General features: G+C 59.6%; 3 protein-coding genes across 3 annotated transcripts; 2 read left to right on the forward strand and 1 right to left on the reverse strand.

Moving 5' to 3' along the window:
* The first annotated feature begins 2,704 nt into the window (after positions 1–2,704).
* PPP1R32 (protein phosphatase 1 regulatory subunit 32) lies at positions 2,705–10,086 on the forward strand. Its single transcript, XM_008707490.1, has 13 exons — positions 2,705–2,921; positions 3,380–3,497; positions 3,762–3,915; positions 4,890–5,018; positions 5,574–5,637; positions 6,085–6,197; positions 6,567–6,626; positions 6,755–6,841; positions 7,149–7,262; positions 7,344–7,438; positions 9,078–9,242; positions 9,725–9,805; positions 9,981–10,086. Exons 1-12 carry the CDS (start codon positions 2,813–2,815, stop codon positions 9,792–9,794), a joined length of 1,278 nt encoding a protein of 425 aa, XP_008705712.1. The 5' UTR covers positions 2,705–2,812; the 3' UTR covers positions 9,795–9,805; positions 9,981–10,086.
* Positions 10,087–23,083: 12,997 nt separating this feature from the next.
* Positions 23,084–25,095, forward strand: LRRC10B (leucine rich repeat containing 10B). The gene has a single exon (XM_040638734.1). It carries the CDS (start codon positions 23,084–23,086, stop codon positions 23,960–23,962), a length of 879 nt encoding a protein of 292 aa, XP_040494668.1. The 3' UTR covers positions 23,963–25,095.
* Positions 25,096–29,042: 3,947 nt separating this feature from the next.
* On the reverse strand, positions 29,043–53,021 carry SYT7 (synaptotagmin 7). Its single transcript, XM_040639200.1, has 7 exons — positions 52,519–53,021; positions 43,425–43,560; positions 38,900–39,170; positions 35,772–35,941; positions 35,163–35,277; positions 34,425–34,624; positions 29,043–32,363 (listed from the first exon to the last, which is right to left on the reverse strand). The coding sequence occupies exons 1-7, from the start codon at positions 53,019–53,021 to the stop codon at positions 32,259–32,261; spliced, it is 1,500 nt and encodes a 499-aa protein (XP_040495134.1). The 3' UTR covers positions 29,043–32,258.
* Positions 53,022–68,280: the final 15,259 nt, after the last annotated feature.

Below are 68,280 nucleotides of genomic sequence, written 5' to 3' on the forward strand. Positions count from 1 at the left end.
TTTGTGCAGGGCCACTCTGTCCCTCCGTCCCGGCCACCCAGGCAGGGCTTACTCTCTCTTGCGTGTCATGGGAGGGGCTCACTGAGCCTCTGTCAGTAGACGGGGAGAGCAGGACTGTGCGCATTCACTGCTGGCCTTGCAGCTTCCGATCCCCGAACAGACTCCTTGCTCTGGTGGGTCTCCCCATGGCCCCGGTCACCTCTGAGTCCAGGGCCTCATTGGGGGGGCCAGGCGTGGTCGCAAGCTCCGACCCTGGCAGGCCAGGCACGCCAGGCCGAGTGCAGCAAGGGCATCTCCTGGGTGGGGCAGCCCCCTTTCCCTTGGCATCCTTTTCGTTCCCCTATGAGTCGGGAGGCTCTGGAGCCGGTCATACCAGCTCCTGAGAGTTGAAGGCAAAACCTCCAGGAAATTCGTGAGCAGGTTGTTGAACTCTGCCGTGGTTACAAATCAAATTATAAAAACTTACGATTTCATCAATTATATTAAGAATGAAGATAATAGGGGCGCCTGGGTGGCTCAGTCGGTAAAGCGTCTGCCTTCGGCTCAGGTCATGATCCCAGGGCCCTGGGGTCAAGCGCCACTTCGTTGTCGGGCTCCCTGCTCAGCGGGGAGTCTGCTTCTCCCTCTGCCTGCTGCTCCCCCTACTTGTGCTCTCTCTCCCTCTCCCTCTCAATCTGTCAAATAAATAAATTAAATCTTTAAAAAAAACCCAAAGGTAATAAATACTTCAAAGTCATCACCCCCTTATTATATTACTACATTTGTCTGTCATTCACGGTCTCGAGGTCACTTCTGTCTGTTGGAGCCATACAGGACAAATTCTACATAGTGGCAGCTGCATAGGGGCCTGGGCCTGACTTCCCAACTCGCTGCTCTGTGACCTTGCCTTGGTCGTTTGAGAGCAGCCATGATAGGAGTATTTACACCCCAGAAATGTGGCAAATGCTACATGTCGGGGCACCCCACTCCCACCCCATCCCCAGAGATCCAGTTAAACAGTTACAAGCCTTAAAGCACCCATGGGGCAAATGGGCCAGCCCAAAGGGAGCAGGGCCACAGAGTTGACTCACTCCCATTGTAATCCTTCACCGACTCTGAGGCCTGGCCAGTGCCCTTGGGCCTCACCTTTCCCATCTGCAAAATAGGTTGAGAACAGCAGCTTTGCAAAACTGAAGAGCTGAAGCCATGCCCTCAGGAAATCTGCCCACAGCCCCATGAGGCGGTCCGGTTGCGGCCCTCGGTGAAGAGGAGGAATCGGGGGCGGTAAGAGGACAGGGCCCTCGTCAGAGATGACACATTGGGTTTCGGCCACACTCCTGGCTGCTGGGCTTGTCGGCCCTGTAATCATAGTACCCCGGCCACAGGGTGGTTCGGGGGATTGTCCGAGGTAATACTGTGTGTGGAAGGGATGCCTGGATGGCTCAGATAATCCTCTGCCTTTGGCTCAGGTCATGATCCCAGGGTCCTGTCAGGGAGCTCAGGTCATGATCCCAGGGTCCTGGCAGGGAGCTCAGGTCATGATCCCAGGGTCCTGGCAGGGAGCCTGCTTCTCCCACAGCCTGCTGCTCCCCCTGCTTTGCTCTCTCGCGCGCGCTCTCTCTCTGACAAATAAATAAATAAAATCCTTTTTAAAAAAAATATGTGTGTGGAAGAGCTTGGCACCAATCTGGCTCTAGCAGGACACAGGAAACAGGATAATTCCCCGAGAGGCTTACAAGTGGGATCTGGGCCCACCCACGTTTGAGTCCGAACTCTTCTCTCTCCTTATGTTTTCAAGATCTCTGGCCAGTCAAGACACAGCTTGTCGAAGTCTCATTTTCCCCACGTGAAAAGAGGGATAATAATAGCCACCTGGAGGAGCCACTCAGAAGACTGGCCATAAAGGATCTAAAGTGTCTGCTGAGAAGTGCATACTTAATAAGCGGGAGTGGTTGTTCACGATTATCTTTATTTCTTGTCACTCAGAAGAGAGCACCTCTACCCAGGCCTGTCCTGGGAAGCCGGTGATTGGGGCAGGGGCGGGGGGGCCGAGGCGGCAGGACCTTGGCTGGGCAGCTGCCCTCATCCGGGCCAGGTCAGCCTCTCATGGGCCCTGGCCCTAGAAGGGCTTCAGAAGCGTGGGGACGCTGTTGCTAGGCACCGGTTGCTAGGCGACACACTGTTTCTCCTGGCCTGGCCGCCTCCCAGAGGGCCTGGGCTTCTCTGGAGCAGCTCCTGCCTCCTGCAGCCTCTCACCAGACCTCAGAGCCAGAACAGAGGGCAGGTGAGGGTGGGGCCAGCTGTGGTTGGGCCCCAGGAGGGCCGAGCCCACTTCCCTCGGCAAGACCCAGAAGCGAGCCGAGGGAGGGACAAGAACCCGGGGCTGCGAGTGAGCTGCGGAGCTGGGGTGGGAGAGTGTCTGTCCATTCAGTCCCCAGGGGGGACTTAATCCACGGGTGGATTAAGATCGGGGGCACGGAGTCAGGTACCCCGGGGCCTGAACCCTGGCTCCCCCACCCATTATGAGCTCACCCTTCATCACTTGGAGTCTTTGTTTCCGGCTGTGAACTGGGGAGATAATAAGGTGCGGGGAAGGAGGAATGAGTGTACACGATCACGTGTTGACCATGACCAGTCCTGACTTCAGTTTGGGGCGTGGGTGTCGGTGCAGAGGGACTGGCCGAGGGGAAGGCACTGGCTGGGGGGCTCGAGCTCACCTCCGGGGTCTCTGCAGCCTGGGCCTGAGGCAGGCTCGGGGCCTTTGGGCTGCTGAAATGCCGGGGCTCCTTGCACTTCCTCCCCAGGTGCCCCCGGGGCCCTGCCCCACAGCACCATGATGGGGAAACTCCCCTTGGGGGTTGTCTCCCCGTACGTGAAGATGAGTTCGGGAGGCTGCGCGGACCCCCTGAAATTCTATGCCACCAGCTACTGTACAGCCTATGGTGAGGCCCGGTTTGTGCAGGAGCCACGCCAGGACGCGGGCACGATGTGGGGGGGCCCTCCCGCTGTGAGAGGAGCAGCCCCTGTGGCCCTCACACGCTCAGAGGGGCCCCAGCACGCTGAACCGATCCACCCCCTGAGCCCCCCAAGGATGTGTCCGCGCCTGTTGGATCAGGCTGGCTTTGCCCCGCTGCCCCTCCCCCGAGGGCATTCTGTGATTCGGCCACATTGACCTTGCCTCTACCCTATCCTTTCCCTTCCCTGCTGCCACGATCTCGAAGGGCCAGGCCTTCACGGCTCTATGCCTTCTCCATCCCGAGGACCCCTGGGCCCTGGGTGGGGTCGGGGGGCGGGCGTTTGCTGGCCCTGCCTGGGAAGCCCTGCTCACTCCCCTTTCACTCTCCTGCCCCTTGGGCCTGTCTCATGGGCCTGTCCCGTCTCCTGGCTTCCCTGCTGGCAGGTCGGGAGGACTTCAGGCCCCGCATGGGCAGCCACGAAGGCACAGGCTACAGATCAAATTACCGGCCCGTGGTCTCCTACCACGCCAACCTCGATGCCCTGGACAACCCAGCCATGGGGTACGGTCTGTGTAGCCCCTTCTCCCTCCCTGCCCCGCTGAGCCTTAGCGCTCAGGGCCATTGGAGCACACTGGACCCACTGCGGGCGGCATGCGTGGAGACCCTGAACCTTGCCTGGCCTAGGTCTGGGGTCCTGGGGCCCCAACAGAGGCGGCCTCCTGAGGCCACTGTGGGAGGTTTGGAGGAAGTGGGCAGTTTCCAGAGATAAGTGCTGCGGCCTCCAGGTGGCCCTGATAATAGCTCCCGCTCCCGCTTCGCTCTCAGGGAACAAGTCCGCCACAATTTCCAGTCAGTGACCACCCAGAGCTACCGCCCCCCGGAGGTGCCTGATGGCAAATACCCACTGCCCTGGAATGTGCATCAGACCAGCTCTGGCTACTCTCGGGAGAAGCCCAGTGCAGCAACCCCCACTAAGGAGGTCAGTGCTGGGCTAGGGCCAGGAAGCAGGGGGACCCCGAGGCTGGGGTAGAGGAAGGGCTGAGGGGTGGAGAGAGTGAGGATCCCTCCAGCAGGGTGGGACTGCTCTGCCAAGAGTTGGTCAAGGCTGAGAGGCCTGGGTACCGAGGAGCCATAGGCGGGCTGGGAGTCTGCTCACCTGTGTCACCTTTGTCCCCATTCCCGACTGCACCATCACCTCCCCTCCACCTCCATCCCCGTCCCTGTCACTGCCATCACCTCTGCCACCCCCATCCCCATCCCCACCCCATGGTCTCCACCATCCCCTCCACATCTCCAAGGCCACATGACCGTCCTCACCACCAGTCACATTGGCTTTTGTCATCATCGTCCCCATCTTCTTTAATCGTCATTATGATCATCAACCTGTCCCCAGCAGTAGAATGGATACTAAGTCATTCATTCATTCAACCGATACGTTCGAACATCTCTTCTATATACGAAGGTGCTAAGTGCTGGGGGGGAAACGCAACAGGGAAGAGGCAGGGGGTGAAGCAGTAGTGAAGGGTATGCAACTGCAAACCAGGAGGGCGGGGAAAGAGCTTGCTGTGGAGACATGAGTCAAAGACTCAAGAGACGTTAAGTGTCCTCTAAATAATGCAGCGATGTGAGAGAGAGTTCCAGGCAGTGCAGACAGCAAGGGCAAAGGCCCTGAGGTGCGAGGATCTGATGCGACAAAGAACAGCAAGGAGGCAGGTGGCTGGAGCCAAGCGAGGAACTGGGGTCCTTGTGGGTCTCTGTCAGGCCATGGGGATCTACTCCTAGTGCAATGGGATGATTGCAGGGCTCCGAGCAGAGGAGGTACATGACTGGACTTCGTTGTAAAGGGACCCCTAAGGCTACAGATACTCTGTAGGGGTCAAGGGCAGAAGCAGAGTTAAGACGTGACTGCCATCCCCTCGCCTGGAGTATGACTGGCCACTTCCTCCCTCCCAGGTCAGGAAGGTCCATTTCGACACCCAGGACTATGGGGCGCAGGCCATCACAGGGCTGGAGCCCAAGGACGTGCCCCTGCTCCACCAGCCTCAGGGCAAGGGCTCGCTGGAGTGGGAGAATGCCCGGCATGTGAGTGGGCAGAGGGGCCAGACCCACCTCCTTCCCCTTCTGGAGACCGGCACTGCTCTGACTCTCCCAAAAGCCAACAAAATGTGGGCTCAGGGTACCTAGAAAAACTGGGAGAGCCAAGGATATTTGGTATTTCCAAGAGAGCATCAACGCAGTCATCACGGGCTTCCTCACTCGGGTCTTAGGACTTAACCCCAGAGGCCCCTTCTTTCCCCGCGCCTATCCAGACTCCCCGAGCTCCGGGCAGTGAAGTGTGATGGGAGCACCCCCTTTATTCTCTTAGCCTCTCTCTTCGTCTGGGTCTCTGGGTCCCCTGTTCATTCCCGGGAGTCCAGCATGGGATGGGCTTCGTTGTCACAGGGGAACTCACGGTGGAGGGTATGGCGCTCTGCTGCCCCGTCAGAGACGGGTTTGTGCAGGGGCTGCCGTCCTGGCCTTCCCTTCGCGGACTACACCGCACAGGCTACTGGGAGCACTGAAGAGCCACCACCGCCACCAACCTCCCCTGGGCCCTGGTCCACCTCGCGGGCCCCAGTGCTCTCCCCTGTCTTCCAGGGCCCGCGCTTCATGACCTCGGAGTACAATTCCAAGTACCTCAAGGAGCCTTCAAACCAGCCAGGTAGCACATGTCTGAGCTCATGCCTCCCTCCCACGACACTTCCCTCCCCCTGGCCGCAGGGAGAGACACGGGGGTGGGGGGCAGATGGAGCTGGCGTAGCACAAAGAAGGCACCCGCGGAAGAAAGAAGGATACAGAGGCAGCCTGGGGGACCTGTGCCTTAGCGCCGACCCCTGAAAGGACAACTCACTGGCTTAGGAGGGCTGTGAATCCTGACCCCAGCCGCCTCCCAGCCTGTCGGCACCTGCCCTTCCTGCATCTCTCCTCTTCTCCTCTCCTGTCTCGTTCTCTGTCCTGGACTCTGGAGTCTTCCTGGTGCCCAGGACCCTATAGCTCCAGCATCCAGATCCTTGGAGCCAGCTCCCTCCCCACTGGCTGGGACACTGAGCCATGCAGCTGGGGCCGGTGGCCAGGGTGGGGGGCAGCACAGGGGGGATGTCTTTTGCAGATCTCTTGCAGAAGAAATCAATTGGCGCCAAGGAAGAGACTGGCTTCACTGAAGAGTCCACCAAGAACCCCATTGTTTTCCAGCCGCCCTCCCAGTCCCTCCCTGGGGACCCGGTAAGTCAGGCCGGTGCCCGCTAGAATCTCAGGTGACTTCTAGCTTTTTTCAAGATGTGAGCTGCAAAACCCTGTGTTCAAACATGAGATGAATGAGTGTGGGCAGAAACCACTGCTTTGGTCCAGCTCCCCCAGTTTGTGGATGAGAAGACTGAGGTCTAGAGAGGAGAAGAGGCAGAGCCAATGTTACGCAGAGTTCACACGAGAGCCCGGGCCTGCTGGTTCTCACTCAGCCTAGTTTCTCCCCAACCTCTTCCCTTTCCTCCATTACCCCAAACACACGCGCGTGTTGTGAGCCCTCCTCTGCGCTCAGGACAGGGGAGCACCTGCCTCTGCCCGGCTGACGCGCCTCTGCGGGCCTCTTTCCAGGTCCTCCTCCCTGGCCGGAGTGTCACCAGGTCCGACTTCCTCCCCATGACCCACCCTCATGTAAGCAGAGCCAGTGGGGGTGGAAGGCTGGCTGACCCCACAGCCTGGGGTCCTTCCGCCGGGGCCCTTAAGACAGTACCTGGAGGAGCAGCCATACTGTGGCATCAGGGGCTCCTCTGCTGCCTTAGGGGGATGAGTTCCTGCCTGTGCTGGCCAGAGGCTCCGAGCGGGAAACGGGCTACAACCGAGTGACCGAGAGGATGCTGAACCCCAGAGTGAGTGGCCTTCGGGGCAGGGGGGCTCCTCAGAGCAGGAGCATTCTGGGGTGGGGGGACAGGGAGGTTCCTTGGCCGCAGAGGCATTTGAGCACCGAAGGATGGGAAGAATCAGGATATTTGGACCCTGCAGGGGAGGGGCAAAGGCCTAGGAACTGGAAAAGTGAGGGTGTCTTTGAACCAGGGAATTCCCTGTGCCTGGAGGGGGAAGGACAAGGTCCTGGGGCTGGGGGCAAGTTAGGACCCTCTGTCCTTGCCGCCTCACCCTGGCCACCCACTACCTTTCTTGTGGTTCCGTCCCCTGCAGGTGCCCCCTCCTGGCCCAGAACCTAGCAGCATGAGCCACCGGCAGTTCCAGCCCCCGCAGCGGGTGCAGCAGACCAACGTTGCCTTGCTGGGCCGGGAGACAGTGGGGAACAAGGTGAGGCCGGGGTGCCCAGCTCCACTCCCAAATCTCCACCCTCTCCTGACCTGACAAGTCCCCTCCATACCTCTGGTGCAGGAGCCCACGGGGTTCAGCCTTAACAATGCCAGCTACTTCCGGAACCCCTATGACCCGGACATGGATAATCGGTACCTGACCACCTACAACCAAGGGTGAGCACCCCCTTCCCTGTCCAAATCCAGGGCTGTGAAACCTGGCACGCATTTCACAGACAGACACTGGGACAAATGATGAGCTCACAGCCTGTCAAGTAGACCAACACTGAATTCACATGGGTTCCCCCAGCAGCAGCTCCTGAGCCAAGGATTTGAGCGCAAGTCTCTTACTGGGGAGTGTGGGGGAGCTGGGAAGCTGTGGGGAGAAAGGAAGGCAGCCCAAAGCCAGTGTGTTATTAACCAGATATGCCGTGGGAGGGCTCTAGAAAACAGCGCAAACATACAACTCAGAATGATCCCAGCCAAGCGGGGAGAGAGCTGGGGTACTGATATCCCCATATCCATCGATCAGTAGTTAAGGGCTGTCCCCAGGGACCATGCTAAAAATCCCAGGCACCTCTTTGCTACAGGCAAAGTAAGCCCCAGCAGCCCAAGGGCAGCCTTCCTCTGCGCTTCTCTCTGATGCCGTGCCCGCCACTGATGCCCAGGCTGGTGGGCAGGGGAAGAAAAAAGGGGCTGAAAGGGGTCCGGGTGGAGCAACATGGCATCTGCTAAGATACTATGTCCAGTCCATGGTGGGTGGGCTCTGGGCTCCCCAGAAATTAAGCTCTTTGCTGAACATCTCAGAGGGCTTCTGGGAGGAAGTGGCCCGAGAGCCATGGGGAGGACTCCCAGGGCCAGGACTGGATGGGGAGGGCATTACAGGAGTGGGATAAAGGAGGTGTAATTCCGTGGACAAAAGCCTCCTTGCACAGCATCTGCCATCTGTGTCAGCAGGTGTCACCTGTGTCCACACTGGCTCCCATCTCTTTGGTCTCCCCAGTTGCTTCCCATCTTTCGGGCTGGCCCCCCTCTTTGGGATGGGGACCTTGAGGCTCAGATGGGAGAAGTGGCGCCCGAGCCGCGTTGCAGATCTGTGACACAGGTGGCTGTTCCGCTTCCCACAGAGGGCGAAGGGGAGGGGCAGAGACTCACAGTGGGTGTCGGGGGACAGCAGTGTCCCTGCACCTTCCTAGGCAAACGCCCTCCTCCTGGGGCAGACCCTCAGCCCCAGTCATGTCTACAGGGTCCTTCTCCGCCTGCCCGTCCGGCTTTCCCGAGCTCCTGCTGGGTGTCAGGCACGTGCCTCCTTCCCCAGGGGTTGTAATCACTGATTTTCTCATTTATCTCTCTGCACCCCCCCTTCCTAAGCTCAAGGGCGGGGCCCACATCTTACTCAGAACCTGGCCCAGGGCTCAGTGAACATCAGCAAAGTGGAAGCGAAGTGGAATGCCTAGAGAGAAACGAACGAGTTGGGGTCTCCACTCCCCACCCCCGAGAAGGTCACAGGCCAGGGCAGGAGGCGGCATGCAGACAGTCCTTTATGCTCCAAGTGCTGGCGCGGCATCGGGGCTGCGCAATGTAGGGCCATCGGCCAAGCAGGCTTCCCGAGTGAGCGCTCCCCAAGTGGACACGGGCGCAGGGAGTGCCTGGCAGAGGGAACAGCATGAGCAAAAGCAAGGAGACTGGAGGGATCTGAGGCCGTTTGTGCTCTGCTGGAGCCAAGATTCCTCTCCAAGAGGGGCAGAGAGGCCGCAGAAGTGGCGGAGGCCAGCTTACCGCCCGCAAACCTCCCCCCCAACCCTCCACGCTTCAGGTACTTCGAGAATATCCCCAAGGGTCTGGACCGAGAAGGCTGGACTCGAGGTGGCATCCAGCCGCAGAAGCCCGGAGGCTATGCCCTCAACCAGCCAGTCACCCACATGGAGGCCACCCCCAACCCCACGGAGAGCTTGCGGCGCCTGCACCCCCACGTGGGAAGGTAGCCAGCACTCCCTCCTGCTCTGTCCTTTGCAGCATCCAGGCCTTTTCCCAGCTTCTTCCCTCTTTCCATCTGTCTGTCTGTCTGTCTGAGAGGCCCATTCCCTCTCTCTGGCTTGTTCACTGCTTTTCCTGCTTCTCCTCCCCCCCTCCACAACCAGCGACCCCTCCTCCTGCATGGCTGCCCCCTCACCCCCTGGTTCCCATCCCAGAGGTCAGCTCCACACCTGCCCCCTGCCAGGCTTCAGGGGGCGTGGGGACAGAGCTGAATGGACTGTGGTTCTGCCTCACAATGACTCCTTTCGGGCTCAATTCAATTCCTCAAAAATTACGTTTCTAAGACAATGGCCCAGAGTTGGCAGGCGAAGAATGTCTGTGGCTTGGCTGACCTAGCTGCGGGCAGCTCCAGGGGAGGGGCAGGCAGAAGAGAAGGTCCCACCTTGTCCCACATCCCTCTCACCTGCACCCCTCTCCTCCCTGCAGAACCCTGATCTCCGCGGACCCCTTCTACCGAGCATCGCCTCACAGCGGCCGCTTCATGACACCCAACTGAGCCCGAGGCTGGTAAGCGGCTCCCTGCGGGGGCCAGCCCCAGATCGCAGCCCTGGGTCAAGCAAGCCCTGCTGGGGACCCAGCCTCAGTGAGGGGTGGGAGACGGGGGGGGGGCGCTCTCAGGGGTGGGGGAGTGCACGAACCACCCCCCCACCAGCCCCTCGGGCCTCATCTCTGTTCCCCACAGGTTTGCCAACCCAACAGACAGGACTGGAGCCGGCTACTCTCCCTGCCCCCACCCCCTCCCTGCCGGGACTCCCCTGGCTACTTTCCTAATGAAATAAAGAGCAGCGAAGCAAGCCCGTGTGTCCAGTCACTGGCAGGGGAGCTGGGAAAAGGATGGGGTGGGGTGCAGCGGGGCAAGAAGGCAGGAGTGGAGGGGTGGGGTCAGCTTTGGTGACACTAGGGACAAGGACACAGATTCCTCTCCTGTCAGGGGGTCTCCTGCAGTCTGTGCTGAAGGCTGGGAGCCCTCGCAGGGAGCAGGTGGGATGGAGTAGGGAGAGGCAGAGGGGGCAGAGGGGGACAGGGGAGGGCAGAAGGGCCTCGGTTTGCTAGTCTGTCAAATGGGGCAGTTAGACCAGAGCAGGACTTCCAGGGCCCTTCTGGGTCCCACACTGGATGGTTCGAAGGAGAAGGGAGGGCAGAGGGGCAGGCAGTCATAGAGATCCCACTCCAGAGACAGACAGACAAGGGCCTGCGAAGGAAGGACACCTGGACACTGACACAGGGAGGGGCAGGGGCTGGTTGAAAAGGCTGGTGCCTCAGGGCAGCCCTTCTGTGAGAATTAGAGCGAGGCTCCCCCCACCCCAGCCCCAAGCACAATCCCTAAAGAGCAAACTTCCTGTGAGAAGAACGCATCCCTTCCTCCAGATGCTGCCGCCTGACACGGAAGCCTCAGCGTGTGGGGCAGAACCCGGCCTACCTCTCAGTGCCTTCCCTCACCTCCACCAGGCGCATTTGCACAGTGCACAACTACACAACGGTACGCTGGGTTCCTGCCAGCACCAGCTCCTCATTTTATAAAGGGGACCCTGGACCCAGAAAGAGTACATGAGTTGCTTAAGGTCATACGGGTAAAGAGGCACCGGCAGCCCAAGGCCAGGATGTCTCCAGCACCTTCCAGGCCAGCCTGCACGCAGAGGGGTACACTCAGTGGTCTAGCAGCTGCCCCCACCCTCCCCGCTCTCTGTGGGCGTCTGTGGAGAAGCACGGCTGGCCCCGGGGGGCCTGGGTGTACCAGCCGTCTTGAACGGCAGGCCCGGGGGCTGTCCTCGCTGGGCCTGGCTGGGACTCCATGTGGGGTGTGGGTGGCTCCAGCTGGCTCCAGCACTGGAGGAGGGGAGGAGGGGACACAGAGTCTCTTGGCTACAAACCCAGCCAGACTCCGGACCCAGTGACAGCCCCACAGGCTGTGGGTGGGGCCTGCTGGTCCATGGCCTCCAGCATGGGGGGTGCGTTACCAAATCAGAGATTTGCCAGCTGGGCTGGGTCCCAACTGTGGCCTGGCCATGATGAGGTGGGGGAGAGGGAAGGGGCTCAGCCGGGCCCTCCAGCCCACAGTCACACACACACAGACCCCTGGAGACGCGCACACACTAACACGTACAGACACGTAAATGCCAACAGACAAGTACGTACAGACTAACACAAGCGCACCCAGAGACCGATGGAAACATACACAAATGCACAGATCTTCACATAGACGCCCAAACGCTTGTACATGCAGACACACACACACACACACACACACACACACACGCACATACACCACTTCACGTCTCCATGTCCTTCCCCACCGGTGGTGTCCTTTTACAGCTCATGTTCCCTGCTCACCCCTCCTCCATCTGGCTCAGTAGGGGATATGGTGTCGGGGACACTGGAGCCTCATTATGCCCTTTCTGGGTCCCCTCCCATTGTCCTGCATCCCGTTTCCAGGCCATGTGAGCTGGGGCCACCCCATGATGTTTCCCGAGCTAGAGCTCTGGACCCCACCCGAGGGAAGGGGGTTTGAGCATCACCCCTCTCTTTCCTTTAGCCCCTGCCCTCACCCCCTTCCGCCTGTCTCCAGCAGTCCATCCCAGCCTCCCCATTTGGATCCTGGGCCCCAGCCCAAAGAACTGTGTAAGGACAGGTCGACCCAGGGCATGTGGTAACAGGAAGGTGGGCCAACAACGGCCGACACCTAGCTTAGGTGGTTCTGGAACTCCTGCGTGGTACGGAGCGTGGATTTCCCCAACGTCTAGATGAGGAGACAGACGCAGAGAGGCGGAGCCATTCACCCCAGGACACACAGCAGCAAGGACTGTGGGTGGGCGTCCGTTGGTAAGGGCTGGAGTGGGAGCCCAGAGTGGCGGCTGCCTGGGAGGGGTGTGAGTTGACTCCAAGTCCTTCCTGACGTCTGCCCACCCCATTGGGTTACTCAGGGCAGGCCCCTTGGGGGAGGGCACGTGTGAGCTGGACCTTGAAATGGGCAGCATGGCCAGTGGTAGGGGCTGAAGGAGGTAAGGCTGTGGGCGAGGACACAGCACAGGGGCCAGGTCAAGGCCTGGCAGGGGGTCAGGCGGGGGAGGGGAGTGTGAGGCTGTGAGGTGGGCAACCCCATGGGGAGGGCAGGTTGATTAGGTTTCAGGGGTTTTAACTACCATACTAAGGAGCCCTTCTCCGTCCTCCTCCTCAGTTATGGGACCCTGTGTCCCCAAGGCAGGAAGGGTGGCTACTCCCCCCCCCCCATGGCTACTTAGGTTACTGAACCCCCCATTGAAGTGGAGGCCTTTACCCTCTCACTCCCCCCTTTGCTGTCAGGTGAGTGTGGGAGCCAATCCTGTGGCTTCATTTTGGGGGGAGTCCCCGTCCCCTCGCCCCTCTGAGACTTGAGTCCTCTGTCTGGCCCCAGCCAGCATCAGCCCAGCACCCTTTTTTCTCCCGGGCGGGGCCTGAGCTCTGGAGTCCAACTGCCTGGGTTCCTTCCCGGCTCTCCCCACCCAAGGCTGCCTCCTGCCACCGTCTGTGGAGGCCGCCTGACCGCTCTGAGCAGCCGCGAGTAGCAGTCCCCAGGCTGTGGGCTACACAAGATGGCGGGTACAAAGGGCTTAGCCAGCGACGGGTAGCTGCCTTGGAGCAGAGGGAACACAGGCCCAGCTGGGAGTGGGGACTTGAGATAGTCACAGGCTCTGGCCTCTGTCTCCTCCTGCTTGGCCCTGGACAGGCCCTTCTGCAGGAGCAGCCCCTTCTTGGGTCAGGTGATCCACTGGACAGCTTGGTCTGGAGGCCTAGGCTGTCCCTGTCGTGTCCCCAAGGCCAACGTCTGCCAGGCTGTCCTGGAGGCAGCCTGCTCTCCCCTCCCCCAGAAACCAGGCTTTGGGCGTGGAGGCCTCACTCGCAGTGGGGCCTCCTGCAGCTGCTACAGAAAGCTTCCTTCCCCTCCCCACAGACGCTTCAGAAACTGTTGTGAGGTGTGCCCTGACAACGATTAGCTTTGTGAAGCCCCCACAGCCTGCTGGGTGCGGGGAATATTCCGTGGGCCCTCATCCTTTCAGCGAGAACACTGAGGGGCCTCCCTCCGGGGGAAGTTTGGGGACACAGGTGGGTGCTGCGCTGTCAGCCGTGGTGTGGGGGTGTGCAGCCCCGAGGGCTGATGGGACAGCAGGATGGGGAGCAGTGCCGGATGCCACGCTCTCGGGCCCCACCTCGGACGCATGGGGACATGGGGACGCGTGTGAGGCTGCTGCCCGTCACAGCGCTGTGGCCGCTGATGGTGACAGGTACCATCTGGCCCGGGGTCACATGGTGACATGCAGAGCCACCGGCTCACGGGCTTGACAGCTGGCCAGCTGGGAAGAAGCATCTGTCTGCGGACCTGGAGGCCCCCCGGGAGGGGAGCAGGAAGCCTGTGTGGGGAGGACGGTGGGTTTGCTGCACCCAGACAGATGGAGGGCCTGAAAATGAGAATCCGACCCCCGCCTTCCTCTCTGACCATCTGGAGGGCCACCCATTCTCCAGGAAATTTTCTGAACAGCCAGCTATGCAAGGGTGGAGGAGGAGTCAGAGCCAGGAACCGCCCCTCCCCCACGAGGGGCTCGGTTCAAGGTCAGAAGACAGCCTGCCAGGTCTCTCCGTGCTTCTCATGAGATGCTGCTCCAGACAGGGCTCTGCCAAGGAAGTTTCTGGCATCATAAGCTTCACTCCTGGAAACACTGTCGTGATAACCAGTTAATCTGGGCCAGCGAGGAAGCGGCCTCCAGAGGCACACAGCTTAGTGAGCCCACCCTCCGCTGTCTGTGCTCTGAACACAAGGCCTTTCCCGTCACATCTCTGAAATGGGCCTCTCAGGTAGGCAGAAGTGGGGGCCTAGAAGCTTCCTAAGAGAGCCGGGTCATCGCATTTGCAGCCAGCCAAACATGGGGCTGAAGCCAAACATGGGGCTGAAGAAGGGATATGTGAGTGTGTGTGAGTGTGAGCGTATGTCTTCTGAGGTCCCCAGGTAAAGGGACAGGTCAGAAGGGCATCGGTCTAGCCCACAGATCCTGAGAGAGACTGGGTGAGATGCCGACAGAGCTGGTGTTCAGGAAAGACTTGATGGGACTCTGGAGCCCAGCATCCTTACTGTGGCCCCAGTGACAAGGTGTGGTCCCTATGATAAGAGCCTTGCAGCAGAGACGCGTTCTCCTGGAGGGCTCTGGCCCCGGGGGCAGGAGGCTGGCTTTGAAGAACTCAGGCAAACTGGTTCCCGAGCATATACAAGGGCCCTGGCAGTGTGGGTACCACAGTGAAGACCTGGGACAGTGGACCCTCCACAGTAATCATGGGGTTCCCTTAGCGCTCACAGGCTGACGTCTGATCACGTGCCATAGGGGTCAGAGCTCTTTGCAAGCAACAGAAACTGATGTTAGCCAATGTAAGCAGAAGAGGAATTTATTAAAAGGAATTCAGAGTTCACAGAATCTTCAGGTGGACTTGAGAACAAAGCTTAGAGGCTACCCAGTCAAAAATGGGGGGCCAAAATTGTCCCATGAGCCTGGGCCCATGGCAACGGCCTGTCTCCCCCATCGCTGGGCACTGGACGCTGCTGTCCCTGCCCCCGCCCCCCAGCCTTGGAAGGGATTCTGCGCAGTCCGTTCTGCTCTGCGTCCCTCATTTCCGATTCCAAATGGGGGTGGGGGCTTCTGATGGGTGGCTCCCAGGTCCCATACCTGTACCCAGCTTGCAAAGGAAGCTGGGAACGTGAGCTCCCAACATTTTCACCCTGCACGGTAGGATGCACGGGTTCTGTTCTGTAGGGCAGTTGGGATTGTCCCACGTAGGACGATGCTGAGAGGCTCAAGGACTTCAGATGTCCTTCACGACCAGGTTACCATCCAGACGAAGGGAATGAGCATTCGTGCAGGGCCTTCTACACCTGGTGGGGACGCTCCCAGCCTTTAAGGACCCTCTGTGAGACATGGGGAAGAGATGCCCTTCCTCAACTTCCCTAACAGTACACCAATCTGCCAGGTCCCTGATGCAGATGGGGCCCCTAAGGTGGGGTTCCACTGGGCACGGCACCCCCTGCTCCCCTGTGAGCACAGCAGCTGTGCGTTTCCCAGCCACATAGTCAGGAGCTGGTGTATCTGTAACTGAACTTAGCAAAGACATTCACCCATCGCTTTCCGGTCCAACTTCCTCAACCTCTTTGACTTTAAATTGTTCATTCCAGACTCAAATCCAATCAAGTCAGGAGTTCTGCCCCTCCTCCCTCTTACGTCCTTCTCCCCAGGCGGGTGCGGAGCTTGCTCTTGCGGGAGAGACATCTATCTATGTGGACTCCCCCTGAGATGTGTGATCTTCATGGATTTTGGTCAATCCACACGTGTCTTCCCAGAAGCAACTACGACCTTCTGACCTCTGGTTGCCAGGGTGACTCAAACAGCCCTCCAGCTGGACCACACATGGAGCCCCTCCAGGTTGATCAGCTGCTGTCAGCTCACCAAGTCCATCTCAGAGGGACAGAAACTTCTAGATGTTCTCCCTTGTGATACAGGGGTGTGTAGAGAATTCAGAGGAGGAACTAGCTCCCCTCGATTTCTACTCTATTGAAGCTTCTCCATACCGGCAGGGGGGCTTGTGGGAGGCTTCTTGCATTCTTAGGCCACATGTGGAAGGGACAAGTTCCCTCCATCCTGCTGTCCCCTATATGTACCTGGGATGTTTTTCATGCTGCCCTCGGCCTCGGCCCCGGGCAGGTGGCGCCTGACTCCTTTGCAGGTCATCCATCTGTAAGGTGCTCTGCTCTGCCCCTTCTCTCCCACCTACTGCTTGAGGCTTTATCTCTTTTTGGGTGGGATCTCGGCTTCTGTGATGACACACGCTTTCCCGCTCCAGGGCTTACATCATCAGCTCCCTTCTCTCCAAGTTCAAAGCCAAGCTTTTGGACCTTCAAAAAATATTTCTCTCTCTAAACCCAGGTCTTGCACGGCTGTAGGCCGAACTCTGGGTTTCAAAGCCTCTTTTGCAACTCAAAGCCAAGGATTTGACTCTTTGTTCTGAGTTTCCCTTGTAGAGCAGGGGGAATATAGGAAGCCAGCTTATGGGAATGGGTATGTTGAAAATTGTCTCCAGTGGAGCATCGGTCAATATCTCAGAATGACAATCCCCAGGTCCCGTATTGCGCACGGAGACTGCCTGATCATTCTTCAAGAGAGGCTGCCTGCACCCATTCCAGGGCTGGGACGAAGGCGAAGGAAGGGAAGCCTTTTCCTAGGCACAAAATTCAGAGAAGTGCCGAAAAACTCAGCAATCAAGACACAATAGTTGAACCCCATTACTTAAAAGAAAATAAAAGTGAATGCAAAAAATTCACAATGAACAAAATACGAACATTTTAAGTACAGACAGGTTGAGTACTGCTGATTTTTCCTTTTGCCAAAGGCTTCACTGTGGTTCATCATAGCACTGATCGCTGATCCTATCTTCGTTTACAATTTTAATATTTTGTTCATCATAGACTTTTTGCATTAATTTGGGTTTAAAAATATTGCATTAAACTGTTACTTATCTTGATTACTGAGGTGTTTTTTTGTTTTGTTTTGGGTTTTTTTGGCACTCCCTTAAATTTCAGCGGACAAGGTCCCTATCCCCATGGAGCTCGTGTCTTATAACAGGGGAAACAGTTTTCAATCAAGGAATTCACAGGTAATTATTTCTTTAATTGGAACTGGAATAAGCACTTCGAAGGAGAAATGTGGCAGCTTGAGAAGCTATAGCATGGCGGCTTGATGTGCCCTGGAGGATTCTGGAAGGATGCTCTGAGAGAGGAAAGTTTGAGCTGAAACCTTAAAGATGAGGAATGCGAGCCAAGTAGGGAAGGAAGAGGAGAACCCAGCATGGGTCTAGAGGTCCTGGAATAGAGAGAAGCTGGCACATTGGAGAAGCGGAGAGCAAGTGTGCTAGTCGGTCCAGGCTGATTCTGTAACAAACAGCCCTTAAGTCTAAATGGCTAAACATACTAAAAATGTAATTCTCGGGGCGCCTGGCTGGCTCTGTTGGTTAAGCATCTGCCTTCGGCTCAGGTCATGATCTCAGGGTCCTGGGATGGAGCCACATGTCAGGGTCCCTGCTTGGGGGCAGGGGGGAGACTGCTTGTCCCTCTCCCTTTGCTGCTCCCCCCACTGGTGTTCTCTCTGTCTCTCTCTCACATAAATAAATAAAATCTTTCAAAAAATTGTATTTCTCATTCACCTCACCGTTTCATGTGGGTCAGGTCACTCATCTCGAAGTGGTGACGTGGGGATCGGGGTTTTTCCACCTTTAATACTTCAGAAAATCAAAGAGTAGAAGATTGTGTGTGGGTGTGGACCACTTCTGTCCGCCTCCACGGGCCAGTGCTCAATCCGGGTTCCACTCCATCGGCCTAGGAGAAGGAGTTGAGCTGACTGCTCAGGAAGAAGAAGTTGTGACCCTCAGCAGCCCCTGTCTCAGGGAAGGGGACCAGGCCAGGCCAGTGTTTGGCGGTCATGGTCGAGACCTGGGTCTGTAGTGTCTGAGCAGAGGATCCGGCCTGTCCTTGCCCACAGATGGAGGAATGTATTCATGTAAGAGCAGCTGCTAGCCATGAGCACTGTGGTTCCTTCCTGGGAGAAGGAGCTGTCATGCCCAGAACCCATTCGAATGGTCAGGTTCTTGTCTATGGCATGGAGGTGGGGCCTTCACTCTTTTGGCTTCTTTTGCTCCAGCTCTGATGTCCCTGGAAGGGACAAGGGAGAAGACTCACCTTTCAACAGACCTGGCAGGTCACTCTCGGGGCTCAGGTTCCAGGGCAATGTGATCCTCAGGGCATGTCTAGGCTCTCGTTTCGAGAGGGTCTGGGGGGCAGGTGGGCAGTGGCTGAGCTAGCCTCATGAATTTGGCTACCTAGTGAAGGGCCCTGGCGAATCATGGGTCAGAGACTGCCAGGAATTCACTAATAGGCAAACCCTGAGCCCAGATTACAGCCCTGGGGTGCCCCTGGATTTGGGGACCTTTTTGCTCTGCCTTCTTGAATCTGTTTGAGGGTCCTAGATTTGTCCTGTAGGTTCTAGGATGCTGCCAGTTGGCCAAACACGCCGAGCCCTGGGGCCTGGGATCAAAATCTCCAAGTAGGGCAGTCCTAGAAACCTTTTTGCTGTTTGCAGGATGGGGGCAAGCATTTAGACAACCTGAGTGGTTTCTCTAATTTCCCCCAGCCGAGAGAGACAATGAGACGTAGTAGGAGAAGCCCAGACGTTGCAATTGGATGGCCTGGCTTTGCCAATTCCCAGCTGGGCAACCTTGATTGAGCTGTTTCGCTGGATCTGTTTTCTCATCAGTCAAAGAAGGCGGATTTAGTATCTCCCTGGCAAGACTGTGCCAGGTGGAGGAGATAATCTACAGGTGCTAGTGAGTGATAACCAACATTTTCCTGTGGAAGAGAACCAAGGTGAGAGGGGTACGAGTTGCACAAATTCCTTCCCCAACACCCCGACACACACACACACACACACACACACACACACACACACACACACTTTCTTGCAGCAGCAGCCAAAGGGATCCTGTCCAAATATGTGTCAGATTGTTTGCCACTCCTCTGCCCAAAGTCTCCCAATGACCTCTCACCCAGAGCCAAAGCCAAAGCCAAAGCCAAAGCCAAAGCCAAAGCCAAACCCTCCACAAAGACCACGGCCCTACTGAGGTCTGCCCCTCCTCACTAGCTGTCTCTGGCCTCGTCTGTAACCACGCTCCCCCCTTGCTCCCCAGGCTCCTTGCTGCTCCCCCCCTTCCCCACCCCACTCCTGCCCCAGGGTCATGGCACCGCCTCGCCCTCTGCCGGGAATGCATTTCCCCTTGACCTCTGTCTGCATGGTTTGCCCTCCTTCCCATCTTTTCTCCAAGGCCATCCTGTCAAGGTCTCCACTGCCACTCTGTTTTAAATGGGGTCCTCCATCCTCCTCTCTCTCCCTTGCTTCATGTCCTGCATAGGCTGACTAGCCCCTGACAGACCATGCATATGCATTTTGTGGATTATCTCCACTCTCAGGGTTAGAAGTTCTAGAAAGTCAGGAGGTTCAGTCTATAATGTTCACAATCACAGCAAACCCCAGTGCCCACGCATACAAGTAGGGGCTTCTTCTTCGTTGAATGAATACCTGAATGGAGGCAAGGACTCAAGCGGGGGGAGGAGAGGTCAGGGGAGTGAGCCGTGAAGGACACATGCTCAATGTCCTTTTTCTCCAAATGAGGGAGTTGGACTAGACCCCAGGAGATCATGAACCCCTGGGAATTGCACACATTAATGGTGAGTTCCTGCCACCATGCATTGTTGTGGGATGAGGGTCCCTAACTTCTCGCAGACATTTAACAGAGCTCAGCGTCGTCCCTGCTCCGTGTTTCATGGTTGGATCTAATAGTCTCAAATCCTTGCTAAGAACCTACGACGCTGACATTCCATGACCTTCCTCCAGTCACAGCAGCCCCAGTGGTCCTGGCCCCAGAGAGGGGAATGGGAGCCAGAGGGGACCTTGGCAGGGTCAGCGCGGTGGGGAAGGACACCGGAGGGCACAAAGGAGATTTTTGTATTACTACACGTGCTGCCTTCGTCTTTTTATTTAGAAGAACATAGATGTATGGCAAGTATGACAAAATGTGAACAATTGTCAACGCTGGGTACTGGGCACAGGGCTGTTTATCACGGAGAGCTTTGTACTTTTTCTGTATTTCAAAAATTTATTTTAAAAAAACCCCACAGAGTTGGAGGTGGGCGGGGCAGTTAGAGCTCGTGATGAGGCATAGAGAAGCCAATTCTGGAGGCCTGAGGGACCCGCACTTTTAGGCATTTTCCCGGTGTGTGTGTGGGTGTGTGGGCAGAGGGGACGCCCCGGGTCTGAGCCCATCCCCGGAGCTGTCGGAGCCCTTTCTTCCCGCCCCCCTGCTCCCCCTTCCCAGGTCTCAGTTTCCTGCCTTCCTGGGGAGTAGGGAAAGGCTGAGAGGCCCCGTGCTGGGGGTGAAGCTAATTCATTAGTGACGCTCGGCAAGGACCGGGCGCCTGCAGTGCCCGCGTGATTCATCGGCATGATTGCCCCGCTCCCAGCCTGCGTGGGCCCCGAACGCCAGCACATTCTACCTTTACCCACTGAGAAGGGCCTGGTGGGAGTTGAAGGTACATGATCTACCCAGAGCAAGAAAAAGACTCCGAGGGAAAAGAGGGCTGGTCCCCTGTGCCCTTGAACCCAGGGAGCTCTGCCAGGCGGGTGCTGGATCTGCAGGGGCTCCTGAGGCTCCTGCCATGCCCGCAGAGCCCAAGGGGGCTGCCTGGTGCTGGAGCATGAGGCGGGGGGTGGGGGCAGTGGCGGGGCTTCCTCCTCTACAGCGAATGTTCCCTTGGGGAAACTGTTTGGGGGGCAGCAGGGGGGTGAGGGGGAGGTGCTCATCTTCTTCCCCGGCAGCCTGGCTGGGTTTTCTCCAGCTTTTTGGTCTCTTCCAAAAAGTTCTCCCAAATGAGTATTAGAGAGAGTTGGATTGGAGCTTAGATGAAGTCCAGAAGGAGATCAGAACCCTCTTACACCCCAGGTCTTCTGTGCGGACCCCACTTACTTGCTGCCTGAGTGCCCTGCCTCGGCTCAGAGGACAGCCTTCGTTTCGTGAGGGCCCCTCCCAGGACAGGGGTCCGTGGCTGGGTTCCCGGCTCACAGAGATACCTGCCTCTGACTCCCATCACCTGTTCAGCCCACGCCTTTTCATCCCTCTGACAAACATATATTGCGCATCTGAGCAAAAGAAACCAGGAGCAAAAAAAGAAAAAAAAAAAAGTAGGCACTGAGTAATCTCATTTATATGAAATTCAAGTACAGGCAAAACTGATCCGTGATGATACAGGTCACACTCATGGTTGCTTCTGGGAGGCGGGGGATTGACTGAAAGAGGCTCAGGGGAACTCTGAGTGATGGAAATATTACATGGCTGTTTACATTTGTCAAAACTTATCAAACTGTGTACTTACCATCTCAGCATTTCATGGTATGTAAGGTTTGTCTCCATTGTAAAAGTGTTGAATTTTTTCATCGAATACCTACTATGTGCCAGACATGGTGCCTGCAGGGAAGGAGATAAACCTGTCTGCCCCGGGAGCTGCCATTCCAGCATACGAGTGGTTCTCATGCTCTCCTGGCATTGGCCACTGCTCTCTGCCCCTGGGCTGGCCTCCCTCCCTGCCTGCAGTGGGGTTGGGGATGGTGGGTCAAAGATCAGGGTGTGTGGGCAGGGGGGCACAGGGTGAGTGACAGGTCCACACCAGCCAGGTTCAAGAGGAGGCATCCAGCCTGTAGACGCTGCTGCCTGGATGTAACTTCTACTCGCTGCGTGACCCTAATCTGGTTCCCTAACCCCTCTCAGGCCACTTTCCTCATCTTTCACATGGGGACTAATGATGCTTGCAGTTTTCACAGCAGAATTAGAGGCTCCGTGGTGAGAAAATTCATTGTTTCTATATATTGGTGTGGCACACGATTCAGAGCACAAATCCCAGCCACTCACCAACGCGGGGACCCTGGGCAAGTTACCCTGCTCAAGTCAAACCCCTCAGAGCCTCAGTTTCTCCACCTGTAACTCTGGGGTAATGAGGGTAGCAACCTCAGACGTGTTGCAAGGATTCAGGGCAATGCTCTTAGTCTAGCGCTGGGCACATGGCAGGCTCGGAGTAAATGGGAGCGAGTGTTTCTGCCAAGAGCTCTGGCAGGAGGGCTCTGAATGGGAGGGAAGAAGGCAGGGGCACACAGCTGTTGGTGGGAGCATGCGCAAGAGAGTTACAGAAGGACAGTGGTCATCCCTGGTGGTGCTCAAAGGGTCTCACGTGTCCCGGTCCTCTGCCCACCGCAGCCACACACAGACCTCGAACGTAGCTGGAGGGACAAGGCAGGAGACTGGAGCGTGAGCGCACCAACAAGGAACCTGTAGGGCAATGGGGGCGGGGGATGGGGGCGGAGCCAAGTCCCGGTGCCCACAAAGCCTCCGATGGGACCCGCCCTGAAAAGTCCCAGAAAGTAACACAGCTCCAAGTTACCATCCTAAAGTGAGAACGGGCGCAAGCCGTTGGCGATGAATAGCCGGCGGCGATGAATAGCCGGCATTGACCGCGCCCCTCAGTCCCTCCCCGAGAGCCACTCGGCCAGAGTCCCAGGTCGGGAGCCAGGTTTTCTAGGTCCTCGGTTCCTTCTGATTTGCTGCTTCGGGTCCACACAACCGCTCACCAAACGGCTCGTAGTGCTGGAGGTGTAGACAGCGTCGGACGTCGAGTCGGTGTTGGCACCATATCCGGCTTTCGGGGCGCGGATCTTGGGTTCCCTCGGCGTGCGCCGGCTCCCGGGGCGGGTCGCCTGGGCCGGCGGGGGGCGGGCCCGGGCGCCGGGACCCCGCTCGGGTGGCACCTCGGCCCCGCCCCGCCCCGCCCCCCCTCCGCCTCATTGGCAGCAGCACACGCGTCGGGGGTTGCCAGGGCGACGGGTCGCGGAGCCGCAAGTCAGCGCGAACCCGAGCCAGTCGGCCTCCGGCGGAGGGAGCGGGGGAGGCCGGAGGGCGGGCGGCGGCGCGCGGCGGCGGGGCCCCGAGCGGGCGCCTCCTCCCGGCCCGGCCCGGCCCGGCCCCCCTCCCCGCGCAGGGACAGGCCGGGGCGGGGGGCCCCGGAGCCGGCGCGGCCTCGGCCCCGTCGGGGAGGCCCGGGGGCGGCCAGGGCGGGGCGATGCCGGGAGGCGGAGGCGGCGGTGGCGGCGGCGGCGGCGGCGGCCCCGGCCGGGGCCCGTGACCATGGGCATCGCCGAGTCCACGCCGGACGAGCTGCCGTCGGACGCGGAGGAGCAGTTGCGCAGCGGCGAGCAGCAGCTGGAGCTGAGCGGGAGGCGGCTACGGCGGCTGCCCAGCGCCGTGTGCGCGCTGAGCCGCCTGCAGAAGCTCTACGTGAGCGGCACCGGGCTGCGCGAGCTGCCCGAGGAGATCGAGGAGCTGCGCGAGCTGCGCATCCTGGCGCTCGACTTCAACAAGCTCGAGCGCCTGCCCGACGGCCTGTGTCGCCTGCCGCGCCTCACGCGCCTCTACCTGGGCGGCAACCGGCTGCTGGCGCTGCCCGCGGACTTCGCGCAGCTGCAGAGCCTGCGCTGCCTCTGGATCGAGGGCAACTTCCTGCGGCGCTTCCCGCGGCCGCTGCTGCGCCTGGTGGCGCTGCAGTCGCTGCAGATGGGCGACAACCGGCTGCGCGCGCTGCCCGCCGAGCTGCCGCGCATGACGGGCCTGCGCGGCCTGTGGCTCTACGGCAACCGCTTCGAGGAGTTCCCGCCCGCGCTGCTGCGCATGGGCCGCCTGCACATCCTCGACCTGGACCGCAACCGCCTGGGCGGCTTCCCCGACCTGCACCCGCTGCGCGCGCTGCGCGTCTTCTCCTACGACCACAACCCGGTCACTGGGCCCCCGCGCGTCGCCGACACCGTCTTCCTCGTGGGCGAGGGCGCCGTCGAGCGCATGGCCGAGCGCGACGAGCCCACGCCCCGGCCGCCGCCCCGGCGCCCAGCTCGGGCCTTTGAGGATGAGGAGGAAGAAGACCTACTCATAGGGGGCGGTGGCCCCCGGGCTCTGGGGCCCCCCGGGGGCAGCCTCCCCGCCCTGGAAGCCGCTCCAGGACTGGGTACCTGAGCCTAAGCTCTGGGTGATGGACTTCGGCCATTCCGGGAGGAGAGGCTCTGGGAAGGTCTGTGGGAACGGCAGACCCCTACCTTGGGGCAGGGGGGGGCACTTTGGGCGAGCTGTAGGGACAGGCAGGCCTGGGGGCCATCTGCACATACTCCTGGTTGGTAAGCAACCTGCCACCTGCCTGGTCTCTGGGCAGTCCTCAGACGGGGAAGTCCTGGCTCAGTCTAGTCCCCTCTGGCTCTGTCCAGCCCGACAGAGTCACTGACAGCACAGGGGAGATGCTCTGTGCACGGAATCACCACCTCTGGCTGAGTCTGGATGCCCCGGGTGCCACACCAGCCCTCCTCCTCCTGGAGTTTGGATCTCCTAGACCCACCCTTCCTGGTGCAGGAGCTGCTACCTCTGGGGTGGACCACACGCCTATGGGAGCCGGAACTGTCCTTGGAGGAGGGCCTGGGCCATGCGCCAGTGCCCAGGACAGAAGTGGGAAAGTGGGATTGGGGCCCTAACACCGAAGCTGCCCTTGCCCCTCCACTGGGGCCCATCGCACATACCTCCCTCCCCAGGCCCCCCTAAAACTTGCATGGGGGAGGGGGCGCTTAGAAGGCAGGGTCTCCACCCCCGCCTTTGATTCTGTTCTGTTCTCTCGGCTTGTGCCTGGAATCTCGCTGGGAGAAGAGAGCTCTCTCTCCCTTCCCCACAGCCTGAGCCTTCCAGCTGTCCAGTTTGAAAAGAAGCCACTGTGCCTCTAGGGCCTCCTGCACGGAGGAGAGAGGCTCTCTGCCCTGGGAGGCCGCTCCAGAGCCTCTCCCACTGCCTGCACTCTCCATTCCCTTAAATGGGCACAGCCAGGGTAGCTGGCACGGCGTGGGGCATGGGACAAGCACTGTGTGCCTCCACTCCGCCACCAGGGACGGCCTCAGGGGGTGAGGAGTGGGGTGTCGCTCTGCGATTCCCAGGGCCAGATCTTTCCCATCCAAGCAATAACGGAAGGAGGGGGCCAGGGCCGGGGACACTCAGGGACACCGTCAGGGGCAGGGGCCCCATATGGTAGTGTTTTCTTTAGGAAGAAAAAAAAAAAACCTGGCTGTAAACATAAATTATATTTCTTGGAGAAAGAATGTGCATTTCCCACATGCCTGTTTATTTATAAGCCCTGGGAGCGCTGGGTCCCATGGCCGCGGGGAACCCGGGCTCCCTCTGGCCCTGTGGTCTTGTGCATGTGCGCCAGCCCTGCGTTAGGCGGGCTGTGGCCCACAGTTGTGTCCTGTCTGGGGACCAGGTGCCGTCCTCTGTTACAAATGGCTTTGGCTGCTCGAGGCTGGGCTCCTGTCTTGCTCTCGCTCACTCTGCCCGCCAGGAACCCCTCTCACCCCATCTTCTGTCCTTTCCAGCTTGCTCTGTAGGTCCCGGCTCTTAATATAATTTGAATCCCCCTCAAGCTTGGCTGACCTTTCTCTCTTCTTTCACTGGTACTAACCCCCCTCCCCATGTGTCTATTCTTCCCTCCTTCCATATCCCTCACTCCGTTTTCCTTTTTCTTGGTCTCTCCCTCTTTATCTCTTTTTTACTCAGTCATGGTATTACTTTCTCCCCTCATTGTTCAGGAAAAAAAGGAAAGATTTAAAGAGAACCTCATAAAGCCTCAAGCCTAGAGACCCATCTCCCATGAGAAGATGCTGCCAGGCCACTATCACCGTGGCAACAGGGCTGATGGCATGCAAGGCCCAAAGGTCAGGTCCGGCCCAGCAGCTCTGTTGGTCACTGGGCTGGGCCTGGGTTAGAGGGAGGCTTGGGATGGATCTGGGAGCCGTCGTCTTGCAAGTGAGAGAGAAGGCCTTGAATGGACAGAAGGAGCGGGTGGGTGGGGAAGATTGGAGGCTGCCTGCTGCTCCAGAAGGATGAGGGGTCTGGGGCTTGGCTGCCCCTGCTCCCCTGGTTGAAGCTCTGAAGTGGGCCTTTCTGGTGTCTGGGAACTTGGAGGAAGGAATTTGAAATCTCAAGACCACTCGAGGTAGGAACCACAGCCGACCAGAGACTGTCCTCTTGCTCCATGATTCAGACCAGGTCATACAGGAAACAGCCCTGGGGCCAGAATCAGAAGGCATGGGTTCCAGTCCTAGTTCTGCTATTGGCCAAGTGAGTTGGAGCACGTCGTGGTCCCCTGGGCCTTGGTTTCCCCATCTGCACACACGGTGTGGGGTTTATTTGGATGCGATGTTACAGCTCAGAATTCCATGCAACCCCCTGTTTCTCTACCTTCCTTCGTGCAAATCTTAGACGTAGGGGAAGTTGGGGTGTGGGAGGAGCCACGGTCACCCTGGAATAACCGATGGCCCCCATAGCCCAGATTTCCTTCCTCTCATTAGTGTGTTTCCCTGCACCTCTTCCCCTGCTGCACCTGCCTGAGAACTCGAGGTGAGGCGAATGCCCCATGTGTACCCCCGGGGCCGTGTCCAGGCATAGAGGGCCCCCTGCCTTTCTACACCGTCAAACATGGCACCCTTCTCCACGGCCACTCACCAGCCAAGCAGGGGCTGCCAAGGCTGAGTTTCTCTCCAGGGAGAGGAAGAACCTGTCGGAGCCCAGTTCTTGGCTTTGCTACTAGCTTCCTCCACCACCAGGAACCAGTTCCTCTTGGGAAATGAGACAGTTTGGTTAAAGTGGGTGCGGATTCTTGCCTTGAGAGCACTAGCAAGGGTCTGGGTCTCCATCTGGAAATGGAGAGACCAGGGTAGGAAGGGGGCCATTGCCAAGGGCAGCTGGGCATCACAGATCCCCTCAGTGCTGAAGAGAGCACGGTATTGGGAGTCCTAGCTCACCCCCCACCTAATTGCCTGTGACTTCTCCCTTGGCCTTGGGGGAGCAGGGGGGAGGGGAGAAGACTTTGGAGGGGCCTTTGTAACAGCGGCCATGTCTGCAGCGCCCTGGCTGGTGCGGGGCTGTCAGCGGTGGGTGAGCCTTGAGGGGAGCACACCAAGGAAGCTCTCCAAGAGCTGTATATGTGCCAAGGGGTCAGGGATCCGAGCCGGAGGCCAGGCAGTGGTGACCGTGATGACAAGTGAGCAAAGGGCATGGAGGGCTAAGGGTCAAGCCTCATCCCTGGGGCTCGGGCCCCTAACCCAGTGCTGAATCCACACCACAGGAGATCCCCTCTGTTCTAAGCAGATGGTCATGTCTCTGTGTGGAATGGGTGGGACCCTGCCCTCTCCCAGAGCCTCCCCGTAGCCAGACCTGGCCAGCAGAGCGGCAGAGATGCACGCGCGTGTGTGTGCGTGCACGCATGCACACGAGTGTGCCCTTTTTAAACGTTGTTACCGTCATCCCCTGCTTCCCACCCACCCTCTAGAGCTTGGGAGAGCAGAACACAGTGCTTGGGAACTGGGGGCCCTGCCCAGAAGCACCTCCCTGCCTCCAATGCCACCACACTGGCTTGCTCAGCCACCTGTCCCAAAGCTTCCTGAAGACACCCGGGCACTCTGGTTCTGAGGATGGACATTTATTAGCACACCTGGGCGTGCCACACAAAACATGTATTCCAGACAGGGGTCCCTGCCCAGGGGGGGCTTACAATCTAAACAAGACACAACGCACACACACATACACACATACACAGGACACAGACACAGGGAGCGGGGCATCTTCATGGGACACGGATGGTCAGGGGAGCCACGGGCTGGGGCGCACAGCATGTTCAAGCGTTGTCCTTCCGTTGTCTTTGTGGGGGAGGGAGAAGAGAGCAGGACGTGGCCCAGGATGGCCTTCAGGAAAGCAGTAGCGTCCGGGAGGGACTTGCGTGGGGAAGAGCACACCAGAGGACAGGGGTCCCGGGCGCGGGGAGAGACGGGCAAATCTCTTGGTGAAGGCAAGGATGTGGGGAGAGCCAACAAGGTGAAGGCGGGCTAACCAGGCAAAAAGTCCAGGAGGAGCCCCTGAGCTCCGCGCAAGGGTCTGCCGCGTCTGCCAGGCTGAGGGGTCCTGCTTTCGGGCCCAGCTTTCCAGAGAGATCTTGAACAGAAGTTCTGGCAAGGCATGCTCTGCAGGCTACTTACCTGACCTTAGGGGTCCCTCTAATCTCTGGGACAGAGATCAGAAGCCAAAAGAAGAAAATCAGCTTTTCTAATGGGACACTGAAGTCAGGTAGGCAGAAATTCAGGGGGCGGAAGGGGGCAGGGCAGGCAGCTTTAGGTGGCTTCTTGGTGTCGCGCAGGGAAGCAGTTGCCCACCCCTGGTGCTGGGGTACAGGGACGCGGTGGCCCCCTTCACTCAGGAGGGGGGCAAGGCCAGCGGGTGGACACACGCTAACAGAGGCGCTCTTGTTCCAGAGGCGGCACCTTCCTTCTGAAGTACCCTGAGAGCGGCCAGGCCTCGGCTTCCCCCGGGCTGTGTGTGTGGAGGGAAGGGAATGGGCTGGGATGGTTATTGCTCTTTTGTGAACTAAGGACACTGGTCCTGGGGAAGGAAGTCACTTGCCCGGGGACCACGGTGGCTGGAGAAGAAAGACACTAGGGCCCAGTTTCCTCAGACTGGGACTGGCCATGGCCTCTTTTGAGTTGGAAAGACTCTTGTAATCCTAAAGGACTAAATCGGAAAAGGGTGGAGAGAGGCCAAAGATCCAGCCAACAGACCTGGAGCTCTTTCCCGGTCCCCGAAAGGACCAGGAAGAAGACGCTGGTCCGAAACCATGACGGGCCAGCCAGCATTCAGGGGGTGGTAGGCAAGGTGGAAGATCCCGCTTTGGATTGTCTGACCCGCCTTGGAGGGTGGTGACGGTCCCCTGGGAACCGAAGGAGGTAATGCTGGGCTGGCTGAGCTAGAGGGTCTCAAGGAGACTCCACTCCCGACGAGCCTCGCTTCAGCGGGAAGTATGGCTGCTCTCCTGCTTTCTGGGCAGCTGGTGGGTTCATAGTTTAGATCTGAGGAGGGGCTGGAAGCTCAGGGAGAGCCTCATCACCAGTGAAGCCAAATCCCAAAGGTGACAAGGGGAGACTCAAACCCAGGCTCCCCAACCCCCTCGCCCTGCTGCCTCTTCCCCTGGGAGGTGAGGTAGGGCTGGGACCCACGGAGGAAACAGCCGAGGCCCTACTTTGTCACGATCCTTTATTTATCAGAACGGGCCCTGCCACAGAAAGCAGAGCCCATTCCCACAAAAATATGATTTTGCAAAGAGGAAATCTTGCTGGCTTAGAGGGTGCGTGTAGTGGAAAAATTTTGGATGGTTCTTTTTTCCTTTTTTTTTTCCTTCAGTTTTTCTTCACTTCTCTTTGCTGCAATTTTTTTTCTTGTGATAGTGGGTTTCTGTCTGTCTGTCTCCCTCTCTCTCTTTTTTTTTTTTATTAAATAAAACACTTGCACTCAAGGACTCCAATACAATACAAACAGTGGCCACCAACCCCACCCCTGGGGCCCCAGCTGGGCTGGGGGCTCTGGGGGCCCCCTCGGCTTTTTTTTGTGTGGCTGTTTTCCTTGTCCCTTCCCTGGCGTCTGGCGCCAGGGGGCAGGTGCGGGGTCCTGTGGCAGGTGGGATTTGTACAGCGGTTACGTAGGGAGAGGGTCACAAGAGACGATACCTGAACAAGATAACAACTAAGTCTAGGGTGCCCACAAAGACGGCAGATGACGCTCATGAAGGGACCTGGGACACAGTAGAGAAGAGATAGATGGGCCCAGGCCGGCCTCGGCTATCCTGGAGACTCTACAGGGGGAGGGGCAGGCGGGCCTTGCTTTCAGGCTACAGTAATAATACTTTGCTCCCGGGTAGCACCCTCACAGTCCTTCTGCCTCAGCCCCAGGTCAGGCGACGGTGGCCTCACAACCTCCCCGATGAGGTAGGTGAAGTATTATTACCATCATTTTACAGATGGGGAAACTGAGGCCCCGGGAGTGTGGGTGATCTGCCCAAGGTCCTGGGATGGTGGTGGGGCTTCTGTGCCCTCCCCCCCATCCTCACGTTCCCCCATTCCCTGTTTGTTCTCCTCTAGCCCTAGCTCACCCCTGCCCTCACCGCATGCCACGTGCCTCCTCCTGTGCCAGCCCACTGGACCCTTGGCTCACCACTTGCCAACCCTCCCCGGCCTCCCTGCTGCGTATTTGGGGATTGGGAAAACCCAGGCAGGGTTCACTAGTATGCCTGGGTGGGTCAGATTGGGAACAGACTCCGCCCCAAGATGCTCTCTGCATACGATTGGCTAAGAGCCCCGTGGGTGGGGCCCGGGGAAAAAACGACACAGTTGCCCCGCCCACTCATTGCAGGTTGGTTTGATCCCGGAAGGCTCCGCAACAGGAAGGGGACACGGGGGCGGGGCTGGCACCACGTGGAGGAGGGGTACAGGATCTGAGGGAGGGTTGGAGGAGGACAGATCCCTCGCCTTTCAAGGCTTCCCACAAAACCCTCTGATCACTTCCTTCGGAGTTGCTGCCCTCCCGTCCCACCACCGGGGGCTGGTCCCCAGCCCGCCCAACAAGGACCCTGAAGTTGGGGCAGGCCCCCAATTTTAAGCAAAGCTACAATACAGAAAAACTGGGATTTACAAGAAATGTGGGTGACTATTTGCTTTACAAGAGCACTCCTCAACGTACAAACTGATTCGCCTACTCAGTATGATATTCCTCCAGATCCTGGGGGAGGGGATGGGGGCAGGGGTGTGAGATCCAATGTAATAAATTTTGATACGGGCAGCTCAAGGGGCAGCCTACTGAAGGAAAATGGCTCCCCAATTCCCATGCTTTTGCCATGCTCTGTAAGTGGGGACCCTACCCAGAGTCCCCCTTTGGGGTCAGGTCCCTCTCGGGGTAGAACTGTGGTCCCAGGACGCCACCACAGGCGTGGTGTCCGGGCGCCACCTGGCGGCCTGTGCTGGGAATGTCAGGCCCAGGCTGGCGGACCCCTGGACTTGAGATTGTCCGCAGCTGTCTTGTATCAGGACCCTCGCGGGGCTGAGCAGGCTTAAGCGGGAATCATCCCGGAATCTGCTGTCTCCAAGGGGAGGCCAGTTCTAGTCTCTGCAGCAGCTGAGGCAGAGAAGCCACAGCTGCTTTGTGGGGCAATCTCAGAGCTTTCAGGATCTGAACTTTTCCCTGCTTCCTCTGCCTGGACTGAAAGGGGCAGAAAGGGCTGCTCTGAGGGACTGGGAGCGGTGGGGAAAGAAGGCTGGGCCGGAGACTCCGACCTTGAATGGAAGGGAAGGTCTACGAGCTTGGGGATAGAGGGGTAACAGAGGTCTGCACAGACAGGGAAGGAACCTGGGAAGCATGGAGAATATTGCCAGCTTGGCTGGGATCTGAGATCTGGGAAGGCTGCAGGTGTCTGGGTGATGGGAAGAGAGCTAGTGGGAGCTTGCGACCCTGGAGAAGGAAGGGAGGGGAGTCTGGTGGAATGTGATACACGCAGTAGGTGCCTAAAAGGTGTGAAATGATGTTCCAGAGATGAAGTCGCTCGGCAAGGAGCTCCTGGAGAACTCTGAGCAGAGCAGGGCCAGGGGTGGGGGCGGCAGGAGGTAGCCCAGTTCTCAGCCTGGCTCTCGTGTCTGCTCTTTTCTCCCCCACCCCACATTTTCCCTCTCACCCCTCATCTGCCTCTCCTTGCCCACCCCCGGCTCTGTGCCTTGACCTCTCTCGGCCTCCTGCCCTACCTCACTTTATGAAAGCCTGCCCTCTCTGCACGGCCGGCCCCAGAGGGACAGGGTGAGAGTGCCCCCACCCCCATACACACACGCACGCACGCACGCACACACGGTGGACGTGACGCCAAGTACACGGGCTGCAGCTCCAGGACCCTGGAGCGGGCTATATACTATCCTTGGCATTCAGGGCCCAGCCGGCACCTGAAACTGCTCCCGGATGGGCCTCTCCTGGCTGGGCCGGGGCCAAACGCCTCGGCCTTCCCTCTCCTGGGCCCACATTGGGAGCTGGGGAGAGGGCGGCTTCTCTCCACTCCAGGCACTGCCTTAAAGAAAACGGGGGACCGTGCCCACCTGGCGGGTCTCTGGAGGGATCTGCCCGTCTGCCTGTCCGGCCTTCACGCTCTCCCCTACTTCTTTAGTATCAGCAAGTCAGGAAGGAAAGGGGCAAAGCAGGAAAATGGCTCCCAGAGCCCCTCCCCCAGAGCTGGACCGGTGGAGGATGAGGCTGGTACTTCCTAGAAACGGGGCCCAACTGACTCCTGGGACCCCTCCCTGGCCAAGCCCTCAGGGTCCTCCCCTCACCTATGGCGGGGGGCCAGGCCGGGCATTGTGCATAAAGTGGTGAGGGCATGATGGGGACCCGGGCCCTCAGCCCCCTGGGCCTCCCATGGCTGCCCTTAGGCCTTCAGCTGGTGCCACTGGGCCACCGGCTGCCGGGGACGGGCAATCATGTCCTTCCAGTGCTTCACCTCCCCGGGCCCGCTCTTCCAGGACAGGTAGATCTGAGGAGAGAGGGAAGAGCACCGCATCAGTGACACTCTCGGAGGCCTCATCCCCTGCCCCCACCAGGGGGTGACGCTCCGTCTCCTCAGTGGCGCCCTAAGGTCATGATCCTGGGGACCAAGGGGCCTCCACCTACAGTGACAGCCTACCCTCAGAGGCTCCCCCTCCTTCCTCCCCGCCAGCCTGACCTATTTTCCTCTCCGTGCCTCCCTCTGGGAGCCTGGGCATGCCTGGCCCTTCCCAATCAGACTCCTGACCTGTTTTGCGGTGGGGGTGGAGGCCGTTGGTCCCCTGCCCTTCCCTGCCCTGTTGGCCGCTGTCCACCTCTTCTCACTTTTGATAGCTCCTACCTCCTCGCCACTTACTGCACACCAAGCACGGAGGTCAGGGCTTCATACCCACGGGTCACCAAATCCTTACCCATGGGCAGGTATGCTATCCCCATTTTACAGACGGAGATACAAAGGTGCAGAGGGCGAAGAGACTCACCCAGAGTCATGGAATTTATAAGTGGCACAGGGGAATGTACATCTAGGCCTTTCCGGCTCTGTACTACCAGCCCGACCCTGCTGGCTTCTGCTTTAGCGGCTTCGCGGCCCCGTGGAGCTGTGTGCTTGGACCCCAGCCGTGTGACTGGAGGCTGGTTAGACGCCTCGGGCTCCCTAAGCGACCCAGGCCGAAGTGAAAACCAATCCTCCTTCACCTTGGCTCAGTCAGCAGAAGGTAGGAAGGTTTCAGCAGGAGCTATAATTGTTTCTCAAGAACGCCCAACTCCAAAAGGCTAAGCTTCCAAGGCGCTTCGAATTAGATACGGTTACTTGGCCTGAGCTCGTCAAGGAGGGGGCTCAGGAGGCCGCAGGCCTGCTCGGAACACAGGGTCCTGCTAGGATCTGGGTGACGCTGCCCTGCGGAACAGTGCCACTGGTGACCACAGGTTGGCTGGCGATGTCCCCGGGGCCTTGCTTTGAGGTCAGCTGCTTCCCTTAGGGGCCCAGGTCACTCCTCATTTACCGCATACAGGCCTGTGCCCTCGGTGACGCATATTCTTTCCTCCCGTGCTCCTGGCATCTGCCCTTCCCCTCCACCTGCCCTCATCACTGGCTTCCTGCACTGCTCCTGGTCAAAGCTCTGCGCTCCGATGGACAAACATGCCCTTCGTAGGAAAGCTTCAAAAATAACGTTTATTATAATGGCGGCTAACACATACACTGTAAGCACTGTGCTAAGCATCTCGCCCATGTTGTCTTATTTCATCTCAGCACACTGTGAGGTTAGGACTGTCTTACTTCCATTGTGGAAATGAAATGGGGCTCAGATAGGTCATGGCTGTCAAGAGTGGGGCTGGGCCCAGGCCATCCGATTCCCAAGCCCAAACTCTCAAAACAAAACCATAAACGAACACAGGGATAGACATTTCAAAGTAGAGAAACTGAAGGGTTTATGTCACAGAATCACATCCTGGAAAAACTCAAGGCCAGGCATGGATTTTTTTGGTGAGTCTATGATGAGAAGAGGTTACTTTCTACAAGGAGAACATCCACAGATCTCAGGCAGTTCTCACACTACCCTGTGAAGGGCTGTAGGGTTGGTACTATTAGCTCCATTTTACCAACGGGGACACTGGAGGTCAGAGAGACGAGTGACTTGCCCGAGGTCACACAGCTACTTAGCAGCACAGGAGGTGGGAACTGAAGCCGGGTCTTTGGAGTATGACTGTGGCTCCCGACTCTGCTCCACAGAGCTCATCCTCTGAAGATGGGACCTGGGTGACATTGCTCTGAGGTCCTTACCCTGCCTGAGGGTCCTGTCCAGAACACTCCCTTTTGGGGACCCAAGCCACATCTTCCTCCCACTTTCTCTTTTCCCTGCCCTTCCAGTGGTCTGTCCTGAGCTGACCAACCCACAGTAGGACACTTAGGGAAGATTTTGTCCTATCGCCTCATGTTTAGCTGAAATGGAAGCCCAGAGAGGGGAGGGGACTGGCCCAGCCCTGAGCTCACCCACTACCCCTGCTGCTGCTTGAGAGGACAGGCGTGTCTCCCCACCCACCAGGCCCCTACCTTGCCAATAACGTCGTTGCGGCTAAGCTTGTCCTTGTCCATGACAGTGATGATGATGGTGGTCTCCCTCAGCTTCTCCGTGGGGATATCAAAGGCAAAAGACTCGTTGAAGATGGGGTTCAGGTTCCTCTTCATCGTCACTGTCTTCTTCTTCTCTACCCGCTTGTCCTTGTACATCAGCCACACCTTCACGTAGGGGTCTGGGGGATGGGTAGAAGAAGGGTCAGTGCGGGGGCTCCCCAGGATCCCCTTCCCGCTGCAGGAGTGGCAGCTGGGGCGGGAGGGGCTGTATGCTTTCCCCAGAGGGTGAGGAAAGCCCCAAACAATGAGAGGGATCCGGGGGACCAGTGGATGGATGAACTGGAAGGGACCTTGGCCATCACCTAGTGCCCGATTATGAACACAAATAAGGAAACTGAGACCCACAGAGGCCAGGTCTTGCCCGAGGTCACGGACAAGAAGTGTCCGAGCTGGTGCTGGAGCCCAGGTCTCCCACCACAGTGCTCCCCTTCTCCCTGATTCTGGTCAGGACAGAGTCCAAGATGAATCAGACCCTGAGGGTGCTCCAAAGGGGGGGGCCACCTAGGGCTCTAGGGTAGCAGAGTTGAAACCAGAGGTGGGGTGAGAGGGTCAGGGGCGAGTGCTGCAGCTCAAACCCTGCTCTCCACACCCAGCGTGACCGTCGTGTTCCCAGAACCTCCCCGGTCCATCCACCCTCGTGTCGAGAAGCCCCAGCACCTGATGTGCCCCCGATGTCCATGGCTTTGAGGTTCCGGGCTTTGATGATGTTCACGATGATGGAGTTGGCCGAGGGGTTGTAGCAGAGAGACAAGAGCAGCTCCCCTCGGCTCCCCTGGGAAGGAAAGGTTGGGAGTGAGCCTGGGCTGTGGGGAGAGGTGTCCCCCCCACTTGCCTCGGCTCCCCTGGGAGGGAGAACAGGAGCGGTGTGGGGACTAAGGGAGAAGGGACAGTTAAGAGAGCTCTCTGGCTGGCCCCACTGCTTCAGGGCCCTCCCTGCCCCGGCCTGGTGCTCATCCACCCCCATCTGTCACCTCTGTCGCACCAGGTGTCCCCTCACCTGGCAGTTCTGTGCACCCCCCCCCCCCCCCCGTGGGTCCCCTGCTCTCCAAACAGATGCCAGGTCCTTTACCACAGCTCAGGCAGCTCCCCCCAGGGGCCAAGCACCGGTGCGAGACCAAGGGTGGGCACTCTGCTCCCCTAAGTGCACATCTGCCCTTTCCCCACCACCCTCCTGACGTTCCCAAGCTTGCAGGGGGACTAGGACCAGATCTGCCGGCCCTGACCTGCCAGCACCCCCGAGCCAGGGACCCACAAGTGGGGCCTTACACTCCCATCGCTGCATGGCTTCAGATCCTTCCAGAAGGTCTGCATCTGGGTCAGGTCCACCTTGTTGAGAGGGATGGACACCTCCCCAATGGGGTCATTGCGGCTGAAGCGGTCGTAGTCCAGGACCTGGAGGTAGAGGGTCCTCTGCACCACCTTCTCGTAGGGGAAGCCTGGCGGACAGACAGCAGGGGTGAGGAGCCAGGCAGAGGGGCTTCTCGTAGGGGAAGCCTGGCGGACAGACATCACGGGAGAGGAGCGGGACAGAGGGGAAGCACGGGGCAGGCTGGGTCTGGCCACCAGAAAGCCAGCCCCAGGAGGCCTCGGGTGGAGGGGAGGGGCAAAGACACAGAACTGGGGTGGACGCGTGTCCCCAGACACCACGCTTCCCCCTGCAGTGATCAGCCTGTCCTCCCTGTTCTTCAACGGATCCTGAAAGCTGTTCCCTCCTCCATGGCCGCCTCCCTCATTCCAGCCGCTGGCCTGGTGCATTCTACCTAGACCGTCACCAGAGTTTCCAAACCACCCCCCTGCTTGCACGCCTTCTCCGACCGTCCATTGTCAACACAGCAGAGTGATCCCTTAAAAATAGAAACTGCATCACGACACTCTCCTGCTTAAAGCCTTTCAGTGGCTCCCAGTGCACTTAGAGTAAAAGCCGCGTGCCCTGCCTTGGCTTCGAGTCCTTCAGTACAATCTGGCCCGCTGTCCTTTCCTGACCCCCTCTGCGAGCGCTCTCCACTCAGTGATGGGTTCCAGCCACACCAGCTTCCTTCCCTGCGTTTCAGCACCCGGTGTCTCCTGCCCAGTGGCACCTCCGTCCCCTGCCTTGGCCGAAACAGGTCTCAGCTTTCCTCCCTGACATCCCCAGTGGGGTCAGATCCCCTGTTCTAGATTCCAGCACTTTCTTTTCACATCATGCATGTAACAGAGACGCATCTGTTTCCTTGAGCCTGACTCCCACCAGCCTGGGATTTCCAGCAAGGCATTTCTGTCCTCATGCACTGGATCCCAGCATCCAACACTGTTTCTGGCACGTAGTAGGCACTCGATAAATACTTGTTTAAGTGAATCAATACTTGAAAGGATGAATAAATGGTAGGCAAATGGCCTGATGGAGCAGCAAGAGTGTGCTGGGGCTGGTGGAGGTGAGGGGGAGCCAGGGGAGGGAGCCCGAGGAAGGGCTGAAGCCAGAGTCATTGGGCCTGGGGAGGCTTGGTCGGGGGGGGGCAGCCTGGGAGGTGCAGGGGGTGCAGGTCAGCCTGGAGGCCTGAGGTGGTGAGATCCTGAACCACGGTGTGATCACGAAAGAGAGAGGACACCCAACGCCTTAGCCTGGCTGGTGGAGAAGATGCGGGGAGAGGAAGAGCTCTGGAGGGTTCTAGCACTTTCAGCCAGACTCTAGAAGCACAACTGCTTCTGACAGGAGCAGGTGTGTTGGAAGAGTAAGTCCTGTGGTCCCCAAACCCCCAGCCCCTGAATTCCTTCAGGGCTTCCTCCTCCCACCCAAGGGGGCTACATCTTGCTCATCTCGGAGTCCCCCCCAGGGACCCGCCCAGGTGACCTTTGCCATCGATTCAGGTGAAATGGTTCTGGAAACGTTGGAGGCTCCAAGAGGTCCCTACCCCAGAGTCAGCTCTCTTCAACAGCAGAGAAGGGAGTCTCTTATTTGGCAAACGCCTATTCATCCGTCGGAACCCATCCTGAATGGCCCCTATGCTGGGGAATATTTCCCAGCACCATCAAGGGGCGCGGATAGTGGGTTCCCACAGCATCTGCCATGCAGAGTATGGCTTGGTTATCTACACACCTATGTCCTCCATTCGATCAGGAATGCCTTGAGGGCCAAATGGTGCCTTGGTCTTTTCTGCACCCCCAGTACCCAGGACAGTGCCTAGCCCATCGTTGGTGCTGGATAAATGTCTGCAGAAGAGACCAGGGGTTTGAAGGTCTGCCCATAAATCTCGCCCCACCAGCTGGCCTCAGAGCCCTCCAGAGAGCCTCGCCTCGCCCTGATTGCCCCAACTCTAAACTGGCCGCCACACTGAACTGGGAAGGAGAAGGGTCCTCCCCTCCCCACGCACAAGCACGCACTAGCTCACCCTCCACGATTCATCTGAGGTGAGCTGGCTGTCACCTTGCAGAAGGGGTGGGGTGTCAAATGACTGGGACACCAGGTGGGGAAGATTCCCTGGGGTGCACACTGAAAATTCTGGAGCACCGAGGCAGCTGGCGGTTGGAGTCGTAGGAATTTATTCTCACTGGCTGAAACGTGTGAGGAAAGGATAATGGCTTCTCTAAGTGGAGTCCAGGCACCAAAAAGGCTTGGGACAGAAATGGCTCCCTGAACACAGCCAGCTTCCTGGTTACCTTGGCTCCTCAGAGATAAGAGATAAAGATGGCCTTCAGAGGGGTTCTGCAGGAAAGAAGAAGGGCACCTGCCTCCGTGGCCTCTAGGAACCGGGGGCATGGTTCAGAGCTGCTGTTCCCATGTGTCTGGATGTGGGGGAGGCGGTGTGGGGGGAACAGACCGAGCGTATTGAACAAACTGATATAAAGGGTTTTCTGGGTATTTTAAGTGCTTTCACAATTTACTGATTTAGTTGTCCTTGCTATTACTCTCTTTGTTTTACAGATGAAGAAACCACGGCCTAGAGAAGTTCAGGAACTTGCCCTGGTCACACAGCCGGAAAGGGGCGGAGCTGGGTTTCGAACCGACAGCCTGGGCCATACCACTGCACTAGTCCCGGCGCTCCGCCTCCGGGTTCTGCGCACGCCTCCCTCCCCGCCTGCCTGCCTGCCCTCCTCAGGGGGAGTCCTGCCTCTGAGCTGAAGCCCCAGGGGCCACCTCGCTTGGCTCCTTGGCCTCTGGCTCTGGTCCCGCTCCAGTAGGCCCTGTCACCTGATCCCAGCCAGACAGAAAATGCTTCAGGTTAGCTGGGCGCAGACACGGCCTGTGCGGGTGAGTGCCAGCAGCCACGCATGTGTGTGTGTGTGTGTGCGCGCGCGCGCGCCTGTGTGTGTGTGTGTGTGTGTGTGTTGGCGCCTGTACCCACGTGTGCCCCTGGGCAGGGGCGGGGGGGGGCGGAGACGGGACTCTGGGGGCGAGGCGGGGGCAGCACCGGCCTCACCTTCGAAGAGGAAGGTCTCGTTCCAGTGCGGGTTCAGGTTCTTCCGCTTCACCTTGGTCTCCAGCTTGTGCTTCTTGTCTGGCAGCAGGTAGATCTTGACGAAGGGGTCGCTGGTGCCGCTGAAGTCCTTGGCTGGCAGCTCCTGGGCCTTCATGATCTTCACGGTGAGCGTGGACTCCTGGAAGTTGTAGCCCACGCTGAACTGGATCCGGCCCAGGTTCTCCCGGCTGCAGCCCTCGTGGGCCTCGTCCTCCTCGGAGCCTGGGGAGAGCTGGGGGTGGGGGAGAGGCCGGCAGGGTTGGGGCGGGTTCTGGGGGGCCCCCACCACAGCCCAGCACACTTAGGAAGCCTCCCTGGGCCTGAAGCCAAGTCCAGCCGCTGAGAGCACGCTCTCCCTCTGGTCACCGCATGGGGCTGGTTGTGGCCCGTCTCACTCACACTCACATCTGGGCGAGCATCGTCAGGTCCCACAGGAGGGGCAGATACAGGACAGCTCCTGTCCCCCCAAACCCACAGCAGTGTGCACCCTACTCCCCAGTCTCTCCTGGAAGCCCTGGGTCTGCCCACTGACCATGCCCCAAGCTCCACCCCACACTGCTTTGCCCCCGCCTGGCTGCATCGGTGTACCCAGGTCCTGAGCTCCCCCTCCTGCTTTCCTGCCTTCCGCAGCCCAGCGGGGCTCACTGTGAAATCGTAACAGCCCCGGCTCCAGAACAGATGAGGGAGATTGTTCGCATCTCCAAAGAGTTTACCAGGATATTTCTTTGGCAAGTGACTCTCTGGGGTTCCGAGGAGGATGTGATTTACGAAATGAGAGAGGCGAGTTTTCAGCAGCAACATCTAATTTGTGTAAGGCATAAATTCACGCGGGGATGCTAAAAATACAGGTTCCCAGGCCCAGTCCCCAGAGAGCCTGATTGGAGAGGGCCTGGCAACAGAATTGTTCAGAAAGCGCCTGAGCTCACTCTGCAGCGCACCGGGCCTGGGCTGAGGACTGCCGGGAGGAAGGGCCCCCGCCTGCATTCAGCCCCCACCTCCCAGCGGCAAGCCCTGGGAACCTGTATGTTCCCGCATAGGACATACACGTGGAGGGTGGTGTGGGTGTCCCCTTCCCAAGCTGATGCTGAAAAACTCAGGGGAGTTAATTTGGGGGAGGGTCTTCCAGCCAAATCTCAGCTGTGGCCGCTCATGGGAATACCTGGGAATTTTCCCGGCTGCCTGGGCCCCACCCCAGACCCAGGGGTCCAAGTGGCCCAGGCAGCGTCCCTCTCTCGGAAAGCTCCTCGGGGGACTGGATGAGAGCCCGAGTAGGGACTCGTGGTACCACATTTAGGACGACACTGCTGGCCCAGTTTCTCTCCCCACTTCCCCTGCAGGAGGCTTCCCTGTGACCCCTCCTTCCTCCTAGGAAGCGGCCCCGGGCTCTGAAATACTACATAATACAGATAAGAAGAATATATATAGGGTGCACCTACCATGGCGGAAGACTCTTACATCACCTTCTGACTGAATCCTGACAACAGCTGGGCGAGGCAGTTATCACCACTCCCTAGCTGAGGAGACTGGCTCAGAGAGGTTAAGTCACACAGCCAAGATTGCACAGCATTATGGACCCTCTCTGACTTGAAAGCCCACTCTTTCTACCAAAGCAGGCTCACATCCCTGGGCAATTTTGAGACAGCCCCCCAAGCCAGCAAGAACTCACCTGCCCCAGGTGAGAAGATTCAAATCACACTAAGAACAGTAACGACCAGGCCTGGTCTCGCCCTGCGCCCTGTGCTTTGCACTCTTTGGCTCTCTCCGACGTCTGGATGAGGCAGGCACTACCATGTACCAGTTGGGTTGGGAGCGCAGAGACGTGATTACCTTGCCTCAAGTCACACATCAGGGAACAGTGAGTTGAAACTCGAGGCCAGATCAGTGCCCAGCCGTCATGGGTGTCCTTTGGGCTCCCCTCACCCTGACACTCAGCTCCAGCATCTGGGGCTTCATCAGCCACACCCTGGTCCTGCCTGGAGCTGGAACGGGGCGCTGAGCTGGCTCCCCTGCTCTTCCTCACAGTGGAAGAGGGTGCCTCCGGCTCCTACCCCTTGGCCGGATCCAGGCAACCCTGCAAGTCCCCTCCAGGCCTACTGAGAATGTGGCTTCCACCCCGGGAAGCTTTCCCCTGTGCTCCTGCCCGCTGCTGGTTCCAAGCTCACTCCTGTGCATCTTAGATTCTGCATCTGCGGAACGGGACCGTAAGACCCATCTTGCAAGGTTCCTGGGATGATGTAAATGGGCTCCCGCCCCTCTGCGGCCTGGCCCTGCCACTGCTGGCCATGGGACCGGGAGCCTGGGGCATGCATGAGTAGGCAATGCCAGCGAAGACCACTTGCCCCTCCTGTTCCTTCTGTAGTCTGGATGGATTCCCTGGTGACTGGAGCCCCGCGGACCCCAGCCCCGTCTGAGGGCCCTCTGGTCACTTGGCTCTTGGTTCCCAAAACGGGTGGTCTGGGCGATGAGAGGCCCAAGCTGGGCCTGGCTCTGGGCCTGTTACCAGCTTTCGCAAACCACAGTCCCAAGCCCTAATTAAGCAGCCGGGGCAGCTTGAGGAGTTGTTTCCATGGCAACCAGACTGGCCACCCCTATCAGGGCCCCAGGGGAGGTGCTGCCGGGAGCCCCTGCTCGGGTAGAATCAAGTATCAAAAAGCATGCCAGGGCTGGGGTGACTCAGATGGGGGTGTGGCCTCCTCTCTGACCCCTTTCCCTCAGTCCCTTCCTCTGGCCAGCTGCGGGTGCCTGACCCCTGAACCCCAGCTTCTGACAGTCTGGGGCCTGCTTGTCTTCCTCATCACCATTAATGACAATGACCTAGCTTTGGCCTGGGGCAGGGCAATTAGACCTTGCCTGCCCACCTCCACTGAGAGTGGGCCCTGGGGCCTACACTTCCTTCCTCTGCCTGAGGCTGTCAGTTCCTCCCTGGGGGCAGCAAGCGGCCCGCCAGCTGGCTGGGAATGGACTATTCCTTCTTGGAACCTAGCTACCCGGAAGCTATAACCAATGAAGAGGCTGGGCAGGGAGGCAGGACAGGCTGTGGCATGGTCCGTCCAGAGGACAGTATGGCTGGGCCCACCTATATGGGTGGGGAAGATGGACAAGAGGGCAGTGGAGGGACAGGCGCACAGGGGCCTACGGTGGGGGGGAGGGGTAGAGGCCCAGGGGAGACCAGCTCCAGAACAGGGAAAATCTGATGCCCTAATTTGGATCCAAGAGAAATGCAGATCCTAGGGCCCAACTCAGGCCTGCTGACTGGGAATCTGCATTTTTAAAAAAAGTTTTATGCATCTAAGTCATCTCTATACTCAACACGGGGCTCGAACTCATGACCTAAAGATCAGGAGTTGTGGGCCCTTCCAACTGAAACCAGCCAGACACCCCATGGGAATCCGCATCTTAAGGAGATGCTCTGGTATAGAAAGGGGCAGTGAGGGTGGATGGCTGAGCTGGCTGGGACCCTAACCGGCAGAAGGGGGGCGGGGGGGGTGCTCTGGGGCCCCAGGGAGCGTGGCAGCTGCCGTGCCAGGGCCTGGGCAAGGGAACTCTGACCTGAACGATGTCATGACTGGCAAGGTCTTGAGAGCCCACAGGCCTGCTTCCCTGGCTCTATAAGAGAGACTGGGGAGGGGACCCAGGTCCAGGGAGCAGAAAGGACTTGTCCCCAGTCACATCCGGTAGGAACACAGCAGACACCAGGTTCCCAACCTCATACCCTAAGCCTCCTTGGGACTTGTGAGCTGTTAAAGCTCCGACTGTGGCCTGCAAACCTCCAGCTGCCCCATCACGGGGTCCTCGCCCTGGGCCCCTCCCCCCTTCCTCCCCCAGCTCAGGTGAGGTACATGGCTGTGCCACTGGGAGGGGGGGGGACATGGAGTCTCAACCCCTCTCTTGGTGGAAACACCCAAGAGCCACAGGGCTGGGAGCCCCGTGGAGTAGGGTGTGCCCTGAAGACCCTCAGCCCCGTTGTTCCTGCCAGGAATCAGGACCCCGGCCCGGGGCGGGGGGGGTTCCTACTCTCCTTTTATCTTTGGGTCTCAGCTGACCCCCAGCAATGGGGGGTTAGGGGAGGTCCCTGAGAGGGGGACATGAGACTTGCTCCACTGGGAGCTCCACCTCAGACCTCCCCTCAGTGGGACGCCACTCCAGGAGTGGGGACGTATTCTGCCCCAAGCCTTTCCTCCTACAATCCTAAAAACACCTCCCATGAGTAGGGTTGCTTGGAACCCCCCTCAACCCAGAAAGAGACTGGAGGAAGACGGGCATTCTTAGTCTCACTTGACAAATGAGGAAACTGAGGCACAGAGAGCCTGTTCTGGGGGAAAAGCTGAGAAAAGAACCCAAGCCTTGCTCCCTCAGTCACTGTGCTTGTTGCCCTTCCCGAGTGGACAACTCCCACGCTGTCACCAATTGTCACACATGTCCCCTCCCTACCCCCGGCCTCCCAGTCCAGCTCCTGCCTGGGGCCCCGGCGTCCTGCGCTTCTCACCATGAGCATCTCACTGGTGAGGGAGTTGACGAGGTCCGAGACGGAGGAGCGCGGCTCGGTCCGGCGGTCAGACTCATCATGGGGTGTCTGGCCCGGCACTGGGGCTGTGTTCACTGCCTTCCCTCCTGCAGGCAACCTGGAGGTGGGGGGGAATCCGAATGAGCACGGATCGGGAGGTGGGCTGGGCTGGGCACCTTGGCCGGGGTGGCGGCAGCCCCTTCTCTGAGACCCAAGCAGCCACCGCCTCCTGCAGGCCAGCTGGAGCTCCGCTCTTGTCCACGGGGAGGACTGGTTTTCCCCTAAAGCGGAGCTCAGGGCCCATCCCCCTCACCTTAGCACGATCCAGCTAGGCTGCCCCTGTGCGTGGGGTTTTGGTGGGTATTCCCTCTCCTCCTGTTGCCCAGAAAATACCCCACCATCCAGTCACTGCCTGCATGGTGGGCTCTGAGCGTGCCCCCATCCCAAGGCCCCAGCACCCCTGCTTGCTCCAACCTGGCAGGGGAGGCTCCCCAGGTGACATGTCCCGGTCACCCCTCTGCGTCATTACCCTCTGCAAACACGCCCGGTGTGCTATCTCCCAGAGGCCCCACCTGTGTTTGTTCAGCCTGAGAATACAGGTGCCCTTCAGCCCCGAGACTGACCAGGTGAGGTCAGGACCACTGTCCACACAGCTCTGGCCAGTAGAACTTTCTATGATGACAGCAGTGTGCTATGTCTGTGCTGTCCACATGTGGCTACTAAGCATTTGAAGTGGCCAGTGCGACTGAAGACAGAATATTTCGTTTTGTTCGACTAAAACTAATTTAGATTTAAACAGCCACCTGTGGGATAGGACGAGTCTACACTGCCCTTGCTCCCCAGTCCCCACCCACCTCCCGCTCTGAGGACTGCGTGTGGCATAAGGCTCTCACCCAGGGTCAGAGAGAGACGGGGCACCACCGAGGAGCCCCGGATCTGACCATTCCATGCCAGGCCCTGTGTGCACCCCGACTCCATGCTGCTCCCGAGAAGCTGGGCTCTCTGGCCCAGCAGCTGGGTGATGAGCCCAGGCTCCGTCCAGCTGGGGTTCAGGAAGGGGGCACTAAAAGCCTGCCCAGGGACCAGCCTGGAACATCTCATGAGGAGGAAAGGTGGGGCAGGCAGCGAGGAAAAGACAGGAAGACTGGCAGCATGGGGCTTGGGACAGGCTACAAGAGAAGAGCTCTGAGAGTTCAGAGCCACAGACTTGGAGACACACACGGGCTAGACACACACCCTTGGTACGGACCAGCCGCCAGCACACAGGTGGCCACACGACAGGCAGACAGACATGCACAGAATCTGCCAGGCCCTGGAGGGGAGATACCAGGACCCAACAACAACGTGTATACGTGTGCGTGCACACATGTGTATACACACACACACACACACACACACGAGTGCACACAAGCCCGACGGACACCCAGGGGGGACCAGGTAGACAATGGCACAGCAACAAGGCAGGTCGACCAGAGCAGTGAAATGACACACACACAGCGATGATCCCAAGAGGAGACATCCAGGGAGACCCAGGCATGCCGCGGTGTGCATGTGAACCAGACCGACTGAAACAGACAAAAGCAAGCAGCCGTGTTGGGGTGAGACACCCTGAGAATCAGACGCACACGCACCTGCCGTGAGGGCCCAGCCCTGCCTAGACAGCCCAGAACACCCCGCCCTGCCCGGGGCCACCCCGGGGTCCCTCACAGAGGTGTGGCCACAACAATGCACACATGCGTGCGCACACACAGGGACACACGCTCGTGGACACGTGCTTACGCAGACAGGCACAGGGAGGAAGAGGACACTGAAATAGCTGGAGAGGTAAAGTCAGGTTAAAAATAGAGTGGGACAGGAGGAGCGCGCCAGATCGACTGCTGAAGGCATGAGAAAGTTGGAGTTATTTTGACCACACCACAGCATCAGTGCAGCTGCAAAGCAGCCTGGGAAGATGGTCAGCGCCACTGAAGCCACCGGAGGTCACAGGACAGAGAGAGACAGAGAGACAAGTGCACAGAGAGGCAGAGGGAGAGGCGGAGGGGCCCCGTCACTGGCCCAGGGACATCCCTGTGAGGAGCAGATGGGAGGAAGGAGAGGGGGAGAGAGAGAGAGGCCAAGAGAGGTTAGTTGGAGACTAGTGAAGAAGGCTGCAGGGTGGACAAGGGGACGAGCAAGGCGGCCGAGAGGAGAGGCAGAGAGGAGGCAGGGACACACACCAGGACGGAGGAAACATGGTGGTTTTGGGGCGAGGAGAGCGATGGGGGTGGCCAGGTCCCCGCCATTCCCCGTGCCCCACTCGGGTGGGGGTGGGGCCACGGTGGACACCATTCGGATCCCAAGGAGCGATGGAAGGGATGGCAGGGAGCATGACATGGGAATGGAGGCAGGGCAGGATGGGTGAAGGCAGCGGGGCATGGGGGTCAGGGGGGTCTTGGCCTCCTTCCTTCCTCCCTCCTGGGTCCAACAGCATTCCGTTCTTGGGGCCCATAGTACTGAGGCTCAGGGACTGGGAGATCCTGGATGGGGGGCTTCCAGGCCACCAAGGATCCTGGGAGAGAGGTAGTGATGGACCTTCCCATCTCCATGTCACTTGCTAGATGCACCCCTACCTTGTTTGGGAATTGGAATGGCTGCTCCTCCTCCCGGGGCCCTCCTGTCACCCAGGGACCTGCCGCTGACAGATCTCAGGGGCTGAAAGTCCTCCCCAAGGACAGCCAAGGGGTCAGCTGGATGGGAGGGGGTGGGGATCGGGGCAGAAGCGCAGACTCTGGGTCTGGAGGCAGAAACGGAAGAGAAAGGGACAGCTGACCCAAGCCCACCATCCCAAGGTCCAAAGAGCCAGGAACCCAGAGGAATGGAGCCCTAAGGTGCCCGGGAGCCTGGTGGGGTGGTGCAAGTGCCGATGCCAAGCTTGGGACTGGGGAGAGGGCCGGGAAGGAAGCCCTCAGTGCAGGACAACCTCGCAGTGCCCAGTCACCTGGGAAACACCCCAGAGCCATGAGATGGATGGGGTGGGTGTGACCAGGTGGGAATGGCATGTGTCCACCTGGAGAGTCAGGCAGGGTGGGGGCGAGGGCCCACGGCCTCCACCTCCACACCCACCTTTCCCAGGAAGGCAGGACAGCTGATGTAATGGTCGGAAGGGATGGGCGTGTTAGAATACGGGCGGGAGACCTACATGGCAGAGGTAAAAATAGGCTGTGGGTGGAAATGGAGCCAGCTAATGAACACATGGGTGATGTGAAATCTCGTTTCCAGCCTGCGTCTGCTCCCGCACACTTCACACCTTTCCCCCGGCAAGGAGCTCGGGTTCTCAGCAGGTTTCCAGAGGCCTCCAGCCCCCTCCTGCTGCCTCTTCCCCCCCCATGGCCCCTGGCCCCCTCCCCACGGCACTTGGGTCTGCCTGGGGGCCCAGTCCGGGACTTCTGGGGCACCAGGTGGGCTGGAGGTGGCAGGCTCTGTTCCTCCCACCCCCCAGGACACGGGCTCAGGGTCTGACACCATCTGTGCCAGAGAGAACCGGTCCTGCTCTTCCCGCCCTCTCTCTGGGGGTTTCTGCCTGTGTCCACCATAGACATGCAACTGTGAACTTGGAATAGGAAGAAAGTGCGAGAAACCGCTGGAGGGACAGGCAGTCAGCTGTCTAACTCTTGGCCTACCCTTCCATAACCCACAGGCCCCCGGTGGCGGCCCGGGACAGCCCCTTCCTGCCTTAAGGGCCTCAGGGAATGTCAGGATCCCTGCCCCGTTCACAGGCTCTGACAGGCACCTGGCCTGAGGGTCTATGCCCTCATGAGAAGCTTAGCATGCCCAAGCTGGAAGGGGTCACCCTCTCCAATCCTTCATTCGACAGACAAGGAAGCAGAGACTCAGAGAGGGGCAGTGACTCGCCCATGTCTACAGAGCGGGTCTCTGGCATGACCAGAGAGAGAAGGCCAGCATCCTGGCCATCAGCCCACATGCTCTCTGGTAGGCCTTGGGTCTGACGAGAAGCAGACCTGACTGAGGTGAGGAGCCCTCCCTCTGTGACTACAGGTAGGTGGCTGGCCCAGCCCAAGGCCAGGTGACAGGAGGCAGCCACACCAAGGGCAGGATCACCCCACATTTGCGACGCTGCCCAAGCCCCCTGCCCTCCAATCTTTTCCCGTCTCTTTCCCCACGAGTGCTCCATACCCTCCCTGAGACGGGAGGCACCAGGAGGTGCTTCCCTGAGTTCCTGATGGCCAAGACTATGGCTAAATGCCCAGCCCTCTGCTCGGCCTCTGCAAACAGAGGCCTGCTCTCGGCCCCTCCCCCTAGTCCCTCCTCCTGGTACCTCAGGTTCAGGGCTGCCTCTCGGTTCTTTCTGGTCACCAGGCCTGTCCCGTGCCCCACACCCTCCCCACCAGGGGCTCCTCTTCAATCAGCCAAGCAGCTCAGCCACACCTGCGCAGCACCCCTTCGGTGAGGGGGTGCTACCGTCACCCCAGCAGGACCTCCAGGCAAGAGGGAGGTTGAGGTGGCAGGGATGAGGGAGAACAGGCTGATGGGCCTTCCCTACATCCCCCCCGCCCACCAACCACCAGAGAAACTGGGATTTCAGGGTCAGGGGTGGGGCAGAGATGAAAGATGAGGGGCAGCAAGGGGTGGGGGGAGCCAAGCAGGGAGATGGGGCAGAAAGGCTGGCTTGCTCCGGGCGAGGGCAAGCATGCCTGGGGAGCAGGCTTGATCCAGAATGGTCCCAGGACGGCCACACTGGCCTCGGACCCAAGGGACACCCCGGGGTGGCGTGTGTGAGGGCACCAGCTGGGGAGGAGGCAGTCCTCCCGCTCCAGGATCGCTGAGGGCACCGCCGCCTCATCCAGCAGCCGGGCCAGGGCTGGTGGAGGCTGGCAGCCTCTCCACGCCTCCGTCTCTGCCGCTGCCGCCGCAGGCCCTCGCCTGTGCTCGTACCTCTTGTCCCCCTGAGCGTTCTGGTTCTGCTGGGTTCCTGGGTTTTGCAGGTCAGGGATATTGGCAAAGTCATCCTGTTCCGAAAGCCCTAAGACCAAGGATAGCACCACCATCCTGCCTTCCCTGCCAGAGGTGGGCAGCCCACCGGCCGGGAGGAAACGAGGAGGCCCCACGGGCAGGGGCGGGGAGGGGAAAGAGAGAGACAGAGACAGAGACAAAGAGAGAGAAGAAAAAAGCGTAAGAAACTGGCCCTGCAGGAGAGAAACCACACACTTTAGCACTGTCAACAGTTGTAGAGCAGAGTCGAGTGGAGGCGGGGAGGGAGGGAAGGAGGGAAGGTGTTCTCGGCCTGAGACCCAGCCTGCCTCGGGGCCAGGGACAAGGTGCTCTGGAGAGATTTGGGGAAGGGGCTGGCCAGAGGCCCACTGAACTGGCATGTGCCCGGGACTCTGCCGAGGAAAACTCTGCCGAGGAAGGCTTGGGGGGAAGGCTGTGGGTTGGTGCAGAGGCCCTGGGGTACACAGACTTCCGAGGTGAACTCATCTCCAGCTGAACAAAGGCCAGAGGCTACTCGCTCTGGCCATGTAGGCCCCTGGGAGAAGAGGGAGGGGCTCCATCGCCATCTTGCTTTGGAACTGTGCAGGCAGGTTTGGGCTCCCAGGTGGGAGGCTCTTAGAAAGTTTGGAAATCCGGTGGGCACTGCACCCTGTGCTTAAGGAAGCTCCTCGTAAAGACATCTCTGGGTCAGGGGCAGCCAGATGTCCTTGACACCAGGAGGGGTCCCTGAACACACAGCCCATCAGAGGAGAAAGGAAGTCCCTTCTGGCTTATGGTGTGCTGGCCATCACGGGCCTTCTCTTGAGTCCCCCTTCCTGGAGATCCAGGGAAGAACCACCAAGGCTTTTGGGTGCAGTTCAGGGGCCTTTCCTTGGAGCAGTCCAGAAGTCACCAAAAAGCAAAGGTGAAGAGAGAGAAAGCGCAGGAGCCTGGCAAGATCTGGAGGAATCCTGGCAGGACTGGAGGGAGCCTGTTTCCGCAGTGAGGAAGATCTGGAAGAGGCTGGAGTCACCCTGCTTTGGGGGAGGCTCGGTCCAGGTGGACAAGGAGCTGGCATGTGGGCAGCAGTGAGGGACCAGAGGTCAAGGTGTGACGTTTTTCATAGGTGGCATTCTCAAAGAACCCCTGAACAACTGCAGGGTCACCCTGCGTTTTCCGAGGACAAAAAGTGACCTGCTGCCCCTCAAAATCATCAGAGTTCATGGGCATTTTCTGGGTATTTGTGGAGCTCATCCAACACTGGGTCTCTCATGGAACAAAGGAAGAGGGGGATTTCAGATGGGGCAGGCAGGAAACATGTCTCAGGAAGGGCCAAGGGAAGGATGGTAAGCCTGATGGAATGTTCCCTAGAGGGGGATCCTCCTTTGGGAAGTCTGCCCTTCAACCATTGTCCAGGAGGGCAAGGTTTAGACAGGAAGAGGTGGCTCTGGTTATTTCCTAGAGAGGTTGTCAGAAAGGGAAGTCAAGCAGGTGAGATGTGGCACCTGAGGCAGGGGGCGGGGCGCAGGGAAAATGGGAGACAGCAATGGGGCCCCAGGGCAGGGAGGAAGGTAAGTGGTTGAACTGCCTGCCTTCTATGTCATGCATCTTTGTCCTGGGCACATTACTCCAGGCTGACACTCATTCTGGCATCTAACTTTTGGGTAACAACTCCCCCTTCCCTCAGGACAAATCCTCGTTTTCTTTGTTCTCTGCCCACCGGTACTGTTTCAGAGTTGGTAAAATTCCATTTGGCTGCTTGGGAGCTTGGTTGAGCTGGGGGAAGGAGAACCCAACGAAAACATGTTTTTCCCTGGTTAATGCATTTTTCAGATACTCCTTTTGCTCTTCTTAAAAACAAAACGGCTCCTCTGCATAAATTCCCAATTTGTCATTCTCTCCAGCAACACAGGCTGCAAGGGTGAGAAGGAGGGGCAAGAGGAGAGTCTGGGAGAAGCTGGTGGTATTGGGGGGAGGGGTGTCACACCCATGAAGCAGGAGGAACGCCATCCTCCCCGCAAGAGGGGGTGGGGTCCTAGGAGGCCTGGCTAGCCCTCCCGCCCTGGCTCTCTCCATGGACCAGCAGGATTTGGGGCAAGAGAAGGGCCTCAGAAGCACACCAGCTAAACTGTAAGGCGGGGGTCAGAGGTGGGCAAAGTACAGCTGGTGGCCTGTCTTTCTACAGCCCACAAGCTAAGAATGGCTTGTGCGTGTTGAAAGCATTGCTTTAAAAAAATGTCATTGAGACCACGTGTCCCACAAAGCCTAAAATATTTATAATCTGGCCCTTTACAGAAAAAAAATTTGCCGACCCCTGCTGTGAAGAACGACAAGTGGAAGAGGTGGGGGGCTGGGTGATCTCTAGCGGTGGCCAGCGGGCGAGGGGCCCGTAAAGCCGTGGTGGGCGCAGCAGTGTGGACCCAGGATGCTGGCACAGGAGCGCAGCTCCTCAAATCCCAGTTAAGCCAGGGTGCAGTGGGCAGGGAAGACAGGGAAGAGTCAGTACACAGAGGCTTTCCTGCAGCCTGCTCCCTTCTTCACAGGGCCTGGGGACGGCCCCTGCCCCAGTCTGATGGCTGCTAGAACAGGAAGCAGGGTGACAGTTGTGCAAAGAGCAGCCTGAAGGCAGGAGGGGCAGAGGGGTGCAGGGGCCCCCGGCTCCCCATTCTGTTCAAGCCACAGAAGAACCAATTCCCTCGACTCTCCTAATCCACACCAGTGTCACTGTATCCGTCCCCAAACAAACCGCCACCTGGAAGCCAGGAGGCTCTGCTGGGCATCTTGTCTCATGTGGGCACCAGCTGGATTCCCAAGGGTCCTTGGGTGGGGGTGAGCCCCGGCAGATGTGATGCCCAGATGTGCCAAGTAGAGACATGGGCAGCATGGGCTGCCATGCCAGGGCCATGGGCCACTTGCACGGATGTGGGAAGCTGGCGTGGCAAGCTTCTGTTGAGGGGCCTCTGCCAGGGGCAGCGCTCCTGTCTGCCCCGGAAGCCTGGGCTGGGGTCTCAGCTGGAGAGGTAGGAAGCTTGGAGGGACCTGCTTGCCTTCAGGATCCCCACATCTTGACAATGAGCTGGGCCTTGATCTTAGCCTTCCCCTTCCTCCTCCCTTTCTCCTCTCCCAGGCTTAGTGCTGGTCTCTTGCTCCGTGAAAAGTGCTCCCAGGGAAGACCTGGGCGATGGGAATAATCCCCAGAGCCTGGAAGGAAGGTCACGTTAGGCCGGAGGAGGTGCGTGATATCAGGGACAAAAGCCTAGGTCTGCCCTGGGCTCCGAGAGTCAGTGCAGATGCCCAGAGTGATGCCAGAGAGAGGGGGTGCCCTTGGTGAGGCCCCTACCTGGTAGAGGGCGGCGGGGGCGGGGCAGCATGTGACTGGGGGAATGAGGAATGGCTACAGCTCGATACCCATGGTGTGTGGTTACTTCTCAGACCTGTACACTTGAAAGAAACCTCTGATTTAGAAAGAACATTTTCTAAAGCTTTGGGGGGAACATCTGACGTTTGTCCTCAGGGGATGGGTCATTCTGGGAGCTGGAGGACAGGTGGCTGTAGAAGGTCAGAGAGGCAGAGGACAGGGCTGACGGCGGGAACAGGGGAAGTGAGAGGGAGGGAGGAAGTGCGGGGCAGGAAGGTGAGCAGAGTCGGGTTACAGGGAAGAGGTGATCTGGAGAGTTGGAAGCAGGGCCCGGAGCCCAGGTTTGGGAGGAGGGGAGGAGGCCGGCAGGGAAGCCAGGAGCAGCCTGGGACTGGTGGAAAGAGGAGGAAGAGGAGGGGGACCTGGCGGCCGCAGGGCATTGTCCAGTGTCACCACTGATTTTTTAGTGGTGGGGGAGGGACCTTCTCCAAACCCTGGGAGGCACCAAAGACAAAGGCGGGGAGCCGGGGTCCTCTGAGGGGTGGCTCAGATAAGAATCCTTGGGGGGGGGGCTTCAGGCACAAGCCTCGAGCCACAGGGGGCTGGGGAGGGGTCGGCCGAGTCTGCTGGGCGCCCTGCCGTAGAGATGGAGGGCCAGGAGCCGTGCAGGGCCAGCCGCTCCCCAGGAGATGAGGGGAGAGAGGCTGGGGCGGGAGGGGGGGGGCCGGCCCGCTCGAGGGGGGGACTTACAGGAAGGATTTCATGTCCAAGCCTCGGTTTCGAATCTGCCCCACCACGTGGTCCCAGCTGCCCGGGTTGGAGCGGCTGCGGCCGCCGGCCGGCCGGTACTTGGAGCCGGCCGAGGCGCCCTGCCGAGCCTGGCCCCGGCCATAGGCCCGGGGGTTGGGGCCCGGCGCCGAGGCCGCGTGGGCCTGCAGCTGGCCCAGGCTCTGGCTGGTGGTGGGCTGGCTGGGCGGCCGGCCCCGCTGGTGCTGGCTCAGCGGCTGCTGCAGGCTCTGCTGCCGCATCAGGGTGCGGGGTCGCTGGCATTTCGGCTCTCCCGCGGAGCTGGGGATAGACTCAAGGGTAGTGGCCGTGGACAGGGTGGAGTCCTCGAAACTTGGGGCGGGTGGAGGAGAGGAGAGAAAGGAGAAGCAGGTGAAGGGATCACAGTGGAGGAGAAAGAAGCCGAGGGGCAGGACTAGGAGAGCCCAGGGCAGGGCGTGCTCTGCCGGACCTCGCCGGGCCTCCATCCCCGTTGTCGCCGCTGCGCTGGAGCTGCCACCACCTCACCCAGGAGGCCGCCAGACCCCGCGCCCACCCAGAGCCCGCCCCCCCCTGCCCCCGGCCGGCCCTGCGCAGCCCACCCGCTGGCCTTGGCTCGCCTGGTGCCCGAACGCCTCCTGTCTGAGTGGCCGCGGGAGCTGGGGAGGCTGTGTGGTGAAGGCGTCCCCGGGGCCCTGGGCCTGGTGCTGGAACGGCAGGGGGTGGAGGGAGCTGCTGCCGCTCCCTCCCGCGGTTTCGCGGCGGGGGGGGGGGGACCCCAGGAAAGTCTGCCTCTGTGATCTAAGGACAACCGGCCTTTGGAGACACGAGGAAATCCAGGCCAGTGCCAAGCTGGCCTAGTAACGTGTGGCGAGGCAGGGAAAGCCGGTGATTCTTACGCTTGGGCCACGGAGGCTGGGGACTGTGCTTGGACACCCTCTGTCCTCCGACCTCTGCCTTGTGGCCAGGGCTGCCTTGGGGTTCAGGCTCTGGTGCAGAGCTTTGCCCTTCTTCTGGGGTTCCTTGTTTCTGAGGTGCAGTGTCCCTTCCTGATTTCTTGGGAATGACTCCCAGTCAGAGGAGGGGCCCCGGGAAAGGAGCAGATGAGGTAGGAGCCCCAGGAACCACTTGTCTGGCCTCTGTGCCCCCAATCTGATGGAAAACAGGGTGACCCTCCTAGCAGGCCCACCGGCATCCCTGAAAAATGCTGGTGTGGGGGCAGGGACAGACAGGAAGCAGGACAGGGCTCATCAGAGGCAGTATGAGGTCAGAGGGACCCGGGTTCAAGCCTCAGCTCTGCTGTTTCTGAACCGTGGGACTTTGGAGAAGTGAGCCCACCCCTCAGTTTCTTCATCTGAGTGTCTTCATAAAACCCAGGTGAAAAATCATCCCTGAGCTGCCTCTGTCCCAAGGTTGCCATGAGGACCTAATGAGGTCTGGCCTGGGGACATGTGTATTAGCTAGCAGTCCCGCATGCCAGTGGTACCTGCAAATGTCTCAGGAAACGGAGGTAGGAAGAGTCAGAGACCCCTGGCTTCCCCACGCAACCTGTCTGCTTCGTTCCCCCGGCCAGAGCGGTCAGCGCATCCCACAGGCAGGGCCAGAACCCCAAAGTCCCAATCTCCTCCTCTGTCCCCTCCCTCCGTTTCCCGATCCAGTGGTCGAGGGCAGGGGTTGGCAAACTATGGCCTGTGGGCCAAATCTGGTCTACCACCTGTCTTTGTATTTTTACTGGAACACACTAATTTATATCCCGTCTATGGCTGTGACAGGCTGGAGTTGGCATAAAAGAGACTATAGGACTTGTAGAGCCTAAATATTTCCTATCTGACCCTTTAGAGAGAAAGCTGGCCAACTCCTGGTCTAGGACCACAGGGCAGCCATGTACCCCCCACCCCGGGCTGCCTGCGGGGGTGGGGGGGCAGGGCCCTTGGGGCCGCTTTCACCACTGCAACCAGACCTCAGCGTTGCTCCCCCTGAGCCTACCCTGGGAACCAAAGGACAACAGTTAGGCTGCCCCTGTGGGCTAGAGAGAGAGAAAGAGTGAGAGCAAAAGAGGGAGAGAAAGTCAGAGAATAGTAAAGAGAGAATGAGAGAGAGAGAACAAGAGAGAGAGGAGAGAGAGAGAGAGAGAGAGAGAGGCAAAACACGGCTTTAGCTGGGAGCTGAGGTCCTGGAGGGGGCAGCAGCCTTGCCTAGCTCCGGCCTGGAGCCGGGCTACCACCAGGGGCAGGCTCAGGCCTGGCCGGGCAGGTAGGCCCTCAGCTCCCTGGGGGCAGGCCAAGGCAGGGGAGGATGACACTTGGATGGCCTTCTCCTCCTCCTCCTTGCTGACCTCATTTTGGTTTCCCATCACATCCAAAATTAGTCCAATTTACAACCTCTCAGTCACAGGAAACTAAAGTTGGTGCCTCCAGGCCTGGAGCCAGTGGATGGCACAGAGGCTTCAGCAAGCCTGAGTCTGTGGCTGGAGCAGCCTGGGGAGGGCGGGGTGCTGGGCCTGGCTCTCCGAGGGGGTGTGGGGCTCCCCTCCGAGTCCTTCCTGAGGCTCGACGTCAGGGCAGAAATCGGCCTGTGTGCCTTCAGTCCAACAAGCAATAACGTCTCAGCGCAGTGGCCTTCCATGGTCCCAAAGGCAGGAATCATAGGCCTTCTAAAGAGAACTGGGGGGGGGGGGGCTGAATGGAGGNAACCGGGACAGCCCCCAACCAAGAAGGGGTTAGGGCTGCTGGTCTTCTAAGTGACAGGCTTCTCCCTTAGCTGGGAATGAGGCAGTTCTCATAGTTGAAAATGGAACCTACGTCCCATAGGACCCTGGTCATAGTTCAAAGGATTTAGAGCCTGGAAGGGCTCAGCTGTGGGGAAATGAACGTTTCTAAAAGCCAAGATGAGAATAAGGCAGCCCCGTGGTGGGGAAGAAGAGAACACACTTTCTGCTGGGAACAGGGGCCAGCCCTATGTCCATGGCCCAAGAGAGGGACTGTCTTGCTGGGCAAGCTCAGAGAGCTTTCAAAAAGGAAACGGCTCTTCTGTCTGACATCCAGACCACCCTCATCAGAAAAGAGAAGCTAGCTGGGGGGCTCAACAACCCAACCGCCAAGAACACACCACCCACCAGCTGACAGTGTGACAGCTCGCTGCCCAAGACTGGGACAGCCAATGGGGATGGCTGAGATGAGGATGGACTCATGGTGACAGCCCAGCTGCTCACGGTGGGCCTGCAGGACAGACAGTGGTGGTGGGGGGGGGATGGTGCAAGCGAGAGTGGGACAAGCCGATGGAGGCGCCTGATGGTCAAGAATGGCATGGCTCAGGCTCTGGGTCTAGAGCCATCTGCTGGCTGTAAGAGGGAAGGCCCAGTGGCAGTTGAGTGGCATCGAACACAGGCTGAGAGCGGTCCAGCTCCCCAGGGGTGGGATGGTCTGATGGCTGAACAATCACGGGTGGCCCACAGAGGGATGACCTGACGGCTGGGATGGGGCAGCCAGTCAAAGAGGATGGGATGACCTGAGGATTGAAATGAAGCCGCCTTGGGGGCAGAAAATGGAATGACTTGGTCACTGGCAAGGAAAGACTGATGGGGGCAGCAGCCGGAGGCTGAGATGCGACACCGTAAGGCTGTTAGCTGCGCCCGATGGCAAGGATGATGCGCGTCTCATGAAGGGATGGAATGAGCCAGGGGCCGAGGACGGCACCTCTGGGGGCAGCAGCGGGCATGCCGGGGGGTCCCGCTGTCCCCCCTGGCGGGGGCCGGCCCAAGCTCACAGCTCCGGCGGCCACAGGGCCATGACTCACTTGGACAAGTTGAGCTTCCCTGCGGCCAGGTGGCTCTGCACCATCCGCCAGCGGCCTCTCCCCGCCTTGCCACCGCTGCCCGGCTCGCTGGGGGCAGCCCCGCCGCTTCTCAAGGCGTCCTCTCCGGGTGGCGGCACCAGCGCTGGCTTCTCCCCCGGCCGGCCTTCCCGCTCCACCGCCAGCCCCGCCGCGGCGGCCACCTTGGCGCCCGACAGGAGGGTGCCACTGGAGGCACGCGGGAGGCAGCCGGGCCAGAGGGGCGCCGGGGGTGGCGGTGGGGGGGAGAGGGCGGGCCACACGTGGGGGTGGGGGTGGGAGAGGGAGAAAAACAATGACAGATAAAAGGAAGAAAGAGACAGTGAGAGAGGAGGAGAGAGACAGACGGACAAGAGACAGACAGAGAGAGAGAGAGAGACATCAGCACTGCTAGTGGGTTAACAGCAGAGCCTGCAGAGAGGAGAGAGGGGGCCGGGCGGGCTGGGGTCGGAGTACAACGCACCACGACAACGGAGGGGCGGCCCCTCCCCACCGCCTGGGGCAGGGGCGGCGGGGATGGGGGGAGGGCAGCCACCTCCAACTCTATCCCACAGGACAACGAAGGGTTAACGACGGAGGAAGAGCGGGCTGTCCAGGCCAGGAGGCCCCAAGGCAGGGAGAAAGAGAAAGCCGTGTTAGTCAGAGTTCATCACCACCACCACCATCACCGCCATCACCGACCACCGCCACCAAGACCACCGACCACCGACCACCGACCACCACCACCGAGCAGCCAGGGCAGCAGCACACAGCAGGGAGGAGAAAGCGAGCCACACCGAGAGGGAGGGACCAAACGGGCAACCCCATCCTGACTGCACAGAGAGGGGAGTGGGGGCCGCGGAGGGACCCGCTGGGGGCTGAGTGTGGCTGCGGAGGGGGCTCTCCTGCTCGGCTGGCCCTGGCGGAGGGGACAGGAGAGGGGAGGCAGGAGGGGTTGCTCGTCTCCATGGTCGGCCTGCCCATGGGTGCACCAGTGGGGAAGTCGGGGGACAGGAGCAGGAGGGGAATTGAGGTCCAGGAGGGGAAGGAGGGCGTGCGCGGATACTCAGTACAGAGGATCAAACCAGGTAAAGTCACTCACTTGAGGGACAGTCGTGGGTCGCCATAAGGGGCGTAGGGTGAAATGTTTAGAATAAACTCCTTGGGAGGATAGGAGCTCCATTTCTGCTGCACTGTGCTCTCATTGTTATTCCAAAAGTCTCTGTCTAGATCGCTGGAGGGGCAGAGAGAGAGGGGAGAAAACAGGGAGATACAAGAAGAAACAAGAACCGCAAGTCCTGCGGGGGCAGAGGGGACAGGGGCCCCGGGGGCCGCGCACACAGAGAGCGGAGAGGGCCGGGGTCTGCTCCTGCGGGAGGAAGAGAGCGGCAGCTGCGCCCCACGCGAGAGCACGCGTGCACACACACACACACACACACACACACACACACTCACACGTGCCCGCACAGGCTCACACACTCGAGGGCCAGGAGAAGCCACACAGAGAGGAGGCGAGCTGCAGGTGGGCGCACTGGAGCCTCGCACCCGGGAAGCTGGTGGGAGAGAGAAAGATGGTGAGAAGGGAGGGGAGGAGGGGGGCTGGGGACAGGCCTCGGGGAGGATGGCATGGGGAGTGGGAGAAGGAGAGGGTGCTGGTTTCTGGCTGGAAAGAGCTGAAAGGTAGATCAGACCCTGCTACCAACTTGTGGGGGGGGCAGGGGGCCCACCGCTCCTGGCCTCAGTCTCTCTGCCTGCCAAACCAGAAGGTTGGCTGTACCCTCTGGGCTGTCAGCTCTCCCACAGTGGAGACCCAAGGTTCTCCCCTCTTCCATCTGCCTCCACTGAGCCACTCCTGGGGCAGGCCCAGCTCCCTGCCCATCCTTCTCCTCCTCCCCGAGGTCCCCCAGCTTCCTCTGTTCTCTCCCCTCCTAGGACACAGCCTTTGTGTGAGCTTGGTGGGATCTCAGCTGAGCTGAAGACATTCTCCACTCATTGCAGATGGCCCCCCAGAAAAGAGAAGCGTCTCCAGGCCTCTGACCTTGCTGGGAGTGTGACCAGAGTCTCCCGGACTCCCTTCAGGTCCAATGTTTTGGGGCCTATGTGGAGGGAGCCTGCCCTTCTCTGTGGGGGTTGATGGGCAGACGCAGCCCCAGGCCCTTGACCTGTACCTGACCTGCCAGCCAGGGTAGTCTCTCCCTGTGCCCCTGATCCTTTCCAAGGTGGCTGCTGGGCCTGGAAGGGACCCTCTGTCCCAGTCTTCCCATCCCCTCCTGCTCTGAGACAAGTCATACCAATGAAGCAGTTAGTCTGGAAGCACAGAGAATGTGGGGACCTCCTCTGGGGGCTGGCTGCAGAAGCCTCAGCCGGCAGAAGGCACAACCTGGAAATCCCAGGAGCCAAAGACAAGGGTCTCCATCAGCTTGTCAGGCTCCTGAGGCCCTGAGGAGCAGGCCTGGGAGCACAGGGAGAGGAAAGGCATAAGAAACAGGCCAAAGGAACATTCTAGAAGGGAACCATGCCTGAGCCCTCAGAAACGCATCTAGGGGAAGGGGCCCTGTTGGGGGTGGGCCTGGCCTGTGCTGAAGCTGTGCCACTGCTCAAGGCCAAGGTGAGGGCCCTGTTGTTGGGGAGGCCACCGTGGGGGAGGTGCACCCCCTGAAGATGGAGCAAACGTGTTCTTGGGGGACCTGTTTCTCTCCCCTGCAACCCCACACCAGAGCTTGACCCTGACCTTGGTTCTCAGCCTCAGACTTGGGAACAAAGGAGAGAAGCTGATCAGCCACCACAGGCCCAGAGGAGATGGTGGTCCCAGCCCAAGGGGGTGTGGACAGCGTCTGTCTGTCCAGACTGTGCTTCAGAAATGTCCCACAGGGACTCCGTACACAGGGTTTGAAGCCAGAGTCCTGAGCCAGTCTGTGAGTGGCGCAGTGGAGGCTGAGGTGGGAGAGGCAGGACAGGCCCTCAGCACTGGGGGGCCCCTCCCTGGGGAGGCTCCCTCAACAGAAGACCTTAGTCCTGCAGTGTAACAGAGAGGTGGAACCGGTTGGAAGGCCTCTGTCCCCCTGCCCCCCCGCCAGATCTCTAAAATCAAGTGTCATCCAATCCTAGGTCCCGGAGAGAAAGAGCCACCAGGGTCATCACTGCCAGGCTGGTCTCCCTCCCTCTATTCCAAGGAGCTCCTGGGTCCTTCATGCTGTCTGTTGCAGTACTGGAAAAGACCATCTTTAATTTTAAAAGTTAGGAAAACACAGGTTCCTTTACTGCAGGACTTCTCAGAGCCTTTAATGGGGGTCAACAAATACCCATATCAAGAGGGAGATAGAGTGTGCAGTGTTTCCCAAACTTAGTTGGTCATGGAAACCATGAAACCTCAGTGATTCATGGAATGACTATTAATCATTTATGGAGTGCTTTGAGGAACACAGTTTGGGAACCACTGCTAAAGAATGCAGATTCCCCGAATCCTTGACAAAAGATCCGCTCAGAGGAGGTCCTAAGCCCATGTGGAGTTTGTGCAGTGGGTAAGCCCTCCTTCCTGCCACTCAGCTGGCTTTGGGCCCTGGCAAGAGGTAAAGGCCTAGGCACCTAGGGGCATGTCGACTCGAAGGGTGGCTTCCTTGCCCTGAGACAGAGGCTCTGACAGCTCCGCAGGGTGGGAGGGGGCAGTGGCTGCAGGGCTATAGAGAAGAGGGGAGAGCCACTGCTGCCCTCACTTTGTCTGAGGGAGCATTCGTGGGTGCCGTCCCGGCCTGCGGAACCTGTCGCCCACCGTGCCTCCTGCCTTCCTTCTTGCTGGTCACCCCATCTCCTCTCACGGGCCTCTCCACGACTACCCACAACATATACCTCCCCGGGTTATGGTCTCTTGGCAGACACAGGCCCCCTGGCCCAGCTGCAAACTGGGTTAGGGGCCTGGTCCGGAGGCGGCACAGGTGCTGGGCTGGCCCCACGTGGTCCCTGTCTGCCGTCAGAAAGCCTGGGGCCTGGGCTCTGCATCAGCCCCTGAGACCTACCAGCTCTCAGCTTTGAAGACAAAAGAGACTGCAACCAAACCCAGCTTCAAAGGCTCCCCAAGGCCTCTTCCCGAGAGCCTCGTCCCACCCCCAACCTTGGCAGGCCCACCCCTCCACTTGCCCGCCCCCCTNNNCCAAGGCACACACTGGAAGCTTCTATGAAGGCCCCAAACAGGGTCAGAGCAAGAGATGAAAACAGAGGGGGAGCAGGGAGGGAGCCCTCAGGAGCAGGGGAGAGGGAGAAGGGAGAACACAGATGGTCGAGAAAAAGGGGGGACAGACTAGGCCTTGGGAAGGGGGCAGAAGGGAAGGTGTGGGGCAGGGATGGTGCCAGCCTTGAGTTAAAGGAAGGAAGTGGGGGTCAGGGCAAGCTGGGGGGCCTTCCCTTCAGGCAAAGCCCCTTGCTGGCAAGCTTGGCCCTGGCAGCCCTACTTCAGCCTGATGGCCTCCCAGCGAAGGCCTGGGTTCAGCAGAGAGGAGCCCTGCAGAGAGACCCCTCATTCCCAGAGCCTCCAGCCAGGTGGGCTGGTTGGAGGGGGGGCTGCCCTGGGTGTGTCCCAGCGACCGTTTGCTGTGGGCAGGCCAAGGTGGTCTGTGGAAGGCAAACCTGCCTCCTTGAAGAGGGATCTCAGAGCAAAAGCGGGGAGCCTGGGTGAGTCAGAGGCAGCAAGACAGGCCCTGGGGACCTGGAGTGACAGGCAAGGGAAGGGTTCCCATTGCTCCGTTTCCCAAGTGGCCCAGTAGTGAGGTCTGCCCACCTGCCAAGTCACCCTCAAGACACTGGTGGGGTCTTAGAGAGGAGACTGACCCCCTCCCCCCCAGAGGGGATCTCAATCCCGGGGCAGGGGCATGGGGCAGGGGCTGGGGGAGGAGCTCGGATATGCAGGGGAGCTAGGAGGGTGTTGGAGATGGCCTGTGAGATGAGGGTGGATGGAGGAGCGAGGGAGGAGGCAGACAGTGCTGGAGGTGACAGTTGCCAGGAAATGGAGCTGGGGTCTTTGGAACAGTTTGAGGGCCTGGGGGGGGGGGGCACAGGCAGAAAAGGTGGAGCCCCGGCGCCACCCTGAGGCACTGGGAGTATGTGTGTGGGGGGGTGGGGGGCAGGGAGAGAGAACGGTACCAAGGTGTGAGGGGGAACCTGAATGGGTGTGTGGCCAGCTCAGGGGAGGGGGAGGCTCCTCCCACTTGGGGGTGCCTGCGTGCTCCCACCCCGTACTCGAAGCCTGGCACCTACTTGATGGCCTTCTTCTCACTGCGCCCACGCCCTGAGTCTGGCGTGCCCACGGTCTCCAAGGAGTTCTTGTAGCGTTTGCCCTGTGGAGAATGCACCAGGGTCACTCCCGGGAGACGGCACTGCACCCGCCCTGCCTCCCCAGCACGGGCCAGGGGAGGGGAGTAGGCTGGGGTCCAGCCTTGGCCACAAGGTCCGGGGCCCACGTGTGAAGGTGTCACTGCCGCGGGGGGCCAGCTCTGCTGCTATCTCTTCCCTGGCTGATAGCGCCTTGGCCCCATAAGGCTCGAGGCCTGACTCCGCCCCTCGAAGGGCACCCCATCCCTGACCCCCAGGGACGGGGCCCCTCCTGTCTGCCTGTCTCCTGGGGCTCTGGCCCAGCTCCCAGAAACACATCTCCCTCTGCCACGGACAGACGGCTCTCAGGCGCCTGGCCACGTCACACTGGCCACGTCACCACCCCCAGATGGTGGGGGTGGCATCCTGCAGGGGCAAGGCTAGCAGTGGCCAGTGACGTGAGTGGTGGGGGCAGGGAGAGGGCGCTGTGCCCAGTCCGGCCAAGGACCGTGTCCAGCACTGTCTGGGGGCTCCCTGGGGTCCTCCTGCCCTGGGCAGTGAGGCAGCGCCAGGCCTGAGCACTCTTCTTTATAGGAAGGCAGCCTTAGGAAGAGGCTGCCCACTGGCTCAGAGGCTGGGGCAGCCTGGCCCGCACCCCAGAGTTCCTCACACCAGCAGGCGCCGGGGAAAGGGCACAGCAGGGCGGGCGGGGGGGCTCCAGGTCCCCTGGCTAGAGGAAGGGTCGTAGCTGCAGTGGGGACCAGGCCTGCTGCTGGGAAGGTGAGCACCATTCACCTTCTGGGTTTGGGTTTCTAAATTTAGCTCATGCAGAGCTGGGCACCATTAACATTCCTGGCTGCCACCAAGCGTCCTCACGCGCACCCACGGGCCATGGGCTTGGGCCAGGCCCGGGGCGACGCGGGCAGTGGGGCGGTGGCAGCCCAGACACACACACACACACACACACACACACACCCCGACACAGGACACAGGCACACGTTTCCCCAACATCCCGTCATGTGCTCCAACACCACAGCCACCACAGCCAATTAGTCCACCCGCCCTGAAGCAAAAGAAGAGCCACACGGCCATGTCCCTGACACCCCTGCCAGTGGCAGCCCCTTCCAGGCCCCAGGGGCCGCCCACTGAGGGAGCCCAGCAGAGGTGGCGGAGGGGAGCGGGGGCAGAGTGGGGGGAGGGGCAGAGTCCTCACTCCACCTTCAGCGCCCCCACATCTCAGGTCCCAGCAACACTGCACCCTCCCCATGTCACCCTGGTCAAGTCCCTTGTCCTCTCTGACCTCCTCTTCCTCCTTTCCAAAAAGGGGTGTTGTCACCGGATGAGCCCCAGCTCCCTCACCCTTCCAGGATCTCATCACAGATATTACTAGTTCTCTCCTGACTCACTTCAGCCCCCCCCCACCAGGCCCCTGGGGGGAAGCAGCCCAAAAGGGCAGGGACTGTTTGGTCTCTAGGACGTGGTGCGGAAGCTGGTACCCAGCAGTTCGCAGAATGGATGGCTCCCCTCACCTCCCCGGTCTCAGCCCCAGGCTGAGTGCTTCCCTCACCTCCCCGGTCTCAGCCCCAGGCTGTTGCCTCTGAACCAAAACTTTAAGCGTGAAAACACAGGACCTGCCCTCTCTCAGCTCCAGCTCTGCTCTCTCCCATCAGTACCCAGAAGTTCAAATCCCCACTAATGCCTAGTCCGGACTGGAAGATCACGGCCTGGAGCTGCCCCACGCTGGCCCTGGCCGAGGATCCTTCTCTGGGCAGGACACAGGGAGGAGCCCCACTCCCACCATTCCCTCCCTATTCTCCCCCACTTCAGGCAGTGTGGGGCTGGGAGGACCCTGCTGAGGGCCTCCCAACCCCCTCCCTAGTCTTGGCAGGAGAACTTGCCCCGGGCAGCACTTTCTTCTAAGGTGGGTCAGCTGCCTCTTCCCCGAGGCCAGGCATGGCTGGGTGGGCTGTCCCCAGTTCATCCGGGGCCTGCCCCTCTTCCTTCCATAGCTCAGAGAACCTTCCCCTCTGGCTGCAGTGATCACTCTGCAGCAGGAGCTGTGGTGCTGTGGGGGACAGGAGCCAGGGCAGGCCTAGACTGGGGGTGGGGAAGAGTTAAGGGGGCAATGACAGCAAACCCACGCAGGGTCCAGGAGACACTGGGCAGCTCTAAGGGAGCCCAATATCACCAGCCTGCTTCTCAGGGAGGGGGTTGGTTAGGCTGATCCGGAAAAAGCCAGCTGGAGATTAAGGAAGTTATTAATGTTTGGAAATGGGATCTGGGCTGTCGGGGTATCACATCACTGCTGCTGAGGGGACAGGTGGGCCGGGAGAGCCCAGGAACTGTGTAAGGGGCATGTGAAAGCCCCTCCAGGAAAAGCACAGAGAGAGCCCAGGCAGAAAGCTTCCCCCGGCTCCTCCGATGTGGGGGGGTGGGGGGTGGGGGAGGAGTTGTGGCAGGGCTGGGGGGCTGGGCAGCTCAGGGGAGAAAGTCGCCTGGGATAGAGGACTGTGGCTGGGACCCCTGGGAAAGTTCCTGGCTGGAGGCTGGGGGGAGGGGCTGGGGCCAGGGGAGGTGCCTTCCGCACTGTGGGCCCCCCACCTGCTACAAAAGCTGTCATCTTTGAACACTGGTCCCCAAGTGAGTGGGGTGGGGGGGAAGCTCCCACCACAACACACACACACACACACACACACACACACACACACACTGCAGTGCTTACCAGGAGAGGCCAGGACAGTGGGGATGAAGCAAGTGTCAGCTCCCTCGGGTGGAGATCTGATGAGATGAAGCCCATCCCACCTTGCAGCGGTGAACAGACACACACTGCACCAACACCCTCAGAGCGGGCACACTCAGCACACAGACCCTACTCAAGGTCGCGGTGCCTGCTCACACACCTTCCTCGGCCTTCCACTGCCGGCTTCGCCACAGACAGACCTGAACAGACCCTGCAACAGACCCCAGGGTTGCGGTGCGGGTGCATGCTCAGCCCTCCACAGCCTCTGAGGACACTGCACACACGGCACGTGGCCGAGACCCCTCCTCGCCTCCCTGAAATTCCGAGGCAGACACCAGACACCGGGGATCCAGCAACAACGCAGGGCGGCCAGCCTGGCTCCAAGCGCACCGCACCCTGGAATGGGCCCAGGTTACACATGCACTCACACTCAGCCCATGCAGGCAGAGCTGGCCTTCTCCATGGCTCCGCCCAGGGGAAGAAACTCCCAGAAGCTGAATGTCCCAGGATGGAGAGCCATTTTCCCAGTTCTGAGTTTGCCTTGCCTGGAAGGAGACAGGCTGGAGCTATGGGCCTCTTGGGTCCTTCCAGAGCTATCTGCCCCTTCTCTCCATAGGACTGGGTCTGGACACCCCAGCCAAATGGTGCCTACGTGGCCCTCCCCTCGTCCTTAAGGCCCCTCTATGTCAGGGCAGGGAGGAATGGGTCCCAGATGTGGCACCTGGCCCCCACTGACCTTTCTCAATCTAAGGGGTGGAGGTGTCTGTCAGGGACCCTTCTTCACCTAAACCCAGGGAAGGCCCGACATCTGGGACACCTCCACCTTTGGGGGTGCCCCACTGCAGCCCCCAAAGTCCCCACTGCACTTCTGGGCTGGGGCTGCAGGACTGGGGGTGGGGGGGTGGGGGGAATCGGGGTGGGGGTCTAGTTTTGCAGCTGGCCCCTCTCGGGGAGCTGCGGACTGCAGGAGGGGTAAACGGCTCAGCCCGGCTTCCCCTCCCAGGCCTTCGGGTGATGAATGCCCCTCCTGATGGTCTCGTTACTTATTGATGGCCTAATCCTGCTCGTTAATTCCCCAGTCGTCGTTAAAAATGAAAAGAAGCCTTTTGTGCTTGTACAAACCCCAAGAACCAGGATGGATGTGCGGGCGCTGGGGGTGGGGCGGGGCGGGCGGCGCCTCCTCATTGGCCAGGAGACCCTGTTCGGCCACGCCCAGCCCTGGCGGGGAGCAGTGGGCGGCCGGGAGCCGGGCGCCAGGCGCTGGGGTGGGAGCGGGCTGCGATTCTCAGGCTGCAATTACGGTTCTTTCTACGGGAGGTGGGGCGTGTGCGCGTGTAGTTGCGAGCGTGCGAATGCCTGTGAGACTCACGTCTGTCCCCAAATGTGTCCCTAGGTGTGTGGCTCTGGGTGTACATACTGACACTTGGGGCCGAGACCCCTGCAAACGCAGTGCGTGTATGCGTGTGAATTCCTACGGAAATGGGCCTGACTACGTGAGCAGGTGGGTCATCTGCGCTCGCCCTTGAGACGGTTCAGGGGCCAGTAATTGTGGGGGGGGGCGGTGCAGGGCCAGGCCCCGCCCCCGGGGCCCTCAGGAGCCTCACCAGTTTGCGCTGACACCAGTGGCAGAGGCCGCAGAGGACGACGGTGACGCTAAGGCTGACGGTGATGATGGCAGAGACCAGCAGGACATCGCGGGTGGGCGCCCCTGGAGAGGACACGCGCAGGTCAGACCCTCACTGGCCAGGGCCGGCCACCCTCCCTCAGCCCAGAGCCCCCCTCAGAGCAATTACCCTCCCCTTCCGTCTGGCCCCTACACTGGGAGCTCTGAGCCTCAAGTTCCACTCCCAGCTACGCTTGCTGACTGACCTTGGGAAGTGCCTTCCTTTCTCTGGGACTCAGTTTCCTCATCTGTAAAATGGGGGAACTGCAGGTTGAGGTTCCTCCCATGGCCTCCCTGCATGGGCTCTGAGTCCAGAGGATCCGCACCATCACCCAAACTTGACACTTCAAAGGAAGAGGCCAAGTGTGTCCCCCGCCTAGTCAGGCCTTGGTGGACACTTCTACTCCCCCTAAAAAAGCCGCTGCTTCTTCACAACCTTCCTGCCAGCACCCTTCCATCCACTCCAATACTCTGAGCCACAACTCCAGCCCTATTTGCCCAAAGGGCACTATGTCTGAGGACATTTGCCCCATGGGCACTGACAGACCCTTGGAAGTGTCTGGCCCCAACTCAACGGCGACATGTGTAGTCCAAAAGGGAATTTCTGGAACCCTCTGACCACCCCTCACCCCCTTCAGCTCAGCTTCCCTTGGGCTGGAAGCCCACCCAAGTGGGCTCTGTACACCCTGCCCTCCCAACCCTCAGCCCCGAGCTTGCCTCTGGTGCTCCCACCCCATTGGCTCCAGCCCCACCTACGCCACCTGCAATGTCTTAATTGCTGGGGGCACGGGGGGCGGGGCACCGGTAGCTTCCGTTCCAAGAGCTCAGGGGTCTTCTACTTCAGGAGTGGTAATATTGACAGACCTGCCCCGGGACAAAAATGCCAGGTTTCTGTGCAAATCCCACCACTTGCTTGCCGTGGCTCTGGACGAGTGACGTAACCACTCAGTTTTTTCCCTGCCTTCTCCCAGGCGGTCGCAAACATGAGCCCAAACCAAACGCAAGGCAGGCACAGTGTCACCGAGATTCTCACGTGGGGGAGTGAGTCGAGCGAGAGCAGCGTAGATCACACGTGTACGGGAAGTATGTGTGCACTAGGATGCGTCCTAAAGGCAAGTAGACGCTGTTTATTTACAGAGGAGCCTGTGTGGGCTTTTCGGGGCCAGTGAGGGTGGTAATGAAGAGTTGACGATATCTGTCTGGTCCTGGTCCCTGCGGTTTTAGCCTCTGGGCTCCCAGTCTCTCTTGCTTGGCTGTGGGGCCTCATGGAGAAGGGCCCAGCGGTTAGCCCAGCTCTCGGGGCCCTTGGGGCTCCCTCCTACCACCATTCTACTGCTCTGGGCAGCCAGTTCACCATCTGCTCTCCCTCGAGTCCTGCTTGGGCCCCACCTCTCCCTTCCCAACTTCCTGAGCCTCCCAGCTGTGGGAAAAGGCCACCTTCGCCTGCTCCCCAGCAGCCCAAGTGCCAGGCCAACTAAGCTTCCTCCTGTCCTGAGTCTGCAGCTCCCCCTGCCCCCGGCCCAGCCTTGCACTCAGTTCACTATCAACGTCGGGGCCCACAGCCCCCAGGAGCTCTGACCTGGACAGAGAGCAGACACCAAGGACCTGGTCCTGCCCTTCCCCCCCTGGGGGGGAGCTCTGCAAGGCTGGAGAGGCCACATCTGCCACATGGGAGGCCTCCATCTTTAACCTCCAGGCTTCTGAGGGCAGGGGGCAAGACAAGTGGGGCCATAACACCCCAGGTCACGCCACCAGCGCCTCAAGACTCAAGTCTGTGGTAGAGAGAGGGGCAAACACACCTCCCAGGAAGGGGACTTGCACTTCTTCCAGCTGTCTCCACAGGAACTGCCCCTGCCCCCACTGGAAGATTCTGGGAGGGGGGTGCTCTGTGGGCTGGAAAAGCACGTGATCTCACGCCTTCCTCTGTTGAACTCACTTGTAAATAAAATACATTCCATTTTTGGTCTGAGCTTTCTTCAACCACTGTCCATTAAGAATCTAGCATGAGGCACACAGAACAGGCAAGAGGCAAGATTTCAGCTAATTATTTCTTAGCATGTCAGGTGCCCCCGAGCCAGGGAGCGGCAGAACACCCAGCCTGGGGCTCCAGACTCCAAAATACCCAAGAAAAGACCCGAGTGTGAGTGCAGCTTCTGCCTCTTCATAGCTGAGTGGCCTTGGATGAGTGCCTTAACCACTCAGTGTCTTCCAGTAGAGACAACGGTGGCACCCA

This window comes from Ursus maritimus, unplaced genomic scaffold (genome assembly GCF_017311325.1).
Source record: "Ursus maritimus isolate PB19 unplaced genomic scaffold, ASM1731132v1 scaffold_23, whole genome shotgun sequence".
In the NCBI taxonomy this organism is placed as follows: Eukaryota; Metazoa; Chordata; class Mammalia; order Carnivora; family Ursidae; genus Ursus; species Ursus maritimus.

What these genes read in the sequence shown, in the direction of transcription:
- PPP1R32 (XM_008707490.1), top strand. Translation starts at nt 2,813, where the DNA reads ATGATGGGGAAACTCCCCTTGGGGGTTGTCTCCCCGTACGTGAAGATG. An exon ending in AGTCCCTCCCTGGGGACCCG is followed by an intron (nt 6,198 to 6,566) that starts GTAAGTCAGGCC and finishes GCCTCTTTCCAG; the next exon opens with GTCCTCCTCCCTGGCCGGAG. An exon ending in AGAGGATGCTGAACCCCAGA is followed by an intron (nt 6,842 to 7,148) that starts GTGAGTGGCCTT and finishes CGTCCCCTGCAG; the next exon opens with GTGCCCCCTCCTGGCCCAGA.
- LRRC10B (XM_040638734.1), top strand. Translation starts at nt 23,084, where the DNA reads ATGGGCATCGCCGAGTCCACGCCGGACGAGCTGCCGTCGGACGCGGAG.
- SYT7 (XM_040639200.1), bottom strand. Translation starts at nt 53,021, where the DNA reads ATGGAGGCCCGGCGAGGTCCGGCAGAGCACGCCCTGCCCTGGGCTCTC. An exon ending in TCACCAGTGAGATGCTCATG is followed by an intron (nt 39,171 to 43,424) that starts GTGAGAAGCGCA and finishes CCCCACCCCCAG; the next exon opens with CTCTCCCCAGGCTCCGAGGA. An exon ending in GGACATCGGGGGCACATCAG is followed by an intron (nt 34,625 to 35,162) that starts GTGCTGGGGCTT and finishes CCCATCCCCCAG; the next exon opens with ACCCCTACGTGAAGGTGTGG.